The sequence below is a fragment of the Ascaphus truei genome, chromosome 8 (genome assembly GCF_040206685.1).
Source record: "Ascaphus truei isolate aAscTru1 chromosome 8, aAscTru1.hap1, whole genome shotgun sequence".
In the NCBI taxonomy this organism is placed as follows: domain Eukaryota; kingdom Metazoa; phylum Chordata; class Amphibia; order Anura; family Ascaphidae; genus Ascaphus; species Ascaphus truei.
In genome coordinates this window covers 10,027,911-10,099,999 of record NC_134490.1, presented here as the reverse complement: position 1 = coordinate 10,099,999, position 72,089 = coordinate 10,027,911, and the positions used below count along the sequence as shown (strand labels likewise).

The following is a 72,089-nucleotide window of genomic DNA, read 5'->3' as shown; positions in this document are numbered from 1 at the left end:
ACAGTAGTTCTCTTCTTTAGAAGTGCTTACAAACACCAGGATGGGACAGATAAACTATAGGCAGATAAAAGATAGACATCTTTTTAGAAAGGAAAGGTATACAGAGTTATACCAAATAAGTAAACATGGGAAGAATGTTGATCCAGTCAATTAATTCTTGGAGTCAGGAAGTAATTTATTTTCCCCCTTATAAGATATCATTGGATAATATGTCACTGGGGTTTTTTGTTTGCCTTCCTCCGGATCAATAAGGAAATATAGATATACAGTAGGATAAAGTATCTGTTGTCTAAATGTAGCATAGGTTGAGCTTGATGGACGTATGTCTTTTTCAACCTCATCTACTATGTAACTATATAACTATTGGTTTCATGATAAAGAGCAGGATAACTTTACACAGACAAACATCTTAAATGTGACCACAGAAAATGAACATTGTTTCAAAGTAGCTGCAGCTATTTTATTTAAATGTTGAGCAAATTATGAAAGAAAAAAAAATACATTTGTTTAGTATATTTCTCTGAAAACATAGTCAGTCCTTAACTAAAAAAAATGTGTAATCCCTGCACACACTGTAAGGGTACAATTATATAGAGACGTAATCCCTGCAAGCTCAGAACTCAAATTATATAGGAGGTGAGATAGAGAAGGCTTAAATATCACAAAAAAACCAATCTTTTTAGAGAAGGCCGTAGATTCATCCTGGTCATGATTGATATGATATGATTGATGAAACATGAATAATTCCTATTATGAACGTGTTCCCTAAAGTGAGACTGAAAAGGGGAGACCTAGTGTTTCTAATCTGTGCATCCTTCAACTCCCCCAATATCCGCCTCTGGTCACTCCCCCAATATCCGCCTCTGGTTACTCCCCACACGATGATGCAGATGGGTCAAACATTGGAGCGAGAACATTAAATCATTGATGGTAAGAGGAGCAAATGGAAAATAATTATTTGTGTCCCTTTGTTTCATAATCATCTTAGCATACAGTGGATCCGTGGATGTTTTCTGATATAATTGTCCTGTGCCAAACCCAACTGGAACCCCAAAGACTTACCAGGGATCTATGGGGTGTCCTACTGAAGATGTCTGCGTTACTGCCTGGTCCACAGCGATGACTCCTGTGTGTGTCGGTGTTACTGCGTTGAAAAACTCTTCGTATGAAGGACCGATGCAAACCTTTCTCCATAGGATGTACACGCCAATCCCAATGATAATCAGGAGGAGAACAGCTCCTATCACACCTCCTGCCACTACAACCAGCTGCTCTAATTGCAGAAAAGTCACAGAACAAAAACAGTTACACTCACCCAGGCCAAGGACTAGAAGACAAAAACAAAAGCCTTAAGCTTTGGGACTTATTCTATATGGGCCAAAACAGCAGGTCATGCCATTTAGGGCCAAAATGTTCAATGACCCAATTAGTTGCTTCAGCCCATATAGAATAAGTCCCTTAGGATCCAATGAATGTAAAAGACTTATAACACAAACAGCACCGTCTTCACATATCGTCATTAAACAATATAGTGCAAAACTATAATACAGAACTATATTGCATAGGTCCATGAATATGTATTCAGTATAATGTGCACAGAATATTGCAGAATGTTTATAAACTACTGTATGTAGACCAGGGGTCTCAAACGCAGCCCTCAAGGACCACCACCAGGCCAGGTTTTATGGATAGCCCTGCTTCAGCAAAGGTGGCTCAATCAGTGGCTCGGTCTTTGACTGAGTTACCTGTGCTGAAGCAGGGACGTCCATAAAACCTGGCCTGTTGGTAGCCCTTGAAGACTGAGTTTGAGATCCCTGATGTAGACACTCTAATCTAGAAATGTACCAGTCCCACAAATACAGATTTAGGCCCAGATGTACTAAAGGTTGATGATAATGCTGCAGTAATAATGTGCTTCATAGAAAATTGGGATTGCACCTTTTTCTTTCTTAATATTTACTAAAAATGACATATTCATAAGTGGTTCGTGATAATCAATCTCATTTGTATGCCTCAAAAAAAGCGGTAGCAGCATTAAGGAATACAAATAAGCGTTAACGCAGATATCTGCGCTAATCAGCTGCAGCGTTGCAAATGTGTGTGTGCAGAGGGTGAGGGGGGTGTCATACTTTCCTACCATATGGTTATGTTATCAAAACCCTACGGCAAAAAACTATATAACCCCTTGGATGCCTGAGGCTACCAATGCATCGGGCATAAAGGGTTTAATATCCAACATAAAAACCCTACAAATAAACCACAAAAAAACAGAACACATATGTGCAAATTGGTAACCTTTAGTAGCCCAAGTGGCAGCTAGCCATGGGCTGCCCACGCTTAACTGGCTACTTGGACTTCTAAGGGGTTAATATATTATTAAGGTCAACGTTTTTAATATTTCAGTATGTATTTTTATCATTCATTCTAGGTTGGCTAATCTTAAATTGTCTTCATCTATTGTGGCCGCTAAATACATAGGCAAGATCGGAATAACGCCAGCCTGGGGTGGGGGATAAAAAAAAATGGCCATGTTTTTGGCTGCAGCACCAGATCATTTGGATTCCCTGTCACAGACTGTCTGTAAACTACAAAATATTTGTGATGCATGTTAGTTAGCGATTCTGGCGTTTAATGTAGCTCACTCGTATTGTTTTGATAAAATGAGTTCTCTCTGCATTATTTACGGGTTAAACCACTCGTAAATATAGTGGTAAAAAAAAATTTTTTTTTTTTTAAAACACACAGCGATATCGGTATCAAAGTTTAGTAAATCTAGGTATCAAGTCCTATTCAATAAATTTAAAATTGGCTCGAATGGCAGTTTCCAAGCACTGTACTGAATAAGCCCATACACTGCATATCTTGACACTGTTTATTGGATAAACATAAGAAAAGGACATACTTTTTGTTCGAGATTTCTAAAACTTGGAAACCACCTTCAGTTTTGCAAAGAATCCAGAAAAGAAAGAAAAAGGCACTACAACTGCAAAGAACCCGCTATAAAATAGCATCAATAGATACACTTTTCGGACGTTGAATGTCTTGTAGTTTGTAGAATTTATGAGAACTAATAACTTATTTCATATAGCGCTTTTCTCCCTTTGGGACTCAAAGCGCGTCGCAATTACAATTTAGCGCGGGTTACGCAGCACATAGGAATGTTACAGACGCAGTCCTTGCCCAGGTGAGCTTACAATCTATGTTTTTGGTGCCTGAGGCACAAGGAGAGAAAGTGACTTGCCCAATATAAACAAGGAACTGACACCAGCACATGTTCTAAATGTTAAGATTTGGGGTAATTTATAAACCTAAAAAGGGAATAAACACAGAACAAGGTAGTTTGGCAAAAGTTCAGTGTTACATTTTGGAAATGCACAAACCATTTTCCTGGAGAATCCTTGCAAAGAGAGCCATCCATGTACAGCATGGCATGGAAACACAGAGGCTATGGGAGATAACCAGCCACCAGACACATGTACAATACATTTATTGATAAAACACAGCATTGTTTAAATTATTATTAGCTCAGAATATCACCTTGTGCACCATTAGTGGGTGGTACAATGATTTTAGTGGTAGTTTTGAAATTACATTGCTAATGCATAGGATCTAGGTGTCAGTACATATAGCAATAAGGAGTATAACTATTTATATACATACGCACACAATACTTATTTACCCACTTGACAGCTCCACTTTCTTTCAATATACAAATACATTTTAACACAACGCACCTCCGTTTTTATAGCAGAAATATTTGCATACAATCTTTTTAAACACAAGGTTGGTTTATGTATTTAGAAAGTTAACCCAGACACAGTACTACTACTTTTTAAGCCACTTTGATATCTGGATACGCTATTAATACGAGTCACTTCGTGGGTTGTTCCCTGTCTGCTCTTAAGCTGCAATACAAACCAAATTAGAATCAAAGCAGTATTCATTAGAAAAGACATCTATATACCACACACCTGTAGAACCCAATGAGTTCTGTCCTCTCTTCCCAAGTTCAGCTCAGCAAGGAGAATTGAATTAGCCCAAGTATACAGCTGTGTACAGCCCAGCTTCTATACAAAGTGACAGGTGTATCTGCTGTAACTCACCAGACATTGCTGCTTGTGCTGATCAGCTGGGAGAAGCTGCCTCTTGCAGGTGTATGGACTCCGAGAGGAGCCCACCTTGCTAACTACTTGTGTCTGTCAATCCATGTGGACCTCTTAGTCCTTCCTACTTCTTTACACTTGGACCTGTGCCTTGGATCCACTTAAAGCCAGAGCTTGGGGCACTGCTGCCATGATCACCTCCTTATTCGACAGCCACATACATTATGCTGTGAAATGTTCTCATGAACCCTCCTCCTCTCCTGTGCACACACTGATCTCCTTTCTACACCAGATATGTGGCTGATAGGGGCGTGGAGCCCATACTGAATATAATAAGTCATTAAGTGACTTTTTACTCCTTCCCACATCCTGTTGCTTCTGCTCCTGGTAAGTGATGTGTTGGGCTCCTTGATATTTAGAAAGCTTTTGGATCTATCATCTTCTGCAGGGCAGGGCACTGAGAGTCTGTCTGACTGTCTTGGTCCTTAACCCTTCAATGCTGGTGCACAGAGTTGTAGGAATGTCTGCTATGGGACAGGTTAGAACTTTCTCTAACTGTTGGTGTTATTATTTTACTGTTTCAATATCCTTTCAGGAACCAAATAGCTTTAATCAATTATCCCTTAGAGTTGTGTGTTGAGAACAAATTATGTGGTATCAAATACAAATAATGCCATATCACAAATGCACTTTGCTGGTCATGCAATTATGGCATTTAATTACCTCAAACGAGAAGATTCAGTAAGTTTTGATAAAAGGTATCAGTGCTCAATGCCGCAGTAACTGCGACACAGGTCAAAGGATTGAGCTCTGCTACCCCTTATCTGAATTTATTGAATCCCGGCGTAAGAGAGGTATTTTATTCTGCGCCTCTTGTCGTTGATGTATCAATGTAATTATCAGCATCATCCTTTTTGCTCGGCTGTTGTCAGCTGGTGATATTGGGAGCGTCAACAACAGGGCATTTTATAAAGGATTGTATTCAAGTCTGCATATGTGCTATTGTATTCCCCTTTTACCGAGCTAATTCTGTATCAAATGCAAGCAACTTCATTTACAAGCTCTGTGTAGCAGCGAGCGTTTCATTTTTACAGCTAACCTTTCTTTGCAATAATTCGCAGACCCCAATTTCTTTTTAAACCCTCAATGCTGCAGCAATATTACACAAGCCACATCCCAGGATGAAGTTACAATCCAGGACAGGTAACCCTCATGACTTGCTAGTGTAACCCTGTTTACCCGGCTCCAAAGGAGGTTACATCAGATTGATTATATACATGGCAGTGCTCAGTCTCTAATACCTCCCCAGCACCCTGGGAAAGGTGCAGGCTGGGCGTGAATAAGCAGATAGAAATAGGATGGGCGCCAGGAACATTTGTAAAACATAAAAGGTGCTTTATTTAACATCCGTCAATATGGCTCCACAGGTATTGACATACATTACGCTTGACAGAAACTCGTGGCAAAACATAATACTCTGAACTTCATCCCTTTGTAGCTCCCACTGCTACGCTAGGGAGGTACTTTGCTTGTTACCCATAGTAAGGGATAAACTGGCAGTCTCTTGCATAGAGTTAGTGATGCCCCATGTTAAATTGACCTCCTCTGGCCTCCAGTATTTATATCCCGCTACTGGGTACCGCATACTTCTTTCATGCTTTCTCTCAAAGTGTAGCAGGGTAGTCCTCCGCACCTCTGGGGGGAGCTGATGCAGCTCTTCGGAGTTGTGGTGGCCATGTTGGTACTCCTAAAGGACTGGGGAGAGGATATCCCCTCCTGGAACAGGATATCCTCTGGAGTAGAGCAAGGGCATATTCAGAACTGCTGGGGACCGTGGAGGAGAAGGTTGTGTCCTGGGAGCCAGTAAGGCTGCCTAGGATTAGAAGAGAACTAACTGGATACCACTTGGTCCAGATGGGCCAGTGATCCAGAAAAAGCCATCCTATATCAGCACTCAATATCACTCTAGAGGGACTACTATGCAAATATAGATGGTAGACTACGGAAATAAGTAGCACCGATTTGAGTGATTAGTATTCTGTTTTAGTTAAAAATATTTTTTATTAGTACCATAATAGTAAAATAATGGGGATTAAAACATGAAATATACCGGAGTGGAGAAATACCACTCGACCTCCTGGTAGGATGGTCAAATATATATGGGACACAAATGTACTCAAAGGATGGATAGATATATCCAATGGACTATGTAATACACTTTCCAGCCGAACGTATGGTACAATGTATATAGAGATTCCCTCAATTGCGACCATTAATAGTGCACACCATTAGAGGTGCTCCCCCAGTGACATCTGCAAGGGGATAATACCTGTATAGTAACCCAGACAAATGCTCCAAATCAACCTAGTCATAGGATGGAATAATCCTATACTGCTACACAATATTTATTTATTTTATTTATTTATAAAAAAAATTACCAGGAAGTAATACATTGAGAGTTACCTCTCGTTTTCAAGTATGTCCTGGGCACAGAGTAAAACAAATAATACATGGTTACAAGTACAGTTACATAAATGAGCAGGGTATACATTATATACAAGACATTGCATGCACAGTTAGAGATAATTTATATTATGGGCGTATGAAACAGTTACAGACCAGATTAAAGTGTGAGACAGCCTTAGATTTGAAAGAACTTAAGCTGGTGGATATGAGAGTCTCTGGTAGGTTGTTCCTGTTTTGGGGTGCACGGAAGGAGAAGGAGGAACATCCGGATACTTTGTTGAGCTTTGGGACCATGAATAGTCTTTTGGAGCCTGATCTCAGGTGATAGGTGCTGTATATGGTAGGGGTGAGGAGCTTGTTCAGGTAGCTGGGTAGTCGGTGGTTTGGGGCATAAGTCTCAATCACAGTGCTCAATCCAATTCTGAACCTTTAGACAATAATGAGTATGAGTCCACATATCATGGTGACAGGAAACTGTATCAGCCAGCAGGTAGAGTAATGAGACCCAGTGCTATATGGATGCAGCAAAAAGACACTCAGTGTAATGGCAATAGTCCATGTGTCATAATAAAATGAAGGGATAACATACCGTTGTTGTATGGGACTCGGCCATACCAAACCCTTATGCTGCAGCACTATTCCAGGTCATCCAGTATCCCTGTGAGGGAGAAATATACTCACAGCAGGCTTGTTCCAATGCAGCGTGCAGCACGCTCAATATTCACGTAGAGGTTGAAATCCAAAGATTCCTGCAGTGCACAGCCAAATAGGGTAGAGGACCAGCAAGGTGTAGTTTAAAAATATACTTTATTGAAACAGCATGGTACAGGGGACACACACTCTGACGCCTTTCGGACTGGTATAGTCCTTAGTCATAGAGCTCTATGACTAAGGACTATACCAGTCCGAAACGCGTCAGAGTGTGTGTCCCCTGTACCATGCTGTTTCAATAAAGTATATTTTTAAACTACACCTTGCTGGTCCTCTACCCTATTTGGCTGTGCACCGCAGGAATCTTTGGATTTCAACCTCTACAGGTAGCTGGGTAGCTTGCCCAGAAAGTATTTGAGGGTGAGACAGGAGAGGTGAACTTTGCGCCTAGACTCTAGTGATGACCAATCTAGTTCTTTGAGCATTTCGCAGTGATGTGTGTTATAGTTGCATTGGAGAACAAAACGACAAATTGAATTGTAGAGGGTGTCAAGTTTGCAATAAGGCACAAAAGGACGTGCTCTGCCTAGGGAGATAAGCAGATAGATGGACCTACCACTAAGGTTATAAAGTGGTCGGACAGGTAGGTAGGTGGGTATCCCTACAGTGTGCCTAGCCTAAAAACGATGGTAGGGGCTGAGTATTTAGCTCCTATGTAGACAACAGCAGTATATTTGTGTGTGCACAGCCAAGCACCAAATGACAGCTAGAGGATGCTAAAGTCCCTGTAACAAAGGCAATACGGTGTATGGACAGGTGGGTAGGTGTGTGTCCCGACTGTGTCCCTAGCCTTATATACCGATACAGGAGATAGTGGATTGGCTGAATGTAGATGTGCACAAACAATACATCGTGAGCCTGTAAAGACTCAATATGATTGTGAACCAGTACTAAATCCCTCCTGTATGGTGACGTAGCAGGTAGGTGTGCTGAGTATGAGTGATCCGTCTGAAGGTAGTAGGGAATTGAATGGCACCATCACTGTAGGATATAACAGTCCATAAATCAGCAAGTGCATCTACTTGGCTTCCCAAAAGGAGTACAAGTAGCTGACAGCAGTGATGTTGGCAAATTCAAAGTACTTGCGTTATCATGATGGCAGTATCCCTGGTGGAACTCCATAGGCTATATTATGGGCCTTACTCAACTAAGTCTGTCAGCTCTGTTCACGGAGGGAGAGGAGTCACTGCCTGCTGCTGCTATCTGGCCAATCCCCTGCCCTGTCTGAGAGCTGTTCCTGCCTCCTGACCAATCCCCTGCCCTGTCTCAGAGCTGTTCTGAAAGCTGATTGGCTGGAAATAAACACATTGGAAATAAACACATTGCAAGCTAAAAAAATTCCGGGCATTACTGATTTGTTAGAATTCCGGGCATTATCCAATCAGAGAGCAGGGATTTCAATAATGCCCGGAATTTTACAGCTTTAGCCTATAATATTACACTGGCAACACACTTTATTCGAGCTCGGCTAGTCCCACGAATTCGGGTATACCCGGGTGTATTGAGGTTTGTGACTGTTTTCTGCCCGAGTGCATTGAGGTATTTTGCAGGCAGGGATTGAAGCATTTTATTCCCGCTGGCTGCAATACTGCACAGCATATATATATATATATATATATATATACTGCATTACAATTCATGAATTTATGCCATCTGGTAGACACGCGAAGCATTGCAGCCTATTAAATCCTAATCATTATCATTTAACAGATCAGCCGCCCGTCAGCCAGGCATGAACCCAGGCTGGGAAGGCAAACGCAACGGGGCTTGTCAGAGGTGAGGAGCGGCGCATTCCAGGTATCTGCCAGGTACATACAGGGTATTTGCTCGAATAAAGTGTGTCGGTGCAGTACTTAATGTACTACTCGGAACAACTTCATTGTACAGGTAGAACACTTAGGACAGTGTTTAGCTACTGGTGGGCAGCAGCGTCCTGGTGTGCCATGATCCTCTACCAAGGGTGCCGCAACCTCTGTTGTGCCATGACCTTCTATGGGTGCCACAGCTCCTGTGAGACACACTCAGCCAGCTTCTCAGAAGGCTGTATGTGCACAGAGCGGCTGTGATGCACTTTTCTCTCCTTTCTTAGCCTGGGCCAGAGGAGAAAGGAGATGCAAATCTCGGCCTTTCCATCTCCAGGTGGCTGACATATTTCCCTGGGCCTTGGACTAGAGTTTCAACCGCCTTTAAAGCTAGGGGCCACTATGCTCGGGCTTGGAATGCCTCAGCATGTCCTGAATCCCTTGTAGGGATCCGAAGGGAAGATGTGTCTAACCTCCGTGGCTGCGGTGCCTGAATTGCTCGCTGGGGGCGCCTTCCTGATGGGACTCAGTCCCCATAATCCAGCGCCACAATCGGGCTTCTACCGCCGTGCCCAAGGTGTCTGCAATACCAGGATCCCTCCCCAGGAGCTTCCCGTCACTCCAGTCACCGATACTTGCCCGAAATGCTCACCAACTCTCTGGAACCAGTGAGTGGCTAGCATTTATAGATGTCTCCCCTCCATTCAAAACAATGGAGGGATGGTGCCCGGCCAATCAGAGCGTGGTGGGAAGGAAAAATGGGCCAATCACAAGGAGGGGGCATGACTACAAGACTGTCCGTTTGCAGATCGTCATGTCAGACCGAGCGGGAGATGCAAAACCATCCAATCGCAGAAGCGTCCACGATCGGCATTGCCAGCTGAGATCATCCGAGCTGGAGTTCCACAGGGGCGGATTGATGTGGCGCCAGTCATAAAAATAGCTCTGCTTTTGGGCTGTGTGCAAAACCAGAGGGTGCCCTTTGTACCCAACCCACCCTGAACACTGGCCTTTGTTCTTCACCTTCCAAATCCTTGAAAACAGCCCAGAAATGGAGTCTTGCATGCCAATACATGGGTATCCCATCTCCAGCAAAGAAAACAGGTGTCCAGCAGTGGGGCATGGCTCTGAGGGTGAAAGTGTCTCTGGCTCTCTATGTCCAGCAAAGGTGGAACTACATTTTTACATGATTTGGGGGAATACATGCATTGGAAATCCCTGTGCCTTACAATAACCCAGGGTTTATGGGCAGTGACCCTGAGGAAAGGGACAGCAGGACTGGGTTTAACCTTTATTTTAACCTTCCTGCTGCCCATTGTGTCACAGTTGAGCCTTTATTGTAACATGCTGTGAAGCTGCTTCTCTGTGCTGGAGAAGGTTTTACATCTCTCCATCAGCAACGGGGAGCTGCTTCATGGAACATTGAATCATGGCCATTGAATGGAGGTGCTAATAATGCTTAGAGGACACATCAACAAAATGTCTAAGCATCTGGACACGTAACCTTTAACACAATCACCGACTTCAGGTTTTTCAGTTGTCTTTACCCTGATTTCTGCCAAAAGCCTCTTATTTTCTTCTAACATGATCTCACTTTGATAGTCACAGACCGCATCGTCTTCTTCTTCCACCTATCTAGCACATAAATAATTGACCAAATTAGTATTGCTAATTCCTTAACAAGAAATGCCACCATCAATTAAAACCAGCATCAGATCCACGTGGTTCCTCAGTCAGACCGCTGGGGGAACATTAAAACATTACCTTCCTTGTTGCCAGAGGGACTTGCAAAATGGGAGCAAAAAGGACAGGTTCATCCCATTGTGTTCTATGCAGCTTTGTCATTGACGGCTGTAGACCGAGGAATATCCTACGCGCGTGTGTGTGTGTGTGTGTGTGTGTTTAATAAATCATTTCTGTACTATGAGAAAATACTTGTAGCATTAAAAAAAAACTTTGAATTACATTTTTTTTAAACTTTTATATTTTTATTGAGATTTTTCAAATATAAATGGGGAGGGGAGCGGTACAGAAGGGAAAAAAGGGGGGGGGGGGAAACAACCATTTTGTAACACAATTTCTACGGTCAACAGTCACATTACATCACATACATTGTTTTTATAATCCACATATCATTCTCCTCACTCCCAAATTCTCGTTTCTATTACAATCATATCCCACATCCCAAGGTTCCCATACTCTACCAAACTTGTGGTATGATGCAGACGTGAGTCTCTCCATTAGTTGGACATCATTAACCCTTCTAATGATCTCTCCTGGAGGGCGGAAGTGTTTTATTCCACGTTGCTGCTACAGCTCATCTAGCCCCCGTTAAAATGTGCGTAATCCGTTTAACTGTATAGTGGTTCACATCCTTCATGGCCTTAGCCAGAATAATTAAAACTGTGTATAGCAACATCTTAATCCCCGTCACATCTTCTATTCATTTCAGAACTGACCTCCAATATTTCTGAGTAACTGGACAGAACCACCAAATATGACTAGGATCCCCTATCTGCCCACAACCCCTCCAGCATCCATCAGTAGCTTCCGGGAACATTTGCTTTAACTTCTTAGGGGTGTAATACCAACGCAGCAAAATGTTATAAATATTCTGCTTCGTTACTGTAAATATAGAGGTTTTGCCTACATTGTCCCAAATATCCTCCCAGTCCTCTCTTGTTTTTGTATTGTGTTTGAATGAGCTGTAGATAAATGAACTACGGAAATCAAGGCTACCTGAATGCTACTGGAGGGGTCATTCATACAGGGAAGTGGGTTTTACCAGTGAAGGATTGATATTGTAGTATAACAGATTGTGTCTTTTTTGGAATGATCAGTGTTGGGGATCCTGGCACTGGTAGCACCCGAGCTTCTTAGCATCTAGCAGGGCCATGAACTATAGGGGGGCTGTAACTGAAGTGACCCCTGTGGGGGATAATACAAGGTTAAATTGTCTAGATTTTGATACCAAGTTATTAATTTTTTTGAGACAGTCGCCATGTTGTATGCTAGGCATTCACAATGTTTTGACACGTCATGTCCATATTGTTATTGTTATTTGGTTGCTATAGTAATCTCCCAACTGTAAGGAATCCACTACTGGCTTTGACTATAGCCTTGCAGACCTATGCAGTTGCACGCTTTCTCTGGCAATCTATGGCACATGTGCTGCTTCTCATTGCAGCTTCTGCCCTGTGCTTCAGCATTGGAGGAATACTCACACACCCTGCTCCTGTGATTGGATCTCCGCCCTTTATATCCTGGGTGTTGGCACTGAACCAGTGCCGAGCATAACTCCTACCTGGGACGTTACTGTCTCTGCCACAAACCGCCCCAGGCCTCTCTCCTAGCGTTCTTACCTTCCAAGTTCCTGAGTATCCAGAGGCCTGTTCCTGTCTCCTGTGCTGAAGCGTTGTTGCTAGCACTGGTACCTGCTGCATTCACTCCTAGCAGTGGCTACCCCTAGTTTCCTGCGGCCTGCTGCTATCTCTATGCAGTGGCCTGCCTTGGACTTCTGCGCTGAAGCATTGGTTTCCCCAACGCTGCCCTGCGGTGTACTTCGGCCAGCCTGTTGTCTCCCCCTGCTGAGACGGCGTCATGGGCCGAGGCCGCTCCTCGCGCAGAGGCCACTCCCGCGCTCACGCTCCTAAGCTGAAGCAGGGAACTCCTGTCTGCCTGTTGCCGATTCCTTGCTACGACTACGACCACCCAGATGTCTTCTATCCTGACCCTGCTTCGGCCATCGATTGTCCTGTCTTCTCCTACCCCGACTTTGGCTTCAATAACGACGATGCTGCCTTATCCAATCCTGACCCTGCGATGTACGACTACGAACTGCGCACTCCGGTAAGTCTGCGCGGACTAAGGTCGGTGATTATATAACCCCACCTCAGCCCCGCGGTCCAGTCCCGGTTTGTGGCGAGCATCGGCGTAACACCAACGGAGCAGCGGCCCGGGTTTGCCTACTTTTTGCTTTCACACACCTTTACCTAGTATCCAGGTGATTGGTGGGATCAGATGGTGCCAAAGGGGGCCGCCCTCCAATCGCAAGACCCGTATTTATGGATGCTGCACAGGTCACTCTTTGATAAAGCGCCATTCAGCGAGTAATGCATCAGAGGAACTTATTTTTTTCTTCCTTTGTTCGTCTTGCGAATATGCCCATTAAACAGTACATTTTATTCACTGCCTCCAACCCTCCTCCTTGCTGCGCTCAGTTTTTTCACCTCCAGTGCATGTAAATGTAGGCACGAGTGTTCGCAATATGGCAGGGCCCATTCAGCATTGTACTGCACCAGGAGAGAAAGAGGGGGTTCTGGAAGGCAGGGAGTTAGGGAACCGGGGGGCAAACGGGGGCGTGATGGAGCTTTGGCTAAGGTTGCATCGCCAGAAGCAGGAGGTAAGTTTAAGGTTTTACAACAATGTTTTGGATTCATTTTACATCCGACATGTTTGCATTTATTGGGTTGTTTTGTTGAACCGTTTTCTCACTTTTTCAGTGGTCGGTGTTTCGAAAGTTTTGCCCGCCAGCAAGGCCAGTGTCTCGGTTTTACCTGGAATTTTTGTTGTGCCCAGTTTCAAGGGGTAAGCTCGGTGAACAATTCGGTGGCTCCAGGTAGAGATGGGCAAATCTGCCCAAATCCGTTTCCCACATTTTCTTGCATCCCACCCCCCACCCCCAAAATGCAATCCAATATTGGATGACGGATTTGTAGAATTCAATCTGCGGATTCTGCAATTTGTTGGCAGATTCTTAACAATCCGTGGATTGAATTCTGCAAATCCGAATGGGGTTTTGGAATACGTGGAGTGTATAGGTAATTATGATAAAAATCCACAAAACACGATCCGCCCTTTTTGAGACTGATCCAAGGACCAAAGGAACCGGCCGATCCGCCCAAAATGTTTGCCCATCTGTAGCTCCGGATACATGGAGATTCTTGGGAATAATGGGTTTCGCACAGCAGTTTGAACGTTTCCGGAGCAAGGCCTCACATTTAAGGGTACTTTTTAATATATTTGTGCCAGCTAAGGGAAAAAATACAAAATTGTCAGGAATAGCATTTTTTATGAAACTGGAAGGATGGAAAGATGCGACAAACAGGAATTTTTGATGAGAAAAATGGTTAAAGCTTGGAGAAAAGGAATGGGATGTCCGGAGGTAAGAAGGCCGGTGACGTTTGTATTGTTAGGAAAGTTATTTTGAGGCTCGGAGAGGTTTGCTATTCAGAATACGAAGTATCCTTATGCAAAGTACAAGGTACTTTATTATTATTATTTATATGGCCAAGATACGCGTTATACATTCTTTTTATGGGTCCGTTTTTCTCGTATGAAAGAAGAGCATTGAATTCACTCGTTCATCATCTTCATCATCAGATCTCCTCGATCTACAGGAAATAGGGTATTTATTTAATTCCTTTCTGTACACACTGCTAGATCCAATTATACTCTTCATGGGGCTGCACGCTGAATACATATATGGTCACTGTATCTGGCCTTACAATTACTCACCCGTACTGATAGAAAGGATAAGATTCTGCTGTGGCTATTTTTAATGCGACTGTTTAAACACTGCGTTTAAAGGGGCGAGTGCACCTCACACGCAGCAAGCGTTGTATGCAGTCTTATCAATGCGTGACCCCTTTCTTCTTCCTACTGAAATAGTCTGTTTTTCTCTGATGTAGAACAAAGTTCCCATCCCAGGATCTCGTGTATTTTACAGCTCTACCTTCCCAAATACCAGAGCCCGTAATTACATAAACTGTTCACTTTTTGGCTTCCACAACGCCATTACCGGTGCTTAACTGTAATTCAGCCGTGCCTGTAATTTAACTTGCACAGCTACCAATAGCTACATAAAAGGATAATGTCATTTATATTTTTTAGCAAGATTAGTTAAGAGAGACTTACTCTAGTAGTGCTGGACACGACTACACATACCCTATACATGTGAACTTGCAGAATATGGTTGTCCATGGAAAACTACTATTAAATGACTTTCTGGGGTGAGATTAATTTTTCTTTCAGTTAGAAAAAATATAATATTTGTACTCTTACATAGCCATAAAAAATACTAGAGCTCCCTCTACTGGGTGCAGATAGGTGTTACTGTTTGTGTAGTGCAGAGTTGTACTTTCCATAGTGTCACTGTGGCAGTAAACAGAAAATCTTAACTGAAGTTACCGATATATGTAACATTGTAACTGGCCTTCCAATAACTGACACTTTTCACAGAAAGGTTACAGAGGCAATCCAAGCAGCTTCAAACAAACAAACCAAAAAACAATATATAGATAAAGTAGACAGTGACTGGCACTGAGTTTGAAGCAGGAGAACCTGGTTCAATTCCCGGTGTTGGCTCCTTGTGACCTTGGGCAAGTCACTTTATCTCCCTGTGCCTCAGGCACCAAAAAAACATAGATTGTAAGCTCCGCGGGGCAGGGACTGTGTCTGCAAAATGTTTCTGTAAAGCGCTACGTAAAACTAGCAGCGTTATACAAGAACATGCTAAAAAAAAGAAATATATACATCTCAAATAAAAAGATCACTTGCAAGCACATTCACATGTCTTATGCAGGTCTGCAACCCTGCCTTTCACCATTATCACCCAGCTTAGTGTTTCCACTGCAGCAAGGGATTCTGGGAAATGACATGCAAATGAGCATACAGTAATATTTCCATTTGATATATTTATAGCATTTGATTATATTTATTGAAAACTAATTACCTAAGCTGCGGATCGATTTCGTTCTCCCGTGATTGATCAGCAAATCCTGTTTCCCAGGGTTCAGTAAATGACTGCCTTTCAGTTTCAAATCAATCCTTCAGTCAGTGTAACTCAGCAGCTACAATGTATCCTTATTATTACTAAGGTAACATCTATTATTACAGTTTGCAGCTCAAACTGCTGGGAATATTGGCAATAAATCATCACAAGCAGAAAAGTGTTACAAAGAACTTGCACTGCTGGGAAAGTGTGCTAAAGCCTGCTATAGAAATCAAAGGATGCTCATTATTTTAAAACTCATTAAAAATGACATTAAGAGTTGGAAATAAAACTAGTAAGTATTAGCTAATACTACAGAACTGATTTATTTGGAAAAAACAAAAACAAATGTTGGATATTGCTTATGTCAGCGGTGCGCAAACTGGGGGGGCGCAAGATTGTTTAGGGGGGCGCATGCAGCGGCGGCGATTTTGCCAGGAGCAGAGAAAAAAAGCAGTCTGTAGCTGCAATTTCTCTTTCGGCCATTAGGTGGCGCTGTGCTACACAGCTCCTGCAGCACCTCCTTGTTGCATCAGTGTGGTGAGAGTGTGACATGGGGAGGGGGGGAGAATGTGAGAGTGGGACATGAGGAGGGGGGGAGAGTGTAAGTGTGGGACATGGGGAGGGGGGGGGTGAGAGTGGGACATGGGGAGGGGGGGGTGAGAGTGGGACATTGGGAGGGGGGGTGAGAGTGGGACATGGGGAGGGGGAGGTGAGAGTGGGACATGGGGAGGGGGGGGTGAGAGTGGGACATGGGGAGGGGGGGGTGAGAGTGGGACATGGGGAGGGGGGGTGAGAGTGGGACATGGGGAGGGGGGGTGAGAGTGGGACATGGGGAGGGGGGTGAGAGTGGGACATGGGGAGGGGGAGGGACTATGAGAGTGGGACATGGGAAAAGGGGTGAGTGTGTGGGACATGGGAATGGGTGGTGAGTGTGAGTGCGGCATGGGGAGGGGGGATGGGGGGTGAGTGTGAGTGCAACATGGGGAGGGGGATGAAAGAGCTAAACGGGGAGGGGGTGAAAGAGAGACATGGGGAGAAGGGGTGAAAGAGAGGCAATGGAAAGAAGGAGAGAGACACTGGCGGGAGGGAGAGAGACACAATGGCTGGAGGGAGTAAGCGAGAGAGACAATGGCTGGAGGGAGAGACAATGGCTGGAGGGAGAGTGAGAGACTGTGGGGAGGGAGAGAGTGAGAGACACTGGTGGGAGGAAGAGACACACAATGGCTGGAGGGAGAGTGTGAGAGACACTGGGGGGAGGGAGAGAGACATTAGCGGGAGGGAGAAAGAGAGACAGAGTGAGGGGAGGGTGTGAGGATTCGGGGGTCACGACGGTCACAGCGTGACCTCCCCTCTCGTTGCGCCCGCTCCTGCGGGACGTCCCCCTCGCCGGTCCAGTCCGGTCCCCGTGGTTGGGGGACTCCCCCCCCCTCGTCCCCGGCGGGCGACCGCTGTTCCGCAAGCGGCTGGGGCTCTGGCGGCTGCTACCACTCATGGGCGCGCGCTCCCCCTTGTTACGGAGCGCGCGCCGGATCAAGTTAATTTATTCACTGCTCCTGCAGTGAAGCCTCGCCCCCAACTCACACACAGGCTGCAATCATGCCCCAAAGCTGCTCACCTTCATTCTCCTAAAGGCAGCCAATCCAGGATGGCTCCATTCACTCCTCCAGGTCTGCCACCTCTTTCTATTCGCCAGCCGCACTATATAATGCCTGTCTTGTCATTCCCACATCGCTTGACATAGTCTCTACTAGCGGATGTCTATTCTGGCTCTCTCTCATCTTCGTTTTATTCAGGTTACGACCCGGCTTGGCGGACTTCACTCTCTGGCTCTGGACTCCCGGCTCTCACTTGACCTCGCTGCCTCTCACGCCCCTCGACCTCAGCTTGGACCCCGACCTTCCGGATCTCTCCTCTCCCAGACCTTGGCTAACGGCAACGACTACGTCTCTTCTTTCACCGGTACTGGCAAGTATTGCTACAGCTATTTCCACCTGGCCTGGCAACGCCAAAAACACCACACTCCGAACAAGCTCCTTCTGCTGCGGGTGCGTGCACATATACGTCCCCACCTCAGTATAAGGGACGGGTCTGGTCTGCGGGCAGCACCGGCGTAACAGAGGGATAGAGAGACACTGGAGGGGTTGTGAGAAATACTGGGAGAGGGAGAGACTGGGAGAGGTGTGTGAGACTGTGGAAGAGGGGAGAGTGGTCCTGAGAGGTCCTAATGTGGCGGGAAGAGAGAGATTATTAGACGCTATTAGACAAATATCATAATTTTTATTTTTCAGTGATGTAATTTGTGTGATAAATACTTTTTTGTAGACGCGTGGCAGGGGTGTCACAAAGCTGGTTCGCCCTCATTGGCTGAACCAGCTCAGGTGCGCTGAAGTCATGTGATTTTGATTACATCAGGCAGGGGGGGCCTGGTATAAAAAGTTTGCTCAGCCCTGGCTTATGTAACCCAGGTGTAGACATATCAGAAGCAAATATTTGTAATACTTTGGATGCTCATGCACCTCATTGGGGTTTATAATATGAAATATTCAAGGGTGATTACATTTGGAAGCATCACATCTCCAGTTTGATAAGATTAAAGGAACAATCCCATCTTGAAGTCTGCTGAATGCCTTTATCTTCTACATACCAGTGGAGCGCATCCAGATGTATCTCGCAATGTTTTACAGAAGCCACGCAGAGGTCAAATTAGACGTTCAGAAGAGGAAGAGATCCATGCAGGAAGATCCCAACATAACAAATACAGTCCCCTGCACATCACATGTATGTACTACTTGTCAATGAAGCCACCTGTGGTGTGTGATTCAAGCAACATGGACACAACACAGCACAGTGTATGACATTAACTAACATTTTCATCTCACCACTATAGCCCCATAAGACCTGAGTAACCAGATCACAGGGAGATCAAGTTGTGATGACTTAAGGTGAGCGTCAAACCCACAACCTCGTGTATTCTAGTCCAATGTGCTACACCCGTCGCTGCCCGTAAAGCTGCTGGCCCCCTTGGAAGAGAAGGGGATACGCAGTAAGCCAAGGATGAAACATGAGCAGGGGTGAGCAACTCCAGTCCTCAAGGGCCACCAACAGGTCAGGTTTTTAGGATATACCTGCTTCAGCACAGGTGTCTCAGTCAAAGATTGAACCACCTGTGCTGAAACAGGGATACCCTGAACCCTGACCTGTTGATGGCCCTTGTGGACTGGAGTTGCCCACCTCCGAGGTAGACGCATATTATACACGCCCATTGGAGTAGCTGAAAGAGCGTAAATAACTTTGGCAACATCTTCTTTTGACTTGAATAATTATATATTTCAAAGATTACCTCCTAAAAGGAAGAGGCTTCGTTACAAACTTGGGTGTCCAGTCGCACTGTAAGTGAAAGTCATACACATACAAATCTTCCAGGTTTATCACAGAAAAATATTACCTTGAGATTTTTCTTCTTTGATGAATCTGAGGTTCTTTCTTTGCACTGTTTTTGCAATTGTACGGTTGTGCTGTTGAAGGAACATTGTTAAATAATACGCTGTACAGTGTGTTTTTCAACCATGGTTCCTAGGAACCGTAGGGTTCCCCCGGCATCCGTAAAGGGTTCCCTGTAATTTTCAGGTCATTTTAAAATTGTACAAAATACAGAAGACTACAATGCATCTGATCTCATAAGCACTATTAGAGAGGGTTGGGGTTCCTTACATTGCATCTGATCTCAGAAGCACTATTAGAGTGGGTTGGGGTTCCTTACACTGCATCTGATCTCAGACGCGCTGTAAGAGGGGGTTGAGGTTCCTCAAAATTTCACATAGGATTCCTTAACAAATAAAGGTTGGAAACTACTGCCCTATACATTTGAAACTAATGTCCTGTTATATGCTACTATGCATAAAGGAACACCTAAAGAGACTATTGGTAAACTAGTTCCCATGTGTTCCCTCTTACTTTTAACCCATTGTTGCAGAAGACTTCTTTCAATGCATGAAATGCCTCTCCAGTAGCAAATAATGTAATTCATTGAGTCACCTACAGAGGATGAAAAGGTATTTGAGTTGCTATGGTCACTCAGTACTTGGCTCCTCTCGTGAGCCTGCCATCTGGAGCACCAGTTGTGATAATGCTTTAAGGACTCGCATGTATCAAATGATGATGTTAATTGGATTTCACATTAGGAGGATTAATTGATAGTGTGCAGTTAATAGTGCTGGGCTCTTCACTTGAGTATATAGCAACTCGCTGGCAACTTTGAGTAAGATTGATAACTGTGATAACCTGTGGGCCCTTTCTGGAGTAGTGTAGCATTCAGAGTAAACAGTGCTAAAAATGAATGTCACACCTCAAGCCAAAAGTGTGCACAGGTGAGGATGACTATGCTCTTTAATTAAAGTATTTACATTACTGACTGACATAATCGTCATTGACTTGGGGATCAATCGGTCATAGGGTACATGCAGCAAGTGCCGGTACGGGTTATCGCACCCATTTCTGCATCAACTCCCATTGACTTGAATGGGCGTTAACGCATTTGGTAACCTGTGCCGACACTTGGTGCATGTGCAACATAATGCTAAGCAGGTCTCTACTTCTTAATAGGGCCGGAAGTGGTGGTAAGTGCTTCAATTCCCAGTCAACATTCATACCCCTGGGAGCTAATGTCCTGAATTGCAGCACTTCCTGAGATGATCTGTACTAACTGTATCAAGCATCACATGTTTCCTAGTTTATCATATTGCAGGTTCTAAATATTGATCTCATGATTTGGACATTATCATTATGTATTTGATCATACTATATAATGTACTCTAGTTATCAATACTTATTCCATGCACTCAATTTCTCTTTTGACTGTTTATAATGGACTAAAAATGTTTATACTATTTTTCCTGTCAATTTAATATTTGACAGATGAAATATAAAATATAATCATTCTCTAGTCATACATCCTGATAGGATCTTGAATTGGAACATGTACAGAGTATTAATTCACAAATTTAAATCCAAATCATGACCTCAACATATTGGATAGTATATGTTCATTCTTCTGCTTTTTCCTGTTCTCTAGTCTACTATCTTAGTTCATTTCTCCATTTCCTTAATTACATTTGCAATCTGCCTTCAATTGCAATTTATAGTTATTGCATTGTCACTAATATATAAATGTTTTAGCTAAATTTGACATGGATAAGACAATTTTCAGATAATGTACTTTAAAATTTGTAAGACATTAATCCATGTCATATTCCTCAATATTCCATTCTAGGTTTGCTCGTTGTTTTTAACTTTCTTTATCATTATACAGTTTATCCTTGATAACAAACGCTATATATGCTTTTTGTTTTCATTTTATATACCTTTTCCTTTGTTATATAACTTCTGATGTTATTTTTATGTTATGCCTTTGTTTATATGCACCCCCGATCAGAGAATGTATGACTCAGAGCCCATCTCTCATTGGTTATTCACATCAGCCAATGAGATTGATCTGGCCGAGTTCGCGCCACTGCGGTGATGCGTCATACATCAGCTGGGGGCGGGGAAGATGCCTATATCAGCTGTTAGAGACGCTACTGTAAAACACTCTTTGACAAAGGGCTACAGCCCGAAACGCGTTAGAGATCCTACCTGCCATAACACCATGATGTCTATCATGGAATAAATATGTTTTAACCTCTTATCTGCTGGTGTTTAGCCCCCAAGTTCTTTGCTGTGCTCCGCTTTTTCCTTCGTGAAATTTCTCCTGCTGTACTTACCTAGAAGCGTGATGCACGCCAACGGAACCTCTGCCTCCAAATCGTGAGTACTCCTCTCCTTCATGCAAAGGATTGGAGGTTTATCCTGTTCAAGTGCCATTCTCCAGGGTGACTGTTATCAATGGTGTCCACATAGAGCTTTGTGTACATATACATGTTACTCCAATGTTGGAAACTACACACCTATGTCCCCACACTGAGGAGATTAATCTAGGCATATTGGTTCATTATATACTCATGAGGCTGGATTATATTTGTTCCTTAAAGCTGGTTAATTGTACCTTTCAAGACATTACTATATTTATGGTCAAATACAGTTGAGCACCGAATCTCTGGATCTTATCCTATCACTGTTTACTTAGCCAATTTAGTCTACAAGGTCAGTGAGCCAATTGTAGCCCCATGAACCAATGGTAGCATGTGTGTAGCAGTAAGCTGTGAGATACAATATGCCACATATGTACTAATGAAACATACATGTAACAATATTGCAGTAGTGAGAAACCCTATGGTATCCAGGAAAATGTTTCAATTTACATAAATCAGCTGGTAGCTCTTATTATCAGCCCAACATAGTATCATAAAGCTCTGTTGCTACACACATGCTTCGAGTGGTTCATGGGGCTACAATTGGCTCGCTGAACGTTTGGACAAAATTGGATAAGTAGATTAGATTTTTCACACAAGTATATACTATTGGAATAGCCACGGAGTGTACAGAATTGTGACAAGTTGGTATTCCTTTAAATTAAACTTGATAATCAAAGTAAATTGGATTCTGCAAAAGCAGAAAGTATATCCATATATGGGTGTAACAAACTACTGCCTGACGAAGCACTTTAGTGTGTGAAACGCGTGGTGGTAGAGAGTATTTGATGCTGTCCTGTGATGCTGCCATTTGAAAGTTCGCGACCGGAGGAAGTTGGAAGTGAGACGTACTTGACGAGGGACACACGGGACTCACGATCCCGGAAGTGGAAGGTCTGCACTGAACAGCTGATCCCAGCACGCGGGATATACAGCTCCAAGACCTAGTCCGTCTCTTACCCATTTGGATCAGGAACTTGGCAGCATGGACATATTCTTTTAGGCATCTGCTGAATCATTGATATCTCAAATGTTCGTCTACACTTCCAAAATGCAGTTTGTTTAATTTACACCTTTTGTTGCGCTCTGTGTGTTCTTTCCTAAGTATATACAGTACTATTGTCTGAACAAAGTTGCTGGCAAAGATTGCCATACAGGCAATATAATACACCCCAGACATGCCATATCGCCATATTCCTCTTTTATTTATCATTGTATTTGTTTTAAAGATACATAATTTAAAATAATATGTTCTAATAACACTCATTGTCCTACTGGTACAAGGGAGTTATCTACAACATTAGAGGGATTTCTTTTCTTCTTAGTATATAAGTTGAACAGCCTTATATCCCTGTGTCTTATATACCTTATCCTTTATGATATCCCTGTGTGCACCTTCCTAATATAACTACATTGTTCGAATTAAGCTGAGCAAGGGGCCATCTGTATATAAATGAAAAGTAAACTTCCCCACAAATTGTAGGGGAGGTGTAATGAGCTGTTGGGATAGGAAGGGGTAATAGATGCAGAATAACCCCAGATTTCCATATGGCAGCAAAACTTGTTCTATCCCAGTGTTGGTCTTTACTATAAACAGAAATCAAAAGCTTGTCAAATGTTGTCATGTACATTCTTAAATGTGTTAAGATGATCTATATAGGAAAAAATGAACGTTTTACGGATTGTAACATATTCTTATCATTGTACAAACTCAAAAAGCTGCTAAAGATTATGCATGTTCCAAAAGTTAATATTCACACACTGGAAGATTAAGTTACTTGGTCAAAGTCTTTAAGCAAGTAATTATATTTCTAATGCTAATACATTAACCATGAAGCCATTCAAGCAATACGTTGCAGGCCTATCTTGTACTGATGGGATAATGGAGACACAAACTCACTTTTCTGTTGCATTGGTTGATTTCCATTGTATTTATTGCGATGTACAGAACTGTAAAAGTTAAATAAATAAAGACAAAAGGATGCTCCACTAATGCCGAATAAAAAACGCATACTTTATAAGGGCAAAACCTTTTAACCATGTGTAGTCGAGTCACCTACATCCGGTGCGGGGATCTTCCCGGCTATCACCTGGAGTTCCGCGCGATCAGGAGTGTGGGGGTGGCCATCTTGTTAGTCGCGCATGCGCAGAGCGGCGAGGCGCGCATGCCCAGTCAGGAGTGCGGTGGCCATTTTGGTTTTTGCTCCACATAAAGTACAGTGGAACTACAAGTCCCACCATCCTTAGGCCGAGTCCACGGTCCCTGCTGGCGTGCTGAGGCGTGCTGAGGCGCAGGGAAAACGGGTGCTTTCCCTGGCCTTGCGGTTGCTTACCGCAAGCGCTCTCAGCAGCCGTCAGGGGGCGGTCCGGGGGCGGTCCGGGGGCGGGCGCGTCACTGGCCGGGGGCGGGCCAGTGACGTCACGGAGCTGGTTCGCCCTCATTGGGCGAACCGCTCACGTGACCGGCCTGTCTCGCCGGCAAGCGGGGGAATTTTAAATTCCCCCAAGACCTGCGCTTCCGCAAGCGCGCGGAAGCGCAGGTGAGCCCCTACTAAAGCCGCTCTAATTGCGGCTGTAGGGGCTCAGTGCTGAGCGGGAGCGCGCCTCAGCGCGCTTCCGCCAGCAAGCACGTAACATGGCCGAGGCCTTAGATGGAGGGACTGCACACATGGGACTGTCCCAGCGAATGGGATTAGAGCAGTTGGAGGAACAGAATATCCTCCGCATGCGGGGAGCACGGACTTCAGTCCTGATGGGCGAAGAGAGAAGGTTGTGTCCAGAGAACAGTGCGTCCTGGACTAGGCCTAAAATTTACCCCCAGGCCCTGAGACAGCTGTAGAGGAGTGTTGCAGGGGAGGCCTCAGATAGGGACTCTTTCTATTATTATTATTATTATTACTGCGCCGGTGACTGGACGGCCACGCGGCGCTCTGGGACCAGGCCACAGGACCTTGAGACATTGTGTGAGACCCTCCGACTGGAGCTCACACTGCGAGGAGGATCAGGACCCTTCGTAGATAAGGGAATTGTGTCGGAGGCCCCACTGCGTGGGACCCACTCCAACACACCTCACCAAGCAGCACCTGGGTACTGGAGTACCCAGACAGGTACCCAACGTGCACCAACATCTACAGGGGGTAGCGCTACCTCACATTTGGGTGGGATTGCTGGGATGGACACCAGGGGTTATTGGTGCCACAGCACCCTCAGTACATTTGGGGAACCACTACGTGTTGGGGTCACTGCACTACACTGTGGTACTATGTTATATGTGTAGCATTGTTATAGTAAAGAATATATATATTTATATATATATATATATATATATATATATATATATATTGTGTGTTGTGTTATTGCTGTAGTAGTGGTTCCCGTGAGGGGTTATCCTGCCGACACTGGGATCCCTCATAGGTGGAGGCGCTGTGCATAAGGAGATAGAGCTCACCCCAGGCTCCCAGAAGTGGAGGCTTAGGCCTCCTGAGAGCAGACAGGTACAGCCGCACGTGTAGTTCCCTTAGGCATAGGGAAAGGGGGCTACACATGTTTGAATGACAATACCCATGCGTGATGGCAGCACTGAAATACATGTTTTCCCTTTGCTTCAGTGCAATAACCAGTACACGAAGGCAAAGATAAAGAAGAATGTGCAACTAGAAAAAAACCATCCCGAGCTGAAGAAAGCAGCTGGAAATGTATCATCCACACCACTTTCATTATTTCTTTTTTATTTAAGAGTTGTTTTTTTTTTTTACCACTTTCACCACTATCTAACTCCAAACCTATGCTGAACGGTCACTCTGCTTTTATATTGCGCATAATCAAGCTCCACATTTCCCTCACTCCTCACACACCTACACCACTCCTCCCTAAACGTGAATCTTATTTACCTTGCGCCCTGTTCTTCAATCCAACCCACACATACTAAGCATCATTCTTCACCCAACAGTCAGGGCCGCCAACAGAAATCATGGGGCCCGGGACAAATGAAAGGAGCAGGCCCCCCTCCCCCCAAACCAATAGTGCACCCCCCCCCTGAACCCATAGCGCACCTACCACGAAGAAATATCTTTTAGTGCGCAACTTTTACTTAACTGTTTTCTTATTGTGATACAGAAAAAACCATTACAATGCAACCTGTTTATTTTTTATATTTTCAACAAAAGACATGTGACTGTCTGCCTGGGTGGGTGAGTGGGTGAATGACAGTGGGTGGGTGGGTGAATGACAGTAGGTGGGTGGGTGAATGACAGTGGGTGGGTGGGTGAATGACAGTGGGTGAATGACAGTTTGAATGACGGTGGGTGGGTGGGTGAATGACAGTGGGTGGCTGGGTGAATGACAGTATGAATGACAGTGGGTGGGTGAGTGGGTGAATGACGGTAGGGTGAATGACGGTAGGGTGAATGACAGTGGGTGAATGACAGTGGGTGGATGGGTGAATGACAGTGGGTGGATGGGTGAATGATGGATGGTGGGTTAATGTTGAATGTGGGTGATTGACGGTGGGTGGTGGGAGACAGTGACACTAGACAGTGGGTGGGAGACAGTGACTGGGTGGGAGACAGTGACTGGGTGACAGTGAGACAGTGACTAGGTGACGGTGGGTGACAGTGACTGGGTGGGTGACAGTGACTGGGTGGGTGACAGTGACTGGGTGGGTGACAGTGACTGGGTGGGAGACAGTGACTGGGTGGGAGACAGTGACTGGGTGGGAGACAGTGACTGGGTGGGTGACAGTGACTGGGTGGGTGACAGTGACTGGGTGGGTGGGAGACAGTGACTGGTTGGGAGACAGTGACTGGTTGGGAGACTGACTGGGTGGGTGACAGTGACTGGGTGGGTGACAGTGACTGGATGACAGTGACTGGGTGGGTGGGAGACAGTGACTAGGTGGGAGACAGTGACTGGGTGGGTGGGAGACGGTGACAGGGTGACAGTGACTGGGTGGGTGGGAGACAGTGACTGGGTGGGTGGGAGACAGTGACTGGGTGGGTGGGAGACAGTGACTGGGTGGGTGATAATGACTGGGTGACAGTGACTGGGTGGGTGATAGTGACTGGGTGAGTGACAGTGGGTGACAGTGACTAGGTGAGGTGATTTTACCTTCACCGGGTTGGTGCAGCTTGCTGCCGGACGCTTTCCTCTCCTGGCCCCGATATCCCCACGGCAGCTGCCCGGGATGGGAGGTGGGTTTGGGGGCGCGGGAGGTGGGCTCGGGGGGGGCCATGGGAGATGGGCTCGGGTGGAGCGAGGGAAGCTGGCCGCGGGGGGAAGCAGGCCGCATGAGGAGCTGGTACTTCCCCCTCCGTCCCACTTTGGGAGCGGGGGTGGGGGGGTGGATGCGGGTCGCAGGAGGAGCTGGTCCTTCCCCCTCCATCCCACGTTGGGAGCGTGTGGGGGGGGGATAGCGTGGGGGGAGCATGGCGGGAGCGGGCCCTGCTTGCCCTCTGCATGCGCGCCGGGACTGCAAGGAATCGCTGCCATTTTTTAAAAAACTTTTTTTTTAATTAACTGGCGCCCGGCCACGCAGGGGGCCCTGACGGCCGGGCCCCCCTCACCCACGGGGCCCGGGACCCCAATGCCCTTTCTCCCCCGCTGTTGGCGGCCATGCCAACAGTCACCATCTGTTCTCTCTCCATCCCTATCTAACCAACATCAGGCCACTAATACAGGTCTGGGTTTGTATTATCATTATACAGTCTGCTAGTAACTTTGGTTTAGTAAGAGTAAGATCTGAAGAGCTCTTCCAAATGGTTCACTTGGAGTCAGTAGACAGGTATGACTTTCCATGCATCCAAAACATGGCACACTACCCATCTCTCACCATTTTCACTCTTGTCTCATTCTCTCATGCTTTATCCCTCCTGCTTCTCACCCTCACTTAGAATTGCATTACTCTCCATTAACTCAGGCATCATTTCTCCTGTACCCCATCCCTTAAAACTTGTCCTCTCCGTCCCCTTTTGCTTATCTCTCCTAATCCCTATTTCAGGCTTGGTAGGTAGGTATGTATGTATGTATGTATGTATGTATGTATGTATGTATATCTTTATATAGCGTTAAAAGTGTACTCAGAGCTTCACAAATAATACAGTACAGGGAATTTAAAATACAATAAGAAAAGCAAAATCAGACAATAGGAAAGGAAATCCCTGCCCCGAAGAGCTTACAATCTAAATGGTATGATGGCAGTGACTGTGGGACAATAGCTATGAGTGCAGGCTATTGAGATGCTTGATTTGTGAGGGTAGGTTTTAAGGTTAATCAGTGTTAAATCAGATAGGTTAACACCATTAGCAGGAGAAGAGGTGACTGGGAGGTGAGGGTGGGAGCAGGTATATGGCTGGGGCCAGGATTAGGAGAGATCTCCAGCAGCAGGAAGGAGTAGACAGAGAGGAAGTGAATAGAGGATTTGTGGGGTGCTTTTTATTGAGGGTTAAAAAAGTTGTTGGGAAAAGAGTGTATAAATAATGGTGCAGTATATGGGCACAGGCATAGGTGGAGGGGAGGAGAGATGAAGAAATGTGGAAAGGAGGGGAGTGGGGAAGTTAGAGAGAACACAAACGTTTACAAAGGAGTGAGGAAACGGTAAACAGAAAAAGCAACAGGGAGGGCATAGTGAGATGCAGGAGGAGAGACTTCCCAGGTACTGGAGGATAGGAAGAGTACACATTACTCTTTGTTAGTTGCAGGTAAATTATCAGTGGAAATGTGTGATTTTCGCAAGATCAGGTAAAAAAAAAAAAATTAGCGAACTACTACTGGACACATCTCTCCCCTATACCTTGTTCCCCTTTCCCCTATACCTTGTTCCCCTTTCCCCCTGCATTTGCCTGCCCTCCTCCCCGTAATCAGCTAAGGCTGCAGCTTACCTCCCTCCTCCCTCTTCTGCACCATCTTGTTCCCTGCAGCCCAGCGAGGAGAGGGTGGGAGAGAGGAGGGACAGTGGAGGGACAGTGGACACCTGTGAAGGAACATCAAGCCGGCTACTCACTCCCTGTCTCCTCCTCATCCATCAACAACTAGTCATCCCTACCCCCCTCCCCCCCCCCCCAAGCATCCTCCAAAACCATCACTGCAGCTGGCATTGAGTTCATCTTTATTGTACAAGGAAATCTCCCTCTTTCAGCTGCTCCCTTCCCATCTCTGAAACTCCAAGGTAAGAACAACTATGGTGATCGCAAGCAAAAGAAGGCATTGGCAGGGCTGATATGGGGGTTCATTTAGTCTCAGATGGATTATCCCAAAAGTATTTAACCTCTTTGATGCTGGAGTACCAATGACATACATCTTCCAGCAACAAAGTTGTAAAGGTAGAAAACGAAACATTCAAGTACAATATATTTCCCCTGATTTGAAGGAGAGGCTCTTACTGCTGATTTCTATCTTCCTGCAAAGTTAGGCTATACAACCAAACATGTTCCAGCCAACATGGCAAGGGTGAAGGCAGAAAATGTAAGTACCAATGAATGGGAACAGGATGAACTTATTTTGCGTGTTGAAGACTAAATCAGGTTACTGGTGTAGGGGAAAAGATGCTGGTTTTGTTACTGACTCATCCAGTCTCTGGGCTGTGGGGGAAAAAAACCAGTAGCAGATTTATTTTAAAAAAAACAAAGAAATAGTCCTATGGCTTTTAATTGGGTTTTTTTTCCTTCCTAAATCTGAGGAAGTTTTTCTTTTGCATTGCTTTTCCTATGTTTTGCAGCCAGAAGACTTTGTCAGACATAATGATGATCTGGTTATCAATCTCGAAGAAACTGTTTTTCTCAGGTGGAATCTAATTATTCACAAAAATATATGTCAAAAATATTTTTTTTTCTGCACGTTATGACTCTGAGATGCCCATAAGAATCTTTATACCTCGCATCTTTAATATGACCGGCTTTCCTGTTATTATATTGGACATACAGTATATACACAATGTCTATAAAACAATAGCATATTCTTCCGCGGACACTGTACTCCATTCTGTACATAACAAAACACTTAGACACAATGTCCCGGATAATTAAAAATATAATCATGGAGTTGTGTTTTTGCACTGGCTTTACCCTAATGTTGCTGCCAGGAGACCTTGGTAATTAACCCCTTGTGTTAATGAATGTGCACACGGATACTTTATTAAAAAGCCTCTGTATAGTTTTTTAGTATTTTGTACACTATATTGCTACTCAGATAATCAATGGACTCCTCCCACCCCACCCCCCAACCAATCATCTCGCCTGGTGAGTCTGGGACCATCAGTGATTGACAGGCACAGCCATTAAATCCAATGGCCCAGGGATGGCCAACTCCAGTCCTCAAGGGCCACCAACAGATCAGGATAGCCCTGCTTCAGCACAGGTGGTTCAGTGGAAGACCTGCCCTGTTGGTACGACTGGAGTTGGCCACCCCTGCACTAACCTCTGCTTAAGTCGTCTTCTCTAAGATGGGCTTCTGGGTTCTTTGTACCATACTTTACAACATGGCGAATTACAAATGTAGTTATTTTAGAGAGAAGGGTAGTATTTGTTGGGCTTGACATGGTAATTGTTGTCATAACTGTTTTATTGGTCAGAACATTAACAAAGACAGGAAAGGTGTTACATGGGTGAGTGATTTTACATTACGGCATACCCAACACACTGTACAGTCACATTGTTGCTTGGCAGCCAGTCTTTAATGTTGATGTGGAACTGCCTAAAGAAAATATGTTTTCCAGAATAGTGCATGGTTCTCTGTGTCCAGAGATGTAAGGGTATTGGACCCCACCTGTGAGTGTGCAGAGATGTAAGGGTATTGGACCCCATATGTGAGTGTCCAGAGATGTAAGGGTATTGGACCCCACCTGTGAGTGTGCAGAGATGTAAGGGTATTGGACCCCACCTGTGAGTGTGCAGAGATGTAAGGGTATTGGACCCCATCTGTGAGTGTCCAGAGATGTAAGGGTATTGGACCCCACCTGTGAGTGTGCAGAGATGTAAGGGTATTGGACCCCATCTGTGAGTGTCCAGAGATGTAAGGGTATTGGACCCCACCTGTGAGTGTGCAGAGATGTAAGGGTATTGGACCCCATATGTGAGTGTCCAGAGATGTAAGGGTATTGGACCCCACCTGTGAGTGTGCAGAGATGTAAGGGTATTGGACCCCATCTGTGAGTGTCCAGAGATGTAAGGGTATTGGACCCCACCTGTGAGTGTGCAGAGATGTAAGGGTATTGGACCCCACCTGTGAGTGTCCAGAGATGTAAGGGTATTGGACCCCACCTGTGAGTGTCCAGAGATGTAAGGGTATTGGACCCCACCTGTGAGTGTGCAGAGAATGAATCCAAAACAATCAGGTGACAGGTTTTCATTTAATTGCTTATTCCATGCAGGCCATTTGGGCAGTAACCATGGTTACTTATCATTACAGACAACCATTCTCCTCGGATGTTCTAGACCAGCGATGGCCAACTTCAGTCCTCAAGGGCCGCCATCATTCTGACTGAGCTACAGTACCTGTGCTGAAGCAGGGATAGCCTCAAAAGCTGGCCTGTTTGGTGGTCCTTGGGGACTGGAGTTGACCCCTCCTGCTCTTGACACGGGCACATGAAGTGTTTGAAAGTAAAATAAGTGTATTCCAAAAATAATACTAATACTTCATTGCTTCCCAGTGCACACTGCAAACTGTTCTAGCAGATAAGGGGTTAAACCTTTTTTAGTGACAAAAAAAAAGATTTTGAGCCAGAACAGAAGTGAGGAGTCAGAATATTAGCGTAATAAAGGTAAAAATTAGTTATTTTTGTAATCGCATGAGTAATCGGTAACAATACAGATATCCTGCTGGCTTTAGGGACGCTCTGCGTCCCCTGAGCACCACTTTCCCTCGCCTCATTATGACCTTCTTACGACTCGCCAGCTTTGGCTAAGCTGCGAATCACCCGATCCTTTTGTACATAATTCCCCCACCTCCGCTGTCTTACTGTCCTGCCTCAGATCTTGCACACGGCTAACTCTTCTCTCCATGGGCTGTACCTTCCAGTAAGAGAGCTGCATGGGGTGGATGTATGGAGATCTGTAGTCTACCCAGAAATTGTTGTCAATTTTCACATCAGGGGTTGGTTATTCTAATTTTATTTATTTGTATGGCAGCAACATATATCACACTGTAGTACAAGATGGGAGGGAGTACATATAAGATAAGATAAACGGAGACAAAATAAAGTAGGTCCCTGCTTTAATAATGATGACCTTTATTGTATATGATGGACATATTTATTTTATGTATGGGATAAGACCAATTTAAATAGGTTTTTAATAGCTTTTTACAAAGTTTTTTTTTTTATGGATGATTAAAATAAGTGTATATGGATATATGTTCTGAATTATTTCACTATCGCTTGTTCTTGTAGTCACAAATTAGGGGATCCAGGGATATAGTTTAATGAATTATTCAGATCTGTATTGACCGTAGGGGCAGATCATGTAGGGGGCTTACATTCCTATACCACGAAGGGTACACCTTTTATGCACAATTTGTTTTATATATACACATTTTTATTTAGCACACTGTATTGGTTATTTAACCACTTATTCACTGGATCTATATTGACCTTAAGGGTAGATCCTTTAGTTTATTGCACAGTCCTACATCACTTTCAATTATTTAGTTTATTGATTTTTATTGTGTGTAAGAATACATTGCATAGGTTTTTATTATATATTACTGTATATATATACTTTTTATCATGGGACTATGGCTCCCCTCTCCACCTACATGTTGTGCCAAGTATATGCTGTACATATTGGGTGTGTGTGTGTGTGTGTGTGTGTGTGTGTGTGTGTGTGTGTGTGTGTGTGTGTGTGTGTGTGTGTGTGTGTGTGTGTGTGTGTGTGTGTGTGCATATCTTGGTTGGATCTTGTATGTAGTGTGGTTTAAGTATGTTTGTTTTAGGTAGAGTTATCTCTGTGGATTTTTTCCTTTTATTACTTCTTTGTTGCTGTGTTTTTGTTTAGCCTTTAACCTGATTGGGCACTATCAGTTTTGTATATATTTGCGGTTGGTACCTACGTATTATGCATCAGACAGGGACATTACATTCGTCCCTGTCACAACCTATCAGCTAGCGCTAGACATATGAGTCACTATACGCCCCTTGTAAGTGCTAGCGGGGGTTAACCTGTCACTCTGACTCCTCCTCCCCCTGATGAAGTGTGCCGTGTCACGCGAAACTCGCGTCGGGGATTGATGATGTCACGACGGTGACGTCCTAAAGCAAGGTGTCGCCATCTTGGTGCGGCAGAACCCTGAATGGCTTGTGTTGCGGCTACTATTGGGCACACAAACTACACTTTGACACACAACAAAAAAGGAATATACCGCTCACTAGTAAATGTTTGAAAATAATGTTAGTAAATATGATTGTCATCTAAAGTGTCTAGAGTGGCACTGGGTGCTACCTATGTGCTGAATTGAAATGTATTTTCGAAAATAGAGATAAGGTTGTATTAACAACCAATCACTAACAAGAAGCACATTTGGTGGTGCACACCTGGGCTTATTTAAAATGTAACACTTTGACACACTACACATATGATTGACGATTATATTGTATCATTGGACAGATAGATTTTACCAGATAGGAGTCCGGGAAAAACGAGACAGCACACAGCCAGAGAAATCCAGAAGAACTGTATTCAGATAAACATGGCACCACATCCAACGTTTCAGTCATCATAGAGTGACCTTCCTCACACTTACCTTCTCGCTGCTGCACCAATTATTGTTCCGATATGATGTTGTTATAATTACTTATTACCTCTACCACCAATTTATCCGCCTATAATTAGGAATATGAGTTATATATTTATAGTTATATATCATGGCGTTCGCCTCTGAGGAGGATTTTTAGTACATTACACATATGTTCACCTGTTTATTATTAATGTTTATTAAAATTTTATTGTTCTTTCACTTTTTAGTCCTATGTGGACATATCTGAATTATATGTCAGCTGATGGTTCGCCTCTGGTCATTAGACCTATTGTAGAGATATTTTGCATCTCATGGATCAATTATCCACCTTTTTCTTTCCACAGTGAGTGCTAGATATAGGACCTTTTTTGGGGGTTTTCTTGAACAAACCTTGTTAAAATTATAACGATTTGTCCTATTTCTCCCTGTTACACTTTATTATTGATTTAATATTAGGTTTAGCGGTATGGCCATCACAAGTGGTTATTCCCTGCTTTAATGACCTAACAATCTAAAATGTCGAAGCGTAGAGACAAAAGAAAGTGTGTGTGTGTGTGTGTGTGTGTGTGTGTGTACAAGAAACATTCTAGGATGAAAATTAAATAAAGATGTCAGAAGTGTGTTGGATAGGCCTCCCTGAAAAAGTTTGTGTGTGTGTATGCAACATTTAAATGTGTGTAAGGTAGGGGAGAGCTCGATTTGTGTTGTGTAGAGAATTGCCGGGTTGGGGTGCAGCACGGGAGATTAAGCTAATCTCCACATGACTTAGTTCATGGTAATTATAGTAATAGGAGCTGCCATGTGCGTTCTAAAGCGACCATACCATAGAATATTCCCACGTCACATTATCACTCATACATAGTAATAATAATATCACTCATACATAGTAATAATAATATCACTCATACATAGTAATAATAATATCACTCATACATAGTATGATGCATAATATCACTCATACATAGTAATAATAATATCACTCATACATAGTAATAATAATATCACTCATACATAGTAATAATAATATCACTCATACATAGTATGATACATAATATCACTCATACATAGTAATAATAATATCACTCATACATAGTATGATACATAATATCACTCATACATAATATTAATGTGATTGTGTGGTCCTTGTATTTTCATTCTGCGAGGTGTATGAAGTAAACATCCTGTCCATAATAACACTAGAAAAATAATAATATACAAGGTTGCAATGCGTTGCTGACCCCATTGTAGCCATGGGGTTAATAATTGCATTTTTTTTTTTTTTACTCCAGTGTTAGGAGGGTGAGTACAGGAAGAATAAAAGGGGAGGGGATTCCATTCAGGTACCGTATATGTACAATTAGATATTGTCAGGGATTGCCTCCCGTTTTAGCATTATGTACAAGATGACATTTACGGTTTACAAACAAAAGTGTCTTTAAATTACCTTTATGAGAAGGATGCATTGTGCCTAGGGGTCATCTCTTGTGGTTGGGATAGAGCGCTGAGGTGTCTGTTTATGGCTTCTGCCGCTGGATTATGTGGGCAGAGACTCAGTATTGTCGTCATAACTCTGTGCCCAGGACATACTTGAAAACATCATTTAACTCTCAATGTATTACTTCCTGGTAAAACATCTTATAAATAAATACATTGTTCTCCATTTGGCAGACAAACCACAGTTTATTGTTGATGGTGGTAGTTGAGATTTTCCTGTCTCCAGAGGGCAGCCACTTTGCTTCTTGCACCATTGCAATATGTGTGACCAGTTTATTGTGGGCTCTAATTAAACCATGGAGTGGCCTGTTCAAGGAGCAATTCAAGCGGGTGAATTAAAAAAAATGTAACATTGTAACAGCAAGGGGTCTTCGGATCTGAATCCCATTAATTTAAACTCTGGGTAGCCCCTGCTTCTAGAGATACCTCCGTAGTGGGTGCTGGTTTCTCCTGAAAGTTCTCCTGTGTCACGTGAGCCAATAGGAAGCTTCTCCTGATGATGTCACGGCTTTCCAATGGCCCGCAGGACGTGGGAGATTTGAAAATTGGCCATTATGTGCTCCCTGCTAACCGAGCTGAATGGCAGCCAGCACCCCCTAGAGAGGTAAGTATTTCTGTAAGAAGGGGGTCCCCAGAGCTGAAATTTAATGGGGTTCAATCCGGAGCCCCCTGCTTCAACCCTATGTTAAAAAATAAAAAATCACCTGCTTGGATTGCCTCTTTAAAAAAAAAAAGGAACAGCCAGGGGTCCAGGCGGGGTCTGTCTGTCTGCCCTCCATAAATAATTGCACTTTAATTGCTTGCCACTAGATCCCTGCAGTACTTTCCCAAGCATACTTTTTCACTAAGCATTACCCATTTTCTGTTTGGTATTTTTGCATCGTGTTTTATCCATATCACAGAAATATAAAGTCTATCAAGGCATAAGTGGTTTAATAAAAAGATTGCTCTACATTTATCAAAGGAAAAAAACCATTGAGAGCAATAAGTACAGCCTAGGTATAGTACAGCGCTTTGGGCTGTGCATTACCCTAGTATAGTGACCCATAACATGGAAACTCTGGAGGCTGCGCTCCTTATTCACTGTAATTACCAGAAGCCCGGTGCCAGCGTTCCTTGTGGATTCAATAGATTGATATGCTCAGCCAACATTACAGGTGCCACTGCCAGTTTAAATGTAAAACGTGAGCATTTCTAGAGACTAAAATATATCGACGTCTGTTTGTGTCTATAATGTAAATATGTGACATTGACACATTTTAATGAGCTATGCTACTCACTTCTTCGGACCTTACAATGACCGTCTCAGAGTCACGAAGTCCCATTAAAAAGGTATCAAGAAAGAACAGCTGTATAATGTATAACAGATTGTATGTGCCTAAAATATTATTATCCATGCACTAGTAAAGCATTTTGGATTATTTTGATAGCAAAGTGTAACCACACTCTTCGGTCACTCTGTTAGCGAAAATTGTCTGAAGAATTAATCTATCTGGATTTAGATTTTTTTACTTAAAACTGCATTTAATCTTTTCTGATTCAGCCACAAATTCAACTTTAGCCCTTTTCCCCCCTGTGTTTTGTAATTTCATTAGATGTAGAACATTTGCTGGTATCAAATTGATAGATTCTCTTATTTTCAATTTAAGATTATACGGAAAAACAGTTATAATCCAGCGTTAACGTTAAGCCTTTTTTTTTTTTCTCTGTAATTTTAACGTTTGTATGATCTAAGTAGGCTGAAGCTTAAAGAGAATTATTACATAGTGAATGGAGGATTTCTACAAATTGGGATAGGGAGAAAAGTATTCGGGGAAGTTCTGTTATGTGGTAGAGGGCTGCGGTTCTCAATCTTACACTGTTCTGCTTCAGCTTAATAAAGCAGAAACTTTCTGTACAAACCTTCTTGTTTATAGGTGTATTTACTCTTATTCTGTGCCTGCAAAGAATGTCTGTACTAGGAGTGGCCAACTCCAGTCCTCAAGGGCCACAAACAGGTCAGGTTTTCAGGATATCCCTGCTTCAGCACAGGTGGCTCAATCCATGGATCAGTCTTTGACTGAGCCACTGATTGACCCACTAGTGCTGAAGCAGGGATATCCTGAAAACCTGACCTGTTGTTGACCACCTCTTGTCTATACTGACATCATATCTGCATCTACTTGGATTTAGATTCCATTTAATGCGGCAGCCAAGAACAGTGGAAAAACAAGGTTTCGGGTCCCATATGTCCCATTTCGGGTTTCATCATGAAAGGTCCATATGGGACCTGAAACTTTGTTTCTCTACTGTTCCTGGCTGTCACATTTAAATGGAGAACTTCATTATGGACTTGTGAGTAGAGCGCTACTTTCTATCTCTGTCTTAGAGGAGACCTGCACTTTGAAGAAATTGTTTCCCCTTCTAGGCCGATCCAGATATGAGAACAAACTCCTCACTTACATCGCCACAGCAACCAGATGTGCGCTGGCAGCCGTCTGGACACAAAATAAAGGGGCCTATGCAGAGAGCAGCGCTAGAATAAATTGAAGAGTTTTAGAAAAAGTAGCTTTAATTGAGAGTTTTTTTCTCCATATGCAGAAATGGGCGAAATCCGCTATTTTTAGCATTACTGCATGTGGAGAATTGTAAATGAGGAGATGCGCGCAGCTGAAAGGGAGAAAAAAAAATCGCGCATTTTTTTTTTCCCCTATAGCCGGCGAGCTCCTGCTTCTTGCCAACTTTAGTTGGCGGAGAAAATTGACGAAAATCGCGCCAAAAACAGCCGCTAGATGGCGAGCGCGCCTTTCTGAATTTGGATATTTTTCAGACTGGCGAGATGTAGGTTCTCGCCAGCCGCGCGACGAGATTTATAAATAGAAAAAAAAAATGGCGCTTTTTTCATACCTCGCCATTTTCGCCTGTTTTTAGCGCGATTTTCGCCGGAAAATGGCGAGATTGTTACAAGCGCTGCTCTCTGCATGAGGCCCAAAATCCCATCCATGTCTGCCGTAAGCCCAAAACGATGGTTTCTTTGCCAGATGGAGAAGCTAACACGCTTCTTGACTGACTCATGTTGTACTTTCCAGTGGGTGTGGCAGCCCTGGCTCACCTTTAGAGGTATTCCTGGGCTAGACTCCGCCTCGGTGCTGCTCTGAGCTTCAACCCACGAGGGCCCCTCTTTACATCCTCTCCTCTCATAGCCCCAAGGCCAACACACAGATGAAAACAAAAAATATATGATGTCATACTGTATATACCTACCCACCAGAGGTAGCAAAAGAGTTTTGCAAATGAATGTATATATCCATCTCTATCCCTATCATTTCTCTCTCTCTCTCTCTCTCTATCTATCAATCGTCTCTCTAATCTCTCTCTCTATCAACTTTCTCCTTCTCTCTCTTTCTCTATCCTTTCTATCTATATCTCTCTATCTCTATCATCTCTCTCTTTATATAATTTCTCTCTCTATATAATTTCTCTCTCTATATCATTTCTCTCTCTATATCAGGCCTGCTCAACTCCAGTCCTCGAGGGCCGCAAACAGGCCAGGTTTTCAGGATTTCCCTACTTCCGCACAGCTGGTTCAATTAGTGGCTAAGGCCCCGCTCCCTCAGTCAGCGCGCCCGCACTGCAGACAGGCGGGGCGCTAACAGACACAGACCGCGATATGCGGTCTGTAGGGAGCCGAGAGCCGGAGGGGGGCGGGAGTGGGAGGGAGGGGGGCGGGATCTGATCGTGGTGCCGTCCACCCCCCCACACACATACATACACACACACACACATACATACACACATACACACATATACATATACACATAAATACATACATACATATACACACACACACACACTTTAACCTGCAACTCCTTCCCTGCTCCCCGCCCAAGGCGCCTCCCATCTAGCTCCTTCCCTCCCCTCCTCCCCATTGGCTGACTCGCGTACCATGTGACGCGTCGCCGCACGGGAACACAATTCTCTGGTATCCCCTGCTGGCTGACGCGTCACAGTCAGTTGGCAGTGAGGAGGGACTGGGACCGGATCGTGAGGTTAAACCGCAATGGTGAGTTGCGCTCACGCCGCCGCCCGCGCCACTGGGCGCAGCGGGTCCCAGCCCTAAGTCATACCGAGCCACTAATTGAGCCAGCTGTGCTGAAGTAGGAATATCCTGAAAACCTGGCCTGGCCTGAAGTAGGAATATCCTGAAATCCTGAAAACCTGCGGCCCTCGAGGACTGGAGTTGTCCAGGCCTCCTCTATCATTTCTCTCTCTATCATTATCATCTCTGTCCTCTCTCTGTCCTCTCTCTGTCCTCTCTCTGTCCTCTCTCTGTCCTCTCTCTGTCCTCTCTCTGTCCTCTCTCTGTCCTCTCTCTGTTCTCTCTCTGGTCTCTCTCTGGTCTCTGTCCACTTCTTTGAAGTTTCACATTGTAAGATAATAGACTTCAGCTATGGAAACAAAATCCCTGCTTTACCCGATTTTATATATATATTTGTTAACTAAAAATGCATTGGCTTTTAGTAGGAAACTATTATGCTTTCATATGATTCCAGTAACATTATCCTGTTATTAACCCACTAATATCCATAGGATCATGTACAGTAGCACATTGCTTGTGTTTTAAAAAAATATGCAGGTTTAGAGAAATATATATTTATGCACAGCGATAAACCCATTTCTGGAAACCTTTTAAACATTTATCTCTGGGGAAGTCTGGTTACTTTGACAGTATATGCATTTTATATTGATTACATTACATTATTCCATAATCCTATGGAACAGGTTGTATGAATCCATTCATCATGCTATTAACTGTTTTAACCATTCTCTTCTATGAGGGGAAAGTGTATAGTATTGATTTAAAGTATCTCCTTTTTCCAAAACTAACATTCTTAAGTTATAATGTTGCAACTTCAGTCCTCAAGGGCCACCAACAGATCAGGCTTTCAGAATACCCCTTCAGCACAGGTGTGCAGTCTTCAGCTGACATAGACAGAGGATGAGACACGCACTCAATATCAATGGTAATAGAGGTGGGGTACTTAGCTGCCGGTGCGCTGGTCCTGGGGAGCTCCTGTAGTCCCAAATGTTCCAGTACAAAGAAGAAGCAGGCACACAGTCTTACTCAAAAGGAGGTTTAATATGCCATAAAGTCCAACGTTTCTGCAGTCAAATACTGCCTTTCTCAAGGTGAAGGCTACCAAACACATGAAAACAGTCAAAATATATACCACCTCCCTGATACTCACCCCTCCCCCATTCTGCCACATAACCAGGATGTTGACGCCCACCTGATGACGTCAGAGCTACCATATGGCGCCCCCTAGTGACGTCAAACATCTAGGTCTAAATCCCTGGCAATACAGCATAGAGCTGTCTTGGAGGACTGCAGCCACAGCCACACCTCTCCCCAGACTGAACACTCTCCTGGTTATGTGGCAGAATGGGGAGGGGTGAGTATCAGGGGGGTGGTATATATTTTGACTGTTTTCATGTGTTTGGTAGCCTTCACCTTGAGAAAGGCAGTATTTGACTGCCGAAACGTTGGACTTTATGGCATATTAAACCTCCTTTTGAGTAAGACCGTGTGCCTGCTTCTTCTGCAGTCTTCAGCTGAGCCACTGATTGAGTCACCTGTGCAGAAGAAGGGATATCATGAAAACCTGACCTGTTGGTGGCACTGGAGTCGTCCACCCCTGCTTTGGCGTGGTCAGGATTAATTTACTGGACCACGTAATTAGACGTACATGGCTGAGTACAGAATACTTAATACATACTTTTGCTAGTCAATAATAGTGAAAGCATTGTGCAGAAGTGGAAGGACCCCCCCCCTTGTTATTAAACATCTCTGATATCTGTGTAGAAAATAAAAGGTGGCATGACTCGTGCATGATGTATGTTGCAGTTACGTTCACTTAACCCAGCTAGTCTGCTCATTTTCCCCCTTCCATTGACATCTATTTATAAAGGGCAATAGGGCACATTCGGCACTACAGCACGGAAAGCCCCATTAACTTGCATAAGGTCCTAAGATCCTATTCAATGTGCTCTGACGCCGTTTCCCAGGGCTGGAAAAGAGATCAGCTCTATTCCAATGAAGCGGACAACCATCTTCCCCAGAATGGGGACGCCGCTTCACAGTATAGAGAACAAGGGCCTAAGAGAGCCATTTGGCTCAATGTATTACTGCACTATTGAGACTATATCCTATATACTACAAGATATATGTCCGTGTCTCTTAGCTGTGGGACTGTGAGAGGAACAGAAGGAGCTGCAGGATTTCCCGTTATCCCCGAGCAGGAAGTGAGCTGGGCAGTTGCTAAGGGGATGGGCAGCTTCCTCCATCCTGATTGGCACTGCTGAGTAGTGCTGGAGGAGAGGATTGTGGCTGTCTGTACTGTGTGTAGCCGAGTGTCAGGATCGGGCTCAGGCCCCGCCTCCGTGAGGCATCCCGCGACGTCACGGGTGACGCACGTCAGCTACAACCTAAGCGCAGGCGCCGCACCACTTGGAAAGAAAATACACCAGGGACCGGTCCCAGGCTCCGTCCCCGTGATGCGTCCCGTGACGATACGGACGATGCACGTCGCATGCTACCTACACGGAGGCGCCGCGTGGACACAGGCAAACAAGGGGTTAAACCGCTCTTCAGCTGCTCCACACCTGTAGTTTATTCTGCCCAGGCCTATCAGCGGACAGCATACGTCTAACTACTCATTACCCTGTAGCTGTGGGCTGTCCTGCATTTGTTACCTTGCACCTGTGTGCTGCCTTTCCATTGGCTGCCTGTCCTTTAAATGCTCAGCCAGCCCTCCTCAAACTGGCTGAGCATAAACGTAGGTTTTTGTATTGTGTGCTTGCCTCAAGCAACCTACTGCCTTGCCTTGTCTTATTTTGCTTCCCGTTTTGACCACAGCTCGTACCTGGACCTCTGCCTTCTCTGACCCTTGACCTCGGCTCACTTCTGGACTTCCACCCTCTCTCCTCCTTGACCACGGATATGGATTATGACTATTCTACTCTCTCCAATCCCTGACCACGGCGAGTATATACTACCATCCAGACCTTTCCAACCCTAGCCAGCCACACGACCGTTACTCTGCACTCCGGACACGGTTCTAGGTCAGTGGCTACTAACGTCCCCACCTCAGCCTCGCAGTCCCATCCTGTTTGTGGTGAGCACTCGTCGGCGCATGCGCAGTTGTGATCGGAGCAGCGGCCATCTTGAAAGAGCTCCAAAGGCATTGGGAACTACAGGCCCCATAATGCCTGGCGGAGGATCCTCTGGGGGGAGGGAAATACCACATGGGGCAGTTCCAGCCAATGGGGCTCTAGAAGCAGAAGGGACAGGATATCCCCGCGGCCAGAGAGCCCGTGAATCAGTCGGATGGAGGGCAGCAAGATAGTGTCCAGGGAGCAGTGCCCCAGGACTAGGCCTAGGCTTGCCCGGTCCCAGCTAGGCCCTGAGTCATCTAGCGGAGTGTTGCAAGGAAGGCCCCAGATAGGGACTTTTCCCCTTAGCATCATAGTAGTGCTGTTGCACCGGTGACCGGACAGATACGGGGTGCTCTGAGGCCTAGGACCAGGCCACAGGACCCTGAGATATTCAGGTGAGACACTCCAGCTGGAGCTCACCTCGTGAGGAGGATCAGGATCCAAAGGAGTGAGGGGATTGGTGTCGGAGGCCTCGCAGCATGGGACCTGACTGTTCCTTACCCGACAGCTGTACCTGGGTACAGGAGTGCCCAGGAAGGTATACACGTGCACCAACGGTTCAAAAGGGTAGCGCTACCTCACTTGGGTGGGGACTTGCTGGCTTAGGTCTCCTGTGAGTAAACAGGTATAGCAGCACGTGTAGTTCCCTTAGTCATAGGGGAAGGGGCTACATGTGTATTTCTGCGACTACTTTTGTAGGAGGGGTGCTTCAGCAACTGAGCACTATGATTTAGGGCAACGAGAGAAACAAGATAGACGACCACTGGTCTATGGTTTGATTCGCTTCTCTTTGCATCCGTCTAACAGGATCATCATACACGCCTTGTTACTTCCCTCTCACAATTTGGAGGCACCTCTAGCTGTGGCAAAGAATATATTTACTATACCATCAAAAGCTGCTGTACTTTATGCCATGCACGACACTATGGACAGACCAGTCCAAACACACAGCCATTTCCAAGAAAATGTAATGCCAGCTATTCAGATTAAAGTGCGTCTGGCACGCCGCTCTTTCTTTAACTTTTCAGCAAATTAAATGGGTCAGAACTTTGATTCATAAGACGGGATGGGAGGGCAAATACATTTGCTGCTTTCATAAAGAGAATTAATGAGAGCAACATACTTAGGATCAGCCTTGCAGCCAACGGAAGCTTAGCCAAAAATAGTATGCATTAATTCCATATCTCTCCTTGTAATCCCTTGTACCAGTGTCAAACAGATCTGAGCAAACGCATTGCAGCATCTTCTGAGTAAAGGAAGTGGCGTGTATTCTGTACGCCCTGCTCACACTAGGGGAGTGGCCGTGCTTTCACATTTGTAGTAATTAAAAAAATATATATGTACAGAGAAAATGTTGGTGTTTCACATTAACATTGTATATTTCCAGTGCCATACAATCAGGAATCAAACCTGGCTGCCCTATTATTTCATTGATGGGTGCAGCCTTTAGCTATACACCATCAACTCCATCGATTTTATTTATAATCATATTTTAAATATGTTATATAGCACTGATAATGTACACATCACTGTACATAGACGTTTGCAGGCACAATGAGCCCCTCCCCCAAAGAGCATACTATCTATTTTTTTTAGGTACAGAGAGATAAAGGCTCATATTCACTAAGTGGTTCTATGCCAGAAGAGACCTGGGCCATAAGGTCACAAAGAGAGGTAACAGGAGAATATTAACTGGATTCACACACTTCAAAAGTAGTGCTCCATCTGCACTTAGTTCTACCATTAGGTTCCGCAAGGGGTACTCAACTCTAGTCCCAGACACCGACCAACAGGTCAGGTTTTAAGGATATCCCAGCTTCAGCACAGGTGGCTCAATCAGAGACTCAGTTGAAGACTGAGCCTCTGAGCCACCCGTGCTGAAGCAGGGACTGATTGAGCCACCTGTGCTGAAGCTAGGATATTCTGAAAACAGATCTATTGAGGGTGGGGGAGGGTAGGGGCTTGAGGACCGGAGTTGAGGACCCCTGGGTTACGCCTTCAGCCCAGTAGTTAAAAGGTATTTTGATGATGTGCTTTTATGCAGAATTGAATGATTTATACCATGTTGTTCGGTCCCAATTTTAGTTCTAACCTCTGCTTTTTTTTCTTGCAGGTGCTGAATTTGTCTTTGCCATGGCAAGCAGCGATCATCGCCTTTCCACTCTTTCCTGCCAGGAAACTCGGAGTCTGTGTCATGGGACCCCTAACCTGGGCTGCCATTCTCTGTCCAAGAGCTCCTCTGCGTTGTTATTTAGTGGCCAAGGAAGTTCACAAAGGAAGCAGGAGATTCATAAAAGCCTTAACAGTGTGCTCTGCATCTCGACATGCGATGAAAACAGCATCCAGCATTCACACAGCTCTGAGGGGTCTTCAGCACAAGATGGGGTCCTTGATTCATGTTCTGTACAAATCCTTTGCAATCATCTGCCCACCGACCATGCAGAGGAGGAAGTTCAACCCAGAGACAACTTGCTGTCTGTTAATTCTTCCTCAGCCTCCAGAGAACAGCTGGACAGAAGGAGCTTTGCCATTAGCAATGTGTCAGAAAACATCTCCTTGTTAGGCCATTCAGAAATGCCGGTGTGTAAAGCTCAGAGTGTGGACCACATGGGCATGGCAGGGACGGGGTTTCAAAAGAGTTATTCAGATTTCTTCTGTAGCACCAAGACTCGAGTTTCCAGTTCTGTCATGACACACAGTCAAACTAGTGCCATATATTCTGCCCTGTGCTCTTCCACCAGTATATCTGATTCAGGCAGTGATGGGACGTACAATATTAAACATGACTCTGGAACTGATCATTCTCCAAATATTCAGAACAACTTCACTGAGTTGATGTCTGCAGATAGAGATCAAAATATTTCTCTGTCTCATTTGGACAGCAGTGCTGTTCAGCACAACATTACAGTATATGCAGTGCCTGGAACATATCACCATGGGATTTTAGGACCAAGTAACTCGGGGAACGGTTTCCCAAATAATGGAAACATGTACGGTCAACCCCATTACAATATTCCGGGTGTCGTGTCATGTGATAATATCTCAAGCACCAAGCACTCGCCGCCAGCAATTATTATCCACAACAGCTGTACACTACATTGTTGCAACGGCCAGGACCCTATGATGAAGATGGATGACACTATTGCTGCATATTGCCACCCTGTGCCTATACCATCTATTCAGTTCTCCCCTGGGCCAGTGTGCTCACTTAGTGAATCTGTGTCAGGGCAGGCAAGGTCCCAGTTTTGTTCCCTTTTGCCACCATCTGGTAAATTAGAGTTTCCCAAACTAGTGTCATCTGTTAGCGAAACTGGACTGGATGCGAAGAGGCTCATGAGATGTGTCAGGCTTCCTGTTCCCCACCCTATGGCTCTTGGACAATTGCAATTTAATAGTTCAATACAAGATAGCCACAATCTTTTAATCAAGATTTCTGAAACCTCATCAGATAACCTTCAAAGCATAGACTCCAGTGCAAAGAAGAAAGACACGTGGACTATGACTTCTATGAACTACTTATCCATGGGATACAAACTTCCACGTGAATGTAAAGATGCAGAAGTACAGACGGTTATTATCATGGAAAACAAATCTGTTGCTACCAGCCCTTGTCCCCAGACTGCAGGCCACTCTCACGTTTTTCCAGAGGTTAGCTTAGCACTGGACCTACCAGACTCCCTGTCCCCAATACATGAGGTCAGGTGGGATGATGAAGGCATGACATGGGAGGTGTATGGAGCTTCTGTGGATCCTGAGGTTCTGGGGACAGCCATACAGAAGCATCTGGAGATTCAAATAGAACAGCACCTGCAGCCTTCTGAACTGTCCAAAGAAACAACTACAGAGGAACAGTCCACAAAAGAAAAGAGAAGATCATTTAGAACTGTCATGCATTCTCTGAGACAATCTAACTGTTGTGTGTGTACCAGCTCGACAATTGAGTGAAACGGCTGAATATGGAAGCCAAGCATAACCACTGCCTGAAGAGACGTTTCAGAAATAGTTCAGAGCAGCATGGACACTATTTCCGGTTCCATATACAGTATTCCTTCTCGGTCACCTGGGATCAGTAACACAAGCATACAAGAAATTAGATAAGGACCCTTTGGCAGCGAAGGACCAAAAGCAGTAATACTAAATAATTCCCTTTCATATAATCCGAATAAATGTGATCATAAACCAAAATATTGATATATTCTTAACCTATTTAGCTTTTATTTCCAAAGTGAAAAAAATTTTGTATTTAGAACTTCTGGGTTTTGAACAACTCACTTGGTAAATTAAGGAATGTTACTAACAAAAAACGTAGGTATTACTGCAGAATATTGATTATTCAGTTCGCTATATATTACATTTATATAAATCCCCATAGTGAGAAATCCATATGACGAAGACCATAAATGTATTTTACTTATTCATACATACCTACACAGTCATGTTTGAATGCTGCAGGCGGGTATATATTCGCCATTAGGAAGGAAAGGGATTCTCCCCCGTTTTTGTTTTAACCACGTGTGTCAGTAATGAATACTCGTACTTTCATGGGGAATTCTAGTAGCAGTATTGCCAAAGAATTATTGGATGTTCTAGTGTTGGGGGATAGAGTTATTTTTTTTATCCCTGACAATCCAATCCGCAGATTCCGCTGGTGGATTTTAAAAACGCAATCCGTGAATTCAGCAATCCGCCTGCGGATTGCATTTTTAAAATCCACCAGCGGATTGCGGAATCTGCGGATTGGTAAAATCCACAATGGACTGGATCCAATGGCGGTTTTTGATCTGCGTGAATTGAAACTGGAACAATTCCGCTGACAGATTTTACACCGCGGAACAGATTTGAACGGAAAGCTCAGGAAATTCCGCAAAACAAATTTTGACAGTTTCACCTGTTTCTAGTTAGGGATTTTGTAAGTCACCGTAGACAAAAGGTTACAAAGGGCTTTAAAATGCATTGCATCGAAGTGTAGTCATAGGGATGCTCAGGTTTTGCATACACTATGCTCAGGTTTTGCATGTATGTTAATTATGTTAAAAATAAATTATTCTCTCCCCAAACAAAAAAGGTGCACAAATAATAGATTTAATAAGGCAGAAAAGAATAATACAAATAATACAGGGGGCCAGGCACCAGCGTCACTCTCTGACCAAATAGATCAATCTCAAAGTAGTTGAGAGTGACAATGTTGAGTGGTGCACGGAGACGCATGGTATCTCCCCCTAACCTTGAATAGACAAATTGCATGTGTAGGTAATGGGGTCTCGAGCACTCAAAGGAATCAATAGATCAACTCTTGTGTTTTGCCCAAGGATATCTTCTGTTTACTCCTTTTTCTATATAAAGACCTCTCTTGCTCACTGCCCCACACCTCTGGAATTCCTTTCCCCTCAATATCCGACTGGCACCCTCTCTCTCTCCACCTTTTAGGACCTTTCTTAAAACACAACTCTGTAACGAAGCACGTGGGTAGCTCCGCTGGCTGATACTATACATCTCATATGCACTGACCTTGGCCCCTTGCAGAACACCCTCCTACTGTCTCCACTTAGGTTGTTAGATCTTCGGGGCAGGGACTCCTATTCCTACTGTTTTATGTCTGAAGCGCCTATTCCCATTATGTTTTATAATATTATGTCACGTGTATCACTGCTGTAAAGCACTATGCACCTGGATGGTGCTATATAAATAAAGATATACATACAGATGCAGCGGCCGTTATCTGACCATTTCTCGGACCAGCTGTATTCCACGTGGCATTCATTATATCATCTTCCCGTGAAGTCTGCCAATCTCACCTTTGCTAACCGTAGCTGATTACCTGGATTCTGATTTGTGTGGTTGCAGTTCTGCGCGTATCCGCCAGATGGCAAAAGTGAATCTCTTTGCATAGATTAGACAGTGGGTAGTGTGTAGTCAATGTGCAGGTGTTTAAAAAACAGATAAAAACAGTGTCCATTACAGTGATCCATTGTTAATTGACCTTGGTCGCTGAAGACATTATCAAATTTAGGCATTTTACATTAAAATATCTAAACAGAATGTTGTGGAAATTATTCTACATTGCTATGCCTATGCAATTGCCGAATGGACATACACTGAACAGTACATCATGTCGGCCTTATAATAGACCCGGCTACAGATATGCATATTTAATATTTTCTGCAATTAATGCTGGAACAGATAAGAAGGCGACTTTAGCAGAGATATATGGCTATATTGCAATATATGCTATGCAAATATGCTATATTGACCAATATGATTTCTTCGAATTTTCACAGAACCATCGTGGATGGAGGAATTCAATAAAGAAACTTTAACTATAAATGATTGCTTTTTGCGCACAGTCCCTCCACTGGGAAGTACCAGAGGTTATTGGTCAGTGCTCCCAGCTTTTGCCGGTATGTTTGATCATGGCAACTTTAAAAGGAGAAAGGTCGGGTTAATCCATTTAATACACACAATGCACAATACACTCCTGACATTGGGTCATCTCCACCTCGTTGGCAAGGTTTATAATGAAGGTACTGTAAATATAATGTACTATACAGTAGTAACTTTAAATCACAATGACATGCATACACTACTACAGTATACAGTATCTGTATGCCTCTATAGCCCATCAATGCTTGTACACATGCGCACTAGAGCGCCAGTTGACGCATTCCCACTACCTGTATATGGTACTTAAAGCATTTTTTTTTCAGAAATGAAAGTTTGAAATCGACCGTCAAAAGATAAGGATGAAGTTCAAAGGAACTCTAAAATCGCTATTTTTTTTTAAACTTTTTGCCTTTTTTACTTTTATACAGTATTACCAGCTTCACGGTTTTAACAATATTTAACGCTTTTTTTGGACAACATGTAATGTACTTTATGTGATCGATACAATTCTGTCCTCACCCGTAATAAAATGTCACAAATGTGTTATGCTTTTATTCCACTTCATGGTTAATGGGGTGTATAATGCCTTCACAAATAATGGGACACTGAACTTGTCAAAAAAACATATATTTTTAATTATTTGATTTTTTGTTTTTCTATTCTACGTACTGTACAGTATTCTAAATATATTAACGTTCGGTATACAGATATACATAAAGATTACATACAGACAGGGTCTCAGGCAGTGATAACTTGAATTAACTTTGCAAACAGTTCTGTTTTTTTTTTAATCCTTCCCATTCATCCTTGCAGTAAGTATAAAGTACAAAGACAGACAGTTGCCAACAAGAATACATTTCACGCTTATTAGCTGAAAATTAAGTACTGCACAGTTTTAATTCCATGGAGTTTAGCTGAATCACCTCCCACTTCATTGTGTAGAAAGCCTTCACTGTCAATACTCTAGGACATTGAAGTCCTAAAAAAGTAATATTTTTTTTCCTCGAGGAGGAGAGAATAATTGTGGGGTTTAAACAAAACGTTATGTGATGCATAGTTTTCATATTTAAACAAATTTAACATTTTTAAAATCACTACCTTTTTATTTCTCAATGATGTTGCATATTGCAGTATACTTAGTTAGCATGTGCAATTTATGCTGACTAAGAAACCCTGGGGGGGTGGGGTTCTATTCAATACCTACATTATCAAACTTTGGTAGGCTTGGTTTGCTGTTCATATTGTGTACAGAAATATTCCACTGACACGGTCTCAGGCACTGTAGTGATAACTTTGATTACATTTTCAAACAGCTCAAACAGGTTTTTTTTCTAATATTTCAAGCTCATCTGTGTAGTAGACCAAGACAGACCAATTGAGTTGCAATCCCCCCCCCCCCCCCACAAAGACAAGCCAAAGGCATTCGACTCACTATCAACACCTCCCCCGGGACATAGGAAATTCACACAGAAGGACTAAGAAAGTTTCATGCTTTAGCTATTGGCTGAGAAATGTAATTTCCTGGTTCCACACGCATGCGCATGGCAAACAAGTCCTGCATTGGGAATTTGTGTAGAAAGCCTTCACTGCCAATACTCTAGGACAGCGTAAACTGGGGGGTTCACCCCCCAGGGGGGTGCTAGATTTTCTGGGAGGGGGGCGCAACAGTTATAGATGTCCCCCGCTCTCCCCCCACACATTTAAATTAAATACCGGAGGACCGCGTGAGACCTCTATAATACATTTACCTTCCTTTCCAGCGATACATCATCCTGGTAACAAGGCATCAAATGACGCCGCGGGGTCATGTGGCATTCTGTTACCATGGCGACGTGATGTCACGTGACCCCACGCATCATTTGACATTCTGGTCGAGCAGGGGGTGCGCGAGGTGCCAAGCAGGCAGGGGTGCGCACGAGGAAAAGTTTGCGCACCCCTACTCTAGGACATTGAAGTCCGGGGGGGGAAAAGTAATTTTTTTTCCCCTCAAAGGGGAGAATATTTGTGGGGATTAAACAAAACCTTATGTGATGCATAGTTTTCATATTTAAACAAATGTAACATTTTTAAAATCACTACCTTTTAATTTCTCAATGATGAGTGATGGATACAGTATTTGTCATACTGTATGTAATCTAATGTAAAATATTATTATCTATTCTTACTGTATACAGAAATATTCCACACAAACACACGGTCTCTGGGAGTGATAACTTTTATTAATTTAACAAACAATTTTAACAGCTGACAATAAGAATATATTTCACGTTCAAATGTTTTTTTAATTCCGTGGGGTCTTAGCTGAGTCACCGGGTGTAAATGACAGCTACAGTACTGTATGCAGCTAATAAGGGGCTTTTAATTCCATGGGGACTCTAAAAGCAACCGCATTTCTTTTTGTCATTGGGAGAGGGGGAATTAGGCCAAACCATTGACTGTTATTATGCAAACAGGACAATAAGCTTGGACATTCCCCCCCACCCCCTCCCTCGTCTAGGAGTGCTGCCTCTCCTGTGAAAGAAAAAAAATGGCTGCAGGATTAGTGTATTGAAGACCATGACTGATTAACAGTATTAACATCCACACAAAACAAATAAACTGTTAGTTACTATATCTGTAATACAGAATGCATTTTTTCCTAATAGTAGGTAATACACAGATGTCAAATATAAATACATACTGTATATAAAATATAAAAAGGGGAGAATAAGCGCAGACATGAAATGATAACGCAAGATTAACTTTACTGTAAGGCTAACATTTAAACTGATTCCTGTCAGTACCATGCTTACCTGTACTGTACCTTACTACATGCCGGTCGCTTCCAATGACGCTCTGAGAACGGACAAAATGCTGCTAATATCATTAATGTAGTTGTTGCATTTTTCTACAGTGAGTATGTTTCTCCAGAAACTCTATATTCCTTTTACTAGTTCTTCCTTTTTGGCCGGTTTCACAACCTTACTTAGATGATCCTACAGCGCATGCCACACCAGTTCTATGGAGTTCAAATCTGGTGATCTGGAACATTAGGGAAAAAAATTGGCAAATTAATAGAAATCATCAAAACAATTTAAAACAATGAGAAACAGTTACTGTACACTGGAGCACTTATCCGGGCGGCATTTTCACCCAGTTGATCCCGCTAGCAAGAATATTTAAGTAGAGGCAGTATGTTTTGGGTCATTGTCCTGGAAGAACCGGTGACCACCAAATGGGAAATCATGCCTAATGTATTTAACAATACGGGTGACAATTTGCTCATGGAAAAACACTTTATCAATGATTTCTGGACCAAGAGAAGAAAAAATTATTAAACTACTGGATATTATGGTACAGAATACACTAGTACAGTGCATAACGCTACAGCATGTGACTTTGTGCATTACTGTACAGTACCTTCAAATATCGCTATGCATCCTGGTCCACGTCTAGAGATAGCACACCACACATGCATCTTCAGTGGGTGCTTCGGCCGCGGCTTCAGGGATAGGCTTTTTTATTTTTTTGCGGAATGCAAAAGTGGCAAATCTCTCGAGCTACAGTTGTCTCCTCAGAAAAGATAACATCCTGAAAAGTCTCGCCACTATCGATCCATGCCCGTGCTTGGTCCACACTTTTAATATTGTTGAGCTCCCTTATCTTAGGATAAGCTCTGTAATGACAAGGAAGAATTTTACAGGTGCAATAAAACTGCACTTTTATCTACAACACTTTATCTGTACTGTACAATACTGCACTTCAGTACATTAATTATAAACCCTGTTCTGTCACTCTAGGAGCTATTGTACAGTGCACCCCATTGGGTACAGATCCATACAGTGCTGTAACAAGCATCATTACACTGCCAAGAACAATACTATTGCATTATACTTTGTTACAGTCAAACACTTACTTGACACGTCCATATGTCCAGCCCAATTGGCATTATCAGCTGATGCTGGTCTCAGGTGCTGTGATATTATGACTCTTCTCCAGAACCACCTTGACCGTTGCTGCATACTGCTCATCATTAGCATCGCTGATTTCATCCACCAGACGCTTTGCCGTCCTACAGTTTAAAGAAAAAGAGAACAATTTGTTAGGCCCAAAACGAATTTCAAAGACAAAAAGGAAAAAAAAAACATTTTTTGCAATGCATGAAGCTTTTACAGTAATAATTGCAGCAAGAAAAATAAAAACCTTACTCTGTTGTGACTGGGGGACTCCGCTTTACACTTTTAGTCTGTCCATGGGCATGATAGCAGACAGAGCTATGTGCTACATTTATGCCCAAAGTAAGTAACAGCGTTTGATCTGTACAATTCTGTGTCCTTTCTTGTACATATCCTGTATTCTCATGCTGAGATCCTTTGAAATAGCTTTCCTCAGCATTGCTGCTTTAGAAAAGAAATCAAGCACAGGGGAATGTATATTCGATGTATTTTCAATGTGCATTGAATTAACAGAAGTGATGGTGTATTTATAATGTACTTCTACAGGTAAAGCATTCACCCACTTTTAACACCTGTAGCTTGTGGCCACACCCACCAACAAATGCCGCCAGGGACACTATGCATAAAAGGTGACACAAATTGCATAGCCTCCCTCACGCTGATCTCTATCTGAACGAGCTCTTGTCCAGATACTGTATTGTGCATTCTTCCATCTTCTTCCATGGATCAACCCCGATTCTACGGACGCAGGAACCAGCTTGCTTCTGCTGTCCAACAACGAGAAAGCGAATGGCGGCAGCTGTTTCCAAGCCAAAGCCAAAGATGCCTAAAGAAAAGGTACCATAGGCACCCAAGGTAAAGATCCGTGGCCCTTTGTACTGTCGTGCCGACGAGTATTCTAAAACAAATCTGAGGCAATCACCAACAAGACCCAGATACATGCTGGGTACATGCTGCAACATTTCAGTGACATTTCTGCAGACAGACTAATGGCCCATCTGATTAACAGCGGGGGTCCCTGGCAGTTCCATTCAAACTGAATGGGACTGCCAGGGACCCCTGCTGTGTTAATAATAAATATCCTGAAAACCTGATTTGTTGGTGGCCCTTGAGGATTGGAGTTGGCCACTTGTAGTGTCATTGATAGAGAAACTTACATGTTACAAAGAAATGCACCCTGCAGGTATCTTAATCTCCGGTTCAATGTGCTGGGAAGTTTCTGTCCAATTAATTTGAATAGAGCTGAAATCTTCTCCCTCTGGCTTTATAATATATTGGATAGAAAGACAGATAATATTGACATTTTATTACATGTCCAGTATTAGCTCTCATTTTTTTACTGGACAGTGTTCAAATAGAGGACAGTCTGGTTCAATAACAGACACCTGGCAACCCTATTTTCTGCCTGGAAATCGTGATCCAAAATTTCCCATACATAGCATGATTGTCAAAAGCTGCTCAGCAATTAATTAAAGCTGCCTCAGCTTTGTGGCTGGAGATCGGTCACTTTAATTAACTGTAATCGACACTGGAGTTGATCTGATTATCTGTAGAAAAAAGTGAAGGGACTCAGTATTGCAAAAAAAAACATAAAATTCATTACAAATACATATTTCAATATTTTAGGCCCTTTGCACATGGGAACAAAATATATATAAATATTGTTAGTCACATTTCTTTCAAAGCGGAGTTTATCTCTGACAAAGAAGGGATTTAGAAAAGTTTCATCATTTTAGTGTTTTATTGTGTCCTCTCTCTGTAATGAGAGCTGCATGAAAAATATCACAATAATTGCAATATATCACAGAGAATATCCAGTGATGATAATGCTTACACAATGTAAATAACAATACGTGCATGTGCATGTGCAAACTGGGGGGGCGATAGATTTTCTGGGGGTGGGGGTGCCGCAGTTATAGAGGTCCCACGCTCTCCTCCCAGGCATTTAAATTAATTGCCAGGGGAACGCGCAAGGCCTCTATAATACACTTACCTTCCCTTTCAGCGATGCGACGTCCTGGTAACCCAGTGTCAAATGACGCCGTGGGTTCACGTGACGTCACGTTACCATGGCGACGTGCCATCAAATAACCCCGCACGTAATTTGGCGCCGGGGTTGAGCAGGAGGGGGGGGGGTGCCAGGCGCCGCGGAGAGCAGGCAGGGGTGCGCACAGGGAAAAGTTTGTGCATTTGTTGTGCAAATATTGAGCTAAAGCTGTTATGCAGCAGTACAGCCGGCGGAGGAATTACTGGCGCTGCAGCTGCACCAGGATCCATGACTTTTAGGGACCCATCTTCCCACGCACCGGATCCGCTCCTCCCCGGGCTCTACCGGTGGAGTGGGGTCCATGCCCGGCCAGAGGGAGTTCGCCCTGGCGGTCCTTCCATGGAAGTTAGACCCCACCAGCTGCCTGGGTGGTCCCCTCCACCGCCGGGTGATGCACCACATACCCCACTCCACAGGTAGGGCCCCAGGAGGGAATGGGTTGAATGGGGGCCTAATTCATATACTTGTACTGAGGCACAACATTCACTCGTTCCCCCCCGGAGTAGAACTGTCACGCTTATATCAACAGAATATAATCATATATATTTTTGTTATATAGTGCTGACAGTGTATACCGTGCTGTACACATCATTTTTCAGGCACACAGGCTCTGTTCCGTAGAGCTTGCAGTCTAATTTTGGAGCAGTGATACTGCGCTCACCCACAGGCAGTGACATTATCACTGAGCTCTCCGCTGCTTCGTCAGCCTCAGATAATCTCTACAAAGTACCTTTATACTGAATATACACTCTCCTTTCCAGCCTCTGGTGTCCCTGGAATATAGTGTTGGGATATAAGGAGGTTGCTAATAGCATTACATACGAAGCATACACACATGGTTCCTGTTATTAACTCACTGCTTGAGTGAATAAGAGATTTGTTGAATAATCAATTCTGAGTTGGGACACAGACAAAAATACTTTGTTTCTGGGATTTAGGGGCTCATGCAGAGAGCATAGATAAGGAAATAGCGCCATATTCTGGCGAAAAAAATAGCCAGAAATCCTTGAACTCGGGAGAAAATGGCGCGATTTTTAAAAGTGCCCAGAAAATTTTTCAGAGCTATAAAACTCGCCAAACTCGTGGCGAGAACCTGAAACTCGCCATGCTAATATAGCGTGGTATTGTAGAAGCTCCGAATCGCTGGAACACGCCAATATGTGCATTAGTATGGCGAGTTTCAAATAGCCAGGAAAAGTTGGCAATTAGCAGTTTTTTGCCGAAATGAGTTAACGACGTTCTCTGCATAACACCTTCACTAACGGCAAATCTGTGGCTATTTTACAGCCATTTTAAACTTTTTTAACGTTCCTCTCTGCATAAGCCCCTTAGTGAAAATATTTCACATGTAGAAATAAAATAGTCCGGTTCAGGTGGACCAAGCAGATATGGGCCATGCATCTCAACTAAAAAAAACTGGAAGTGTCAAAGATAATGTTCTGATGTCCTTAGATGTTTAATCAGGGTTTGAAATTGGGAGGGTTGATGTAAAGCACAAAGACTTGTGACCACTGGAAATAAACTACTTTGCATATTTAAATGAGCATATTTCTATGTGCAGTATAAGTGGCTATTTGAAGAAAATTGCATTCATTAATGTCTTGGATCAGAGCCCCAGAGAGTGCTTAAATCATTATTCAAATGCATTCGTACTCTGTGCTTTTTTAAAACATTATACAAGCCTCAAGCAGCATAATCATGTTAATTTATGCACTTCTTCTAAAACGACTTTCATGTATATTACTTGTTTAGCATCATTTTAGGTCTTGGGTCTTTAAAAATGACACTATGTCTAACTGATAAGCTACTTTATCAGTAAAACAGCGCGATCCACAATATATATTATGGGCAGGGCAGCACTGAAAGCTGTAATAAGGGGTTTTCTGATAAAAAAAAACAGCTTCCTTCAGCAAATGCAGACGAATAGAAAACTGAAACTCTCTTTCATCGCAACTGGAGCAGAAAGTAGGCCCGCATTATTCAGACCCCACCATAAGCAAATGTAGAGACAGAACCAGAATTATGGGTGAAATAAAGCTATGTTTCTGTGACAAACCCGAAAAAGAAATGAGCAGGACAGAATAAAAATGTAACGAGAAAGGCAATAATCCTGATACCATGTTAGCGAGAAAACTTCATGAAAAAATGCGTGAAACCCCAATCAAGCAATCGAAAGAAATCGGGGAGTTTCAGTAACAACCGAGACAGATAATCAGGGAGAAGGGGCGGCTCAGTGAGTCAAGACACCGACTCTGTAAACGATGACACTGGTTCAAATCCCAGTGTCGGCTCCTTGTGACCTTGCGCGAGTCACTTTACCTCCATGTGCCTCAGGCACCAAAATCAATCCCATGCGCTGCATACTGCACACTATACTGTCATTGTGTAGAGCTTTGAGTCCCATTAGGAGAAAAGTGCTATATGATATAAAGTTGTTATTATTATATGAATTATTATTATTATATAAATTGCAAAAATGCTATTCTTCCCTTTATGATGAACAAACAAAAAACAAATAACACAGAATTCCAAACAAATAAACTGTCACAATACCTGAAATCCTGCCTAATATTTCCCAAACAGATGTTACAAAACTCAAGGAACCAATATTTACTGAAGTAGTAACACTAGCAATTAAATCATTAATTAAATCGACCTGATGGGTTCACTAATCTCTATTACAATTTTTTTAAATCTAGTCCCTTATCTCAGCAAAATGTATAATGAGTTTCTGGATGGTGCTGCAATTATAAGCGAGATGCTCCAACCTAACATAGCTTTAATACATACAAAGGATTACAATCCCACGTTATGCTATACACCTACAGTATATTATTAATAAATATCAACACAAAACTTTTTACAAAAAATATTACCTATCAGGTTGAATGTATCTTCTTCCAGACCTCATCCATCCTGAGCATGATAATATAAGGAGAGCGATTTATATAATACACAGCGTGAATGCTCATTGGACCCTTCTCATGATGGTAACTCTGGATGCTGAGAAAGCTTTTGACATTGTAGACTGGATATACATGAAAGCAACATTGGAGCCATTTGGCTTTAAAGGGAGATTTATGAAAGCTATATAATCGCTATATAGTGACCCGCAACCCCGAATCTATAACTCAGGTCGCATGTCATATATGATCCAAATTAAAAATGGAACAAGACAAGGTTGCCCTCTTTACCCTATATTGTTTGCGCTGTATATTGAATCACTTGCCATGATAATTAGAAATCATTCAGGAATCGCAGGACACAAAATAGGACATATTGAATATAAAATAAGTTTGTTGCAGGCGATATACTCTTCTCACTGTCCAAACCACTGGTCTCCCTCCCAAATCTATTTGCGGTACTAAACAAATTCGGATAATTATCAAGTTTCAACGTTATTAGTGCCAAATCAGAGGCGACGGCAATAAAAATACCACAACCAACAACCAAATTAATCTCACTAAATTTCAATTTAACTTGGCAGAAATAGTACATACCATATTTACGTGTCAAATTAAGGACCACAATAGAATCCCTCTATAAATATAACTATCCAGCTTTTCTAAACACTCCGAGAAGAGATTTGGAAATCTGGTCTAAATATTCAATATCCTGGCTGAGAAACATCTACTTAGTAAAAATGAATCTACTTCATAGATGGCTATGCTTTGATCTCTACCCATCCCGATTAAATGAAAGGAAATAGAACAGCTCCAGAAAAGAATAACTAACTTTGTATGGGCAAACAAAAAGCCTAGAATAAAAAAAGAACTATGTATAGACCAACGCATAAAGGAGGACTACCCCTTCCAAATCTCCTAGTCTACTACAGAGCCGCAAGAATAGGCCAGCTAGCAATGTGGCATTTACCCACTAGGAAAGAAAGATGGTTAGAGATAGAAAAATAGAAAGTCAGGCCCCAGAGGGCTAAAACCTTATTATGGTTACTCCCAGAACATAGACCCCTAGCCACTAAGACACATCCAATTATCTCTCATGCATTATGAATCAAGGATGTATTCAAATTCAAATACAAACTCACCTCAAAAAAAACTACTATGGCCCGGTGCTTATGAAGCCAGCGTTCGAGGCGGGAATGCACGAAGAGGAGTTTTAATGGAGGGGGAAAAAGGATTCCACACCATGGGGGAGACCTGCTGTTCAATAGGCTCAGAACCTTTAAGGAAATCAGGAAGAGACACAAAGACCCTAAAAAGGAGATGTTCCAGTACCTTCAGATGAGACACTTCATTTCTGCATATTGTCCTACAGGTATGGACTCCTCTAATGCCTGTTTTCAACTAATCTGCAAGACAGATCCCTGTACAAAGGGCCTAATATCGACTCTATACCCAACCTTACTCCCAGTAGGATAACTAGGATAACAAACTGTTCTATATGAAGAAATGGACGGAGGACATGCTGGAGGAGATACACTGGAGTGGGAGGATTGGGAACATATTTGGGAAGCAATAAGAAAAGTCAATAAATACTGATATCAAAGAAAACAGCTACAAACTTATTTTCCACTTGTATTTTACTCCCCAAAAGTTGAATAAAATGTATCCGATCTCCTCTCCCCTTTGCCATAGGAATTGTGGCCAGGTACGGAGTATGTTACATGTCCGGTGGGAATGTAACGAGATGAAGAAACTATGGGATCAAATTTACTCTATAATCAATAAGATGCTGGAACTGAGACTAACAGCAGTCCCATGTGAAGCTTTACTAAATAGTCCTATCCCGGGAATCTCTAGGACAGAAGGGAAATTAGTAACACATATATTCTCAGGCACCTGAACCCCCACCTGAACCACCTAACATAACGGCGACCTTTTAATGTCCCATGTCAAGCGGCCAATAGAAAGCCATGATGTCATCCCTTGTGGCTTCCTATTGGTCCACATTACCGGGGGGCTTTAAACCCCACTGAGATACCGGCACCCCCTATGGATGGATGTATTTCTGGAGGCAGGGAGTCAGCGGATCTGAAATTACTGGAGTTCAGCTCTGGAGACCCCCTACTTCAATCCTGTAACATTTTTTAAAAAAGCAATCAAGGCAACCTGTAGTGCTGCTTTAAACACACACTCTCACACACACACACACTGTTTGTTGATGAAAAGACGGGTTTCTTGTTACAAAATGTCCCTTTGTTTTGTGTTGTCTACTTCAGAGAAAAGAAACATAATTATTAAAGCAAACCTCTGCTGCTTGCCTGTGCAGTTTTATAAATCACATTATGTCTTGTGGTTTCGCACATGTGACTACAGGATTACAGCTAATTACAGCAAACAATGATTACTGCAGGGAAAATACTTAGAGGGGCAAACCAAATCCAGACTTTCTTTCCCAGTTCCCACCGTGCCTGCAGCCAGAGGACAAGTATGAAGGGTGCGGGTAACTACTCCTCTTAGTATCTCCAGTTATTGATACCAATGTCCTCTCCGCTGGTTGTATGATGGTTGAAGTGATAAGCTTGGCTTTGCTTCAGCATCAACCCAACCAAACTGCCTCATCTGTCCGCACACAGACAGCTAGGTCATTAGTGGGGCAAAGTACAGTGTATGGGACTAATGTGGGAGATTTTCATGGACGTGCCAGAGCAGACGCTTTTAAGACATAAAGGTAAAATCTGAAGCATTGTGTGTATAACGATTCTCGTCTTCGATAGGAAGCGGACCCGCAGAGCTGAGGTAGGGGTGTATGATCTCCGACCACAGCCAGGGGACAGAGTCCTGTTACAGTAGTTATAGTTGAGATCCAGGCAGAGGTCACGGCAGGCGGCACAGGAGCAAGGTCGGGGGTTACAGGCTCAGGTCGGCAACAGGGGATCCAGGAGAACAGTAACGAAGGCAGAGGAACTTAACTCAAGGGGGCCAGGAACACATGGGATAGCATACCATGCTCAGGCAGGGCCTGGGAATCACTGACTGACATTTAAAGCCCTGGATCAGGGGCAGCCAATTACTAAGTCCATGAAGAGATTTGCCAGGATCAAAGATGGCTGTAAGGGGCACGTAAGGGCAAGTTCCAGCAAAACCCAGGACGGGGACCCTTACAGTGTGGTATACGATGCAAAAATAAAGTAATATATTGCAACATCTGACGATTGCTCATGTTTGTTCTATATTAGATTTCTATGTGTATATCTCAGTAGCAAAACAAAATTATCTATGTATTAAAGTATCCCAGGCCGTAAAACTGGCGAAGAAAATAAATAAAACAGCACCATATTAATAAAAGAGAAAGAATCACAATATAATCAATAAATTTTTTTTTCTTTAAAAAAATCCCGTGTAAATCAAGGGACCAAAATGTTTTTGATCTATTGCAATGAAATCATTTTTTTCTGTCTAATGAAAACAAGATAGAACCTTTGTGTCGCGGATCTGTCATTTTTACAGGTATAGTTATAGGGAAAGAGCAGTGTAATAAGCGCTTAGGCGGTGACTGTGTAGAGTGACACAAAATAAGTGACAATATTATATACAATAAGCTTTACATTTAAAGTGAGGACTGCCTAGGTAAAAGGTTAACACAAACCAGTGCAAAGGTACAAAAGAAAAAAGGGGGGAAACCGGCGCCTCTAAAATATAAAATCTGACCAAATATAAAGTCCAACAAAGATGAGGAGGTGTCCCGGGAGGAACCTTCAATGGAGTCTCAAACGGGACAAACAGACATAAAAGACAAAAAAGACAAAAGAAAAAAGATCATAGTGTAACTTACAAAACAAACAAAAAACACTGTAAAGATAGATAAAGGATAATTACAAATTTAATGCAATATAAAATGAAACAACATACACATGTATGTGGGCTGAGGACACTAAAAAAGCTGTATCATCTGGTAGGGTAAAATTGGAAACCTACTTACAGCAATGCTGAAAAGTTAAAGCCCGTAGTGCAACTTGTCTTTAAATTCAGACCAAAGCCTCTGCAGAGATGGAAACTGCAGCCTTCAGGGGTCCACACCGTCGGAACAGCCGCTGCTAAGCCACACACAGACCCTGGAGTGAGTGGGATGTATCGCAGAGGGGAACTGGAGCTGCACGCTGTGGAGGGATCACCTGGCACCGGGCTCACAGACCATCAGGTCTCGCGATGTATAGGTGACGTCCCACCTCAGCGCGAAGGCAGGGGGAACACCCAGGAAGGCAGGGAAGCTCAAAGGAGCCGAGGCAAAGTCTGAGAGGACAGTGCGCACACGGGGAGGGGATGATACAAAGCTCAGCCAGATACAAAACCACCCTACGCGTTTCGTGACGTCAGTCACTTCGTCAGGGGCATGATGGGAGTAGGAAGTGTGGGCATATTTATACCAAAAACACCAATAAAAACAATTGTTAAACAAAAGCATAATAATGCAAAAATCAATACAAATCTATCTAAACAGTGATAACATACTACATAGAACATATAAAAATACAAACACATTGAAAAATAATATTATAACATGATAATAAAAACAAATAAAATTGAGATCTCATGCAGCCAATCAGGGCTCAATAACCCTATCTTAAAGGCACAGTACTAGATGTACATATATAAATTCACTGTACTGAGCATATAGAAACCACTACTAAATAGCACAAATTATCGTAACGGCCAGTACCAACAAACAGCAAAAGAAATTGTATACTTATATACAAAGCTAACATCAATCAAAATATATATATATAATTGGTGTTTACTTAGTCAGGAAGGCTGATAGGTCAAAATCAATGTTAAGACCATTGAGAGATAACGTTTTAAGTTCATATATCCAATATGACTCACGTTTGCTAATACCATTAATTTTATCTCCTCCCCTCCAATTGCCTGGGTACATTTCTATTGCTTGGCTTTTAAGGCCCTTCGGATTCTGCTGATGATAAATAAGGAAGTGATGTGATACACTGTGTGTGGTTAGCCCTTTCCTTATATTATACACATGTTCGTAAATGCGTCTCTGATAGGCCCTCCCTGTGCGGCCAACATATTGTAGCCCACAGGGGCATTGTAATTAATAAATGACAAACACAGAGTGACAGTCAATGTGAGAACGGATATTATATACTCGGCCGGTGACATTGGAATTGAAGTGACTTGATTGGAACTGTATTTACAAGCTGTACAATTTGTGCAAATTAAAAAACCTTTTTGACAAGGTTCTACACCTGATGTCTTACTAAATTTGGGCAACTAGGGGTCAGCCTGGATTGTAAATTAGAGGCCTTCTTGAAGACAATTGAAGGTTTGGAGGGAAGGATTTGGGCCAAAGATGGATCCATCAATAGGATTGGCCAATACTTATGCAAAACCCGCCTGATATCAGGTGCCATAGAATTGTATTGTGTGATGAAGGACATCGTATTATTCAAATTAGGATCACTCCTATCTTTTTTGTACTCCAGAAGGCTAGCTCTTTCAGTTTCCTGCACCTCCAGCAGGGTCCTGGAGAGCAGCTCCTCAGGGTATTGCCTATTTAAAAAATTATTTTTAAGTTCACTAGCCTGAGACGCAAATGTTTCATCACTTGAACAATTGCGCCTCAGGCGAATGAACTGACCCTTGGGAATGTTACGCAACCATTGAGGGTTGTGCTGGCTATTGGCCAACACATAATTGTTGGCCTGCACAGACTTAAAGTACGTCTTGGTGTGTATCAAATGTCTACAGAACTAATATTCAAGTCTAAAAAATCAATAGAGGTAAGATCAAAATGGCACGTGAATTTGAGATTCATCTGATTAGTTTGAGATGTGAAATGAAAAGATTTAACGAATCAATACTGCCGTTCCACATGAAAATAATATCATCTATGTAGCGAAGCCAGAGCACCAGGTTTGCACCAAGGGGACAGTTGTTCCAAATAAAACTCTCCTCCCAATGTCCCATAAATAGATTAGCATAACTTGGTGCAAACCTGGTGCCCATGGCCGTGCCACAAGTCTGTAAATAAAATTTAGAATTAAATGAAAAATAGATATGTATGAGAATAAACTTAATGGAATCTAAAATAAAATCTTTTAGGGCTGGTGTCAAACTACTGTCCATATATAGCATCTGGCGTATGGCTTGACAGCCAAGGCTATGGTCTATCACCGTGTACAGAGATGTTACGTCAGCGGTGACCCACACATACCCCGGCTGCCACTCCAAACCGCGCAGTGCCTGAAGCACATGGGTGGTATCATGCAGATAGGACTTTAAAAGTGATACATGAGGTTGCAAATAATAATCAATAAATTGTGATAAGTTAGAGGTAAGTGAACCAATTCCAGATATGATGGGTCTACCTGGGGGGGGGGGGGGGGTGTAAACTCTTGTGGATTTTAGGGATAATATAAAACAAGGGGATGCGTGGATGGATGGTATTTAAAAAATCATATTCATCCTTGGTAATGGCTAAATGTGCCAAACCATGGTCAAGTAGTGAGGTAAGCTCAGCATAGTATAGTGGTTATGGATAAAGATTATTATATTTACGAATCCATTAGATTATTGGATGACATAACCACTTACCTCCCCCTAGCCGTGGACCCCACTCCCCTCTTTCTTGCTGAGCTTACCTCACTACTTGACCATGGTTTGGCACATTTAGCCATTACCAAGGATGAATATGATTTTTTAAATACCATCCATCCACGCATCCTCTTGTTTTATATTATCCCTAAAATCCACAAGAATTTACATACCCCCCCAGGTAGACCCATCATATCTGGAATTGGTTCACTTACCTCTAACTTATCACAATTTATTGATTATTATTTGCAACCTCATGTATCACTTTTAAAGTCCTATCTGCGTGATACCACCCATGTGCTTCAGGCACTGCGCGGTTTGGAGTGGCAGCCGGGGTATGTGTGGGTCACCGCTGATGTAACATCTCTGTACACGGTGATAGACCATACCCTTGGCTGTCAAGCCATACGCCAGATGCTAGATATGGAAAGTAGTTTGACACCAGCCCTAAAAGATTTTATTTTAGATTCCATTAAGTTTATTCTCACACATAATTATTTTTCATTTAATTCTAAATTTTATTTACAGACTTGTGGCACGGCCATGGGCACCAGGTTTGCACCAGGTTATGCTAATCTATTTATGGGACATTGGGAGGAGAGTTTTATTTGGAACAACTGTCCCCTTGGTGCAAACCTGGTGCTCTGGCCTCGCTACATAGATGATATTCTTTTCATGTGGAACGGCAGTATTGATTCGTTAAATCTTTTCATTTCACATCTCAACACTAATCAGATGAATCTCAAATTCACATGCCATTTTGATCTCACCTCTATTGATTTTTTAGACTTGAATATTAGTTCTGTAGACAATTTAATACACACCAAGACGTACTTTTAGTCTGTGCAGGCCAACAATTATGTGTTGGCCAATAGCCAGCACAACCCTCAATGGTTGCGTAACATTCCCAAGGGTCAGTTCATTCGCCTGAGGCGCAATTGTTCAAGTGATGAGACATTTTGGTCTCAGGCGAGTGAACTTAAAAATAAATTTTTAAATAGGCAATACCCTGAGGAGCTGCTCTCCAGGACCCTGCTAGAGGTGCAGGAAACTGAAAGAGCTAGCCTTCTGGAGTACAAAAAAGATAGGAGTGATCCTAATTTGAATAATACGGTGTCCTTCATCACCCAATACAATTCTATGGCACCTGATATCAGGCAGGTTTTGCATAAGTATTGGCCAATCCTATTGAGGGATCCATCTTTGGCCCAAATCCTTCCCTCCAAACCTTCAATTGTCTTCAAGAAGGCCTCTAATTTACAATCCAGGCTGGCCCCTAGTTGCCCAAATTTAGTAAGACATCAGGTGTAGAACCTTGTCAAAAAGGTTTTTTTATTTGCACAAATTGTACAGCTTGTAAATACAGTTCCAATCAAGTCACTTTCAATTCCAATGTCACCGGCCGAGTATATAATATCCGTTCTCACATTGACTGTCACTCTGTGTTTGTCATTTATTTATTACAATGCCCCTGTGGGCTACAATATGTTGGCCGCACAGGGAGGGCCTATCAGAGACGCATTTACGAACATGTGTATAATATAAGGAAAGGGCTAACCACACACAGTGAATCACATCACTTCCTTATTTATCATCAGCAGAATCCGAAGGGCCTTAAAAGCCAAGCAATAGAAATGTACCCAGGCAATTGGAGGGGAGGAGATAAAATTAATGGTATTAGCAAACGTGAGTCATATTGGATATATGAACTTAAAACGTTATCTCCCAATGGTCTTAACATTGATTTTGACCTATCAGCCTTCCTGACTAAGTAAACACCAATTATATATATATTTTTTGATTGATGTTAGCTTTGTATATAAGTATACAATTTCTTTTGCTGTTTGTTGGTACTGGCCGTTCTGATAATTTGTGCTATTTAGTAGTGGTTTCTATATGCTCAGTACAGTGAATTTATATATGTACATCTAGTACTGTGCCTTTAAGATAGGGGTATTGAGCCCTGATTGGCTGCATGAGATCTCAATTTTATTTGTTTTTATTATCATGTTATAATATTATTTTTCAATGTGTTTGTATTTTTATTTGTTCTATGTAGTATGTTATCACTGTTTAGATAGATTTGTATTGATTTTTGCATTATTATGCTTTTGTTTAACAATTGTTTTTATTGGTGTTTTTGGTATAAATATGCCCACACTTCCTACTCCCATCATGCCCCTGATGAAGTGACTGACGTCACGAAACGCATAGGGTGGTTTTGTATCTGGCTGAGCTTTGTATCATCCCCTCCCCGTGTGCGCACTGTCCTCTCAGACTTTGCCTCGGCTCCTTTGAGCTTCCCTGCCTTCCTGGGTGTTCGCCCTGCCTTCGCGCTGGGGTGTGACGTCACCTATACATCGCGCGACCTGATGGTCTGTGAGCTCGGTGCCAGGTGATCCCTCCACAGCGTGCAGCTCCGGTTCCCCTCTGCGATGCATCCCACTCACTACAGGTATAGTTATGTTAAATTCCGAAGAATATACATCTCATGACATTAAAGTGTCAAGTTACAGGTGTGATAAGGCACTGTTACTTTACACGAGTACTTTACTGGTATCTATCTATTTCCTGCCATTGTTTAACTCTACTAATTTTGTTATGTTTTGGGGCTTTCCATATCCTTTGGTCACTTCCTTCCCAGTTGAAGTTTTTACACCTATTACTGGTATCCATTGTGCTTACTCTATATAATCAAACCACAGCAATTATCTGTGTTCATCTAACGTTTTTTTTTTTTTAATCAATGCAACTTATTTATTATTTTGATGGCCATAACATGTGCACGGGGTGTTTGTGACACAAGGTATAAAAATGTGCTTTCTCAGTAGAAATAGTCACAAACAAAGGTGGTTTAATTGGAAGCGCTGCCTGATCCATTTAATGACAGCTTCTTAAATTCTGGCACTGTGCACTGCTCTAAATCTGCTGCCAGCCACAGGGCTCCACAGGCTGAACCTCTGTAATCCTGCAGGAGGCAGGAAAACACACTTCCATACAAACTTTACAGAGAATTTAGCAAGGAAGCACTCGATGCATTGCTCAGACAAATAGAGTTTATTTATGTATCCCTTCAGTCAAGTTGCTAACAATGCCATTATTGACAGATTGAATATACCTGATCTATTGGGATTATCTAGTCTTAAAAACACACAAAGTATCTCTCCAGTATATTGGCAAAAGATTGGTCTTGCTGCCTTAGGCCTCGGCCATGTTCCTTGCTTGCTGGCGGAGGTGCGCTGAGGTGCGCTCTCGCTCAGCACTGAGCCCCTACAGCCGCAATTAGAGCGGCTATAGTAGGGGCTCGCCTACGCTTCCGCAAGCGCGTGGAAGCGCAGGTCTTAGGGAAATGTAAAATTTCCCCGCTTGCCGGTGCGCAGGGCCGGTCACGTGAGCGGTTCGCCCAATGAGGGCGAACCAGCTCCGTGACGTCACTGGCCCGCCCCCTGATGGCGCGGAGGGAAAGCACCCGCAAGGCCAGGGAAAGTACCCGCTTTCCCTGAGCCTCAGCGCGCCTCAGCATGCCAGCGGGAAGCTTGGCCGAGGCCTTAAAATCCAGGATTTCCAACCCCTTCAGTCATGGCCTGCTGTCTTATTACCAAACCTCTTTGGATATGCATGGAGAGAAATACTCAGTTACAAAGTAGACCATGGCTCATTGGTTCTTGGGTTCAGGAAGATACACTCCATTGGGAATTTCAAGTATCAGTGACATGATTTGAAGCTGGTTCGCAAGGCAAAGCCATTGAAGATGCTCCAAGACTGCAATAATGTCATGCGTGTAACCAGAGTGGAGGATATAGCCTCTCTGAACATACAAAGTGTTAGGACCATAAACAAACTGAAAAGGGAAGTCTAGGGGTGATAAGCCCTCACCTTCCCAAAGCTCAGTGTTGGCACTGATTGGGCCACCTGTGCTGAAGCAGGGATATCCTTAAAACTTGACCAGTTGGTGGCCCTTGAGGACTGGAGTTGGCCTCCCCTACACTAGTAGCTCATGAGAAGAAGACATGTAGTACATGCATTGCAATATGTGTAAGCCTACAGACACGCATAAAGAACTGATATTTGAATGCTGTCTAGTAGCTATAATGCTGTGTGTTAAGCAAGAGTTTCACCGCTAGAATCCCCCTCATACCTTCCCCTTATATTTCTTGGCTCTCTGATAGAACAGGGTGGGCAAAGTATAAAGAAAACAACATTTCCAAAGAAGCAAAAGACGCCAAATGTTTGCTTTTAGCATGGTCCAATTGGAAGATTTAGATTGCTAAATTCTTTAGAAATTGTTGTTTTTTTTTATGGTTACTTAGGATTGTACCTTTAATACCTACCTATGAGTATTAACATTGCACAAAAAGGTGCATCACCTGGAGAAACACTTTTGAAAAACATAGAAAATGGAATCTGTCTTCAAAATATATACCACATTTTGTTGTCATTCATTTTTGACTTAAACAGGAGCCTTCTTAGTCCTATGATTGTTTTAGGTATACGAAACGGTTACAAAAAAATGAAAGGAAAGAATCGCTGTCGAAATCTGCACCATATGTGATTAGTGCCATCCAAGAAATATACACTCTGCATTGCGTTTGCTAGAAGTGTGAAACTAACTATGGTGATAGAACTGCTGTGAATCCAGGTAACGAGACCTGAGGGATACACAAGTAAGGGGGGAAAATCCCAATCAACCACATGTAACATTTCTACATTTCTAACTGTGGTGGTTATTCTTTTGAGAGTGATAGTGAATAACCCCCTAAACTTGGCATGCAGGGTTGCCACATTTTAGTTTTTACAATACGGGGACTCCGAAATCCAGTATGAAAGTGTGACGTCATAGAGCATTAATGACTGATCTTCAAAGTTGCTATACAAAATATTATCTGCATTGTTGGCATTCAGCCGGGTTCTCCAGCTTCCCTTTCTCAATAAAATCCCACTGTTTAGAATAATATTTGATAAATGTGCACTTGCGTTTCGGCATAACAATTAATTCAATAAAAAAGCTATATATTAACAGACCAGACAGCCAAACTTTAACACCAGTCGGTTTGCACTAATGAGTGATGAATGATTTGCAAATGCTTTGAGCACAATATTGTTTGGTTTTTACCCTCTCTGCTCTTAGCCGGACGGGGAAAGACCCGCACTGAACTAACGAATAGCGGTGGGAGAAAAAGGTAACGCCTGTAGGGGCGAGTGTCATGGTATTAGGAGATGACCAGGCAGTGTCCTAACTTTATTATTTTAATAATTTAGTAAGACGACATCTATCGGAAAAGGTCACTGTTACTCTCAAGTAGAAATCCATGACATTTTTATTTATGATTAATTACAATCATTTTAGGTTCAGGCATTTCACATTGAGGCACTAAAATATGGGACAATTATGCAGCCCGACAGACCTTTCTAGGACAACAGGGCAAGTCCATGAAATAAGGCCCCGCTGCCTCAGACCATGCGCCCGCACTGCAGACAGGCGGCGCGTGGAGAGGCAATTGACCGCTCCCTGCGGTCTGTAGGGAGCGGGAGCTGGGGGCAGGGGGGGGGGCGTGGTTTGAGCGGAGGGCTCGAGGGCTCCCGTGCTGTACCCCCCCCCCCACACTTGTCAGTCCCTCTCTCACTCCGGGAGCCCTCCTCCTCTTGCCCCCCCCCCCCCCGGAGCAGGGGCAGCCTGAGAAATGGGCACCAGAGGGGGGGGCGGGGGGCGCTATGCCCGGCTGCACAGACAGGTAGCCGCCTCCCTTCACTCCTCATTGGCTGACTGCTGCACCACGTGACGCGTCAGGGCTTCTGATCACCAGAAGCTTGCAGCATCGGCCGGCTGACACGTCACATCACGCAGTCAGTCACGTCGGAAGGAGCCAGCGGGGACCTCCAGACTGGAGGAAAGGGGCTGGTGGCCCGCTGCCGTGCGGCCGCGCGCACCGCCGGACGCAGCGGGACCAAAGCCTAAGAGTGAGAATCCCGTATATACGGGACGTCTGGGAACCCTATTGTAGTTTCATGTGGCATGCTTAGCGGTTTGTCACTAGCATGTTCACAGCTGAGCTGTCTCCTATTCCCGTTGATTGAAGCTCAGAAAGCCCTAGGCTTTTAAATGCCAAGATTGGTCCAACATATTCCAGTGTGCAATACTGAAAATCTATCCTGTGGGAGACGTGGGAACGTACACTGCATTCCCAGGCAGGAATTTGGACTTTGTAACTGTCATGTGTTAGAGGGTCCATTTTAAAGATCGTGGTTCTGATCAGAAGCTCATAATGAGGCTTACAGGGGTGAATGGTCATATTAGTGAGCAGAGCCCAAGGGCCTTAAACATGTTGCAGCCATTTATTGAAGAGGGACACTATATTTGCAGGCTATGTATTCTTGTGAGTGCCATGTTTCAGCTATTGTTACACAGTAGCATGTCAAGATAGTCACCAGCAGGGGAAGCCTAGGAGAATGGAAGGAGAAATGTGCACAGACTGAAACGTACAGGAATCATAGCCCTTAAGACAGGGGTGCTCAACCCCAGTCCTCACGCCCTCCCAACAGGTCAGGTTTTCAGGATATCCCAGCTTTAGCACAGGTGGCTCAATCAGTCCCTGCTTCAGCACTGAGCAACTGATTGAGCCACTCGTGCTGAAGCAGGGATATCCTTAAAACCTGACCTGTTGGTGGGCCTTGAGGACTGGAGTTGGCCACCCCTGCTTTGCAGAATCCCAGTTGAGCTTGTTTGTGCCTTGCAGTATAAAACTGCTGATATTACTCCCAGTGGATATTTTATAAAAAGAATGCTAGGCACAGTCAGAAGCATCCAGGCCTGGGTGTTTTCATCAGGCTGTATTGTTTTACTCCATTTATCAGGACACTGGTAACAAACAAAAGTTAGTGTTATGTCCCTGTGTAATGCTTCAGAATGACCGTCCCACGGCTGTATAAATACCAACCCTGACGGTTTATGCGTTCACGCTCCTGGAAATGATTTTAAAGGGTCTCCTTGTCCTGCTTTTTGTGCTGTCCCTAGCACAAGCAAGATCACCCCAGCATATAATTCACCCCAAATTTCTGCACCTTGGTAAGTTACTGCTGTATAACTATATGTTGTCTTTGAGTTCTGTAGAACAAACCAGAAGAACGGCAGACAGCATTTTTGCTGCATTTGGAGATAAAATATTGGGAAACTGCCGTGTAAATGGGTATGGGCATTGCTGCTTCTGCGCATAAAAAAAAACACAGTGCAAAAAGCGAAGGGTGCGGGACTCATACAGAGAGGTCCAGACTTTCCGAGGATCTTTGCAGGCACTTGATTTTGCACCAAGTCCATGAGAATGCTGCACCCTTTGCTTTTTGCACTACAGTATATGATCTGGAGACACTTCGGCTGTTGCGAGCACCCATGGCAGTATACACCGAGTTTTTAGTGCTCCTTTCTGTGCATGCATAAAAAAAAACCACAGACATGTTTTAGCAATCCTACATATGCCGTCTGTGGACATTATTTCCTTTTCATCCCGTTCTTCAGCGATAACTACTTGAAATGTGTGTGTTTTGTTTGTGTCTGCCAAGTATTATTTTGTTACAAAACAGTTGTTTTCCAGTTTCCTGTATTTAAGAATATTTTTTTGTTTTTTTAAGTAAAATGTATAGAAATAAAAACATTGCTAAATATTCATCCCCCCCCCCCCCTGTGTTGATCTCAGTTTATGGAAGGGTTTGTCCTTTGAAACCCTTTATAGCTTACTATATAGAGGGCTAATAACCAAACGTATTGCTTAATTGTGTTTTTAATGACAATAAAGCACAGTGTGGTAATAACGGACACAGTAATAAGGCGCAGAAGGTTCTTCTGAGAGAATCCCTTAGGGTTCACTGTTGGGAAAAGAGATTCCCAGAGCCTAGCCATCTGTACACCATTGGATGGAGATTATGTAATGGGTTTTTTAACTGTTTACTGTCTGAACTTGATTTGCATAAATCTCATTAACGTTGACAGTTTTCTGTAACATTTCTTACTTCACTGAGAAATGTTTCATGGACATGCGAACTTAAAAACCTTGCAAAATATCTTTATTTAATAATAGTGTTTAACACAGTGCTTCTAATGGGACATACAT

General features: G+C 43.4%; 3 protein-coding genes and 1 long non-coding RNA gene across 7 annotated transcripts in view; 3 read left to right on the top strand and 1 right to left on the bottom strand.

Annotated features, from left to right (window-relative positions):
- The window catches only part of LOC142501116 (uncharacterized), a 19,727-nt gene extending 18,067 nt beyond the window's left edge, over positions 1 to 1,660 (top strand). Inside the window, exon 3 of the long non-coding RNA XR_012803413.1 lies at positions 989 to 1,660. This is a non-coding gene — a long non-coding RNA (uncharacterized LOC142501116). The remainder of the gene's footprint in view (positions 1 to 988) is intronic.
- Positions 1 to 4,380, bottom strand: part of SYT15 (synaptotagmin 15) — a 27,048-nt gene extending 22,668 nt beyond the window's left edge. The window contains exons 1-2 of the mRNA XM_075610499.1: positions 4,104 to 4,380; positions 1,063 to 1,273 (exon numbers count right to left, since the gene is read on the bottom strand). Coding sequence (XP_075466614.1) covers positions 1,063 to 1,273; positions 4,104 to 4,110 — 218 coding nt within the window. The 5' untranslated portion in view covers positions 4,111 to 4,380. The remainder of the gene's footprint in view (positions 1 to 1,062; positions 1,274 to 4,103) is intronic.
- A 24,052-nt stretch (positions 4,381 to 28,432) lies between these two features.
- On the top strand, positions 28,433 to 49,047 carry GPRIN2 (G protein regulated inducer of neurite outgrowth 2). Of its 4 annotated transcripts, none has more exons than XM_075610492.1 (2): positions 28,433 to 28,865; positions 44,226 to 49,047. In XM_075610492.1, the coding sequence occupies exon 2, from the start codon at positions 44,246 to 44,248 to the stop codon at positions 46,055 to 46,057; it is 1,812 nt and encodes a 603-aa protein (XP_075466607.1). In that variant the 5' UTR covers positions 28,433 to 28,865; positions 44,226 to 44,245; the 3' UTR covers positions 46,058 to 49,047. The 4 variants fall into 4 exon arrangements, with proteins under 4 accessions (XP_075466607.1, XP_075466610.1, XP_075466611.1 ...); XM_075610495.1 differs by lacking the exon at positions 28,433 to 28,865 and adding an exon at positions 28,895 to 29,161; XM_075610496.1 differs by lacking the exon at positions 28,433 to 28,865 and adding an exon at positions 31,671 to 31,710.
- Positions 49,048 to 70,866: 21,819 nt separating this feature from the next.
- Positions 70,867 to 72,089, top strand: part of LOC142501114 (elastase-1-like) — an 18,518-nt gene continuing 17,295 nt past the window's right edge. The window contains exon 1 of the mRNA XM_075610497.1: positions 70,867 to 71,050. Coding sequence (XP_075466612.1) covers positions 70,954 to 71,050 — 97 coding nt within the window. The 5' untranslated portion in view covers positions 70,867 to 70,953. The remainder of the gene's footprint in view (positions 71,051 to 72,089) is intronic.

Coding starts and splice junctions, on each gene's coding strand:
- GPRIN2 (XM_075610492.1), top strand. CDS start 44,246: ATGGCAAGCAGCGATCATCGCCTTTCCACTCTTTCCTGCCAGGAAACT.